Genomic DNA, 72,089 nt, shown 5'->3' with positions numbered 1-72,089 from the left:
AATTCGGTTTTATTTCAAATAAGTCTTGCAGCTGAGTGGTTGGGTGACTGACATGTGTTTTATGTAAAGCACGATCGGGCGTGGTTAGTACTTGCATGGGAGACTCCCTGAATACACGAGCTGTTGAATTTACTTTTTGTTTTTCATCACACACATGGAAATGATATAAGGCAACATTCCTGCCTTTGTCCTTACTGTGATGTCAATCATTTATAGTTGAAAATCGTGGCATTTTTGTAAGTTTTTTTATTTAATGGAATGTTTTAAAATTCTTTCCAAATTTCGAGAACAAGCTGTTGATGCTGTCGGCACGTAGTGGGATGTAAGATGTTAACGCACAGCGCAAAGTTGTTCAAAGTGAGTGCAAAGTTGTGCAAAGTCATTGAAAAGTCTATAGATATATTTGTATATATGTCCCAAGTTGTTGGCATATAGAAACGCGCAGTGTAACGTCGACAAATTTAATAAAAGCCAGTTGAAAGCAGTCAATAAATGTTCACATGAGCTGACTGTAAAATGGCAGAAAACAGCGTGCAAAGTTGTAAAAAACGAAGGAAATGTTGGCGGAGTTGCTTGTATATTTAACCTAAGTCATTATCATGACAACCCCGCAGTTAAATTTCGAAAATATTAAGTAAATGTTGAGTGAATGCCTCATATATAAGCAGATTATCACAACAGTCAAGCGAAAAATCGACAACAAACTGGTTACAAAGTTGTGAAAAGCGATTGCAAAGTTGGTAGTTTCATTCGGGATTGTTAACTGTGATATCATAATAACATGTCCCATAGTTGAAAGTTCGAAAATGTGAATAAATATTTCGTACATTGATGTTAAATTACCGTAGTGTTACTCCAAGTATGTAGAGGTCATAGGTCAATCCTAAAAGGTATTTGTGCAAGCAATATCGATTTTAAGACATCCAAAAACATGAAATAGTCGCCAATTCGGTTTTATTTCAAATAAGTCTTGCAGCTGAGTGGTTGGGTGACTGACATGTGTTTTAAGTAAAGCATGATCGGGCGTGTTTAGTACTTGCATGGGAGACTCCCTGAATACACGAGCTGTTGAATTTACTTTTTGTTTTTCATCACACACATGGAAATGATATAATGCAACGTTCCTGCCTTTTTCCTTACTGTGATGTCAATCATTTATAGTTGAAAATCGTGGCATTTTTGTAAGTTTTTTATTTAATGGAATGTTTTAAAATTCCTTCCAAATTTAGAGAACAATCTGTTGATGCTGTCGGCACGTAGTGGGTTGTAAGATGTTAACGCACAGCGCAAAGTTGTTCAAAGTGAGTGCAAAGTTGTGCAAAGTCATTGAAAACTCTATAGATGTATTTTTATATATATCCCAAGTTGTTGGCATATAGAAACGCGCAGTGTAACATCGACAAATTTAATAAAAGCCAGCTGAAAGCAGTCAATAAATGTTCACATGAGCTGATTGTAAAATGGCAGAAAACAGCGTGCAATGTTGTAAAAAACGAAGGACATTTTGGCAGAGTTGCTTGTATATTTAACCTAAGTCATTATCATGACAACCCCGCAGTTAAATTTCGAAAATATTAAGTAAATGTTGAGTGAATGCCTCATATATAAGCAGATTATCACAACAGTCAAGCGAAAAATCGACAACAAACTGGTTACAAAGTTGTGAAAAGCGATTGCAAAGTTGGTAGTTTCATTCGGGATTGTTAACTGTGATATCATAATAACATGTCCCATAGTTAAAAGTTCGAAAATGTGAATAAATATTTCGTACATTGATGTTAAATTACCGTAGTGTTACTCCAAGTATGTAGAGGTCATAGGTCAATCCTAGAAGGTATTTGTGCAAGCAATATCGATTTTAAGACATCCAAAAACATGAAATAGTCGCCAATTCGGTTTAATTTCAAATAAGTCTTGCAGCTGCGTGGTTGGATGACTGACATGTGTTTTAAGTAAAGCATGATCGGGCGTGTTTAGTACTTGCATGGGAGACTCCCTGAATACACGAGCTGTTGAATTTACTTTTTGTTTTTCATCACACACATGGAAATGATATAAGGCAACGTTCCTGCCTTTTTCCTTACTGTGATGTCAATCATTTATAGTTGAAAATCGTGGCATTTTTGTAAGTTTTTTTATTTAATGGAATGTTTTAAAATTCCTTCCAAATTTCGAGAACAAGCTGTTGATGCTGTCGGCACGTAGTGGGTTGTAAGATGTTAACGCACAGCGCAAAGTTGTTCAAAGTGAGTGCAAAGTTGTGCAAAGTCATTAAAAAGTCTATAGATGTATTTGTATATATGTCCCAAGTTGTTGGCATATAGAAACGCGCAGTGTAACGTCGACAAATTTAATAAAAGCCAGCTGAAAGCAGTCAATAAATGTTCACATGAGCTGACTGTAAAATGGCAGAAAACAGCGTGCAAAGTTGTAAAAAACGAAGGACATGTTGGCGGAGTTGCTTGTATATTTAACCTAAGTCATTATCATGACAACCCCGCAGTTAAATTTCGAAAATATTAAGTAAATGTTGAGTGAATGCCTCATATATAAGCAGATTATCACAACAGTCAAGCGAAAAATCGACAACAAACTGGTTACAAAGTTGTGAAAAGCGATTGCAAAGTTGGTAGTTTCATTCGGGATTGTTAACTGTGATATCATAATAACATGTCCCATAGTTAAAAGTTCGAAAATGTGAATAAATATTTCGTACATTGATGTTAAATTACCGTAGTGTTACTCCAAGTATGTAGAGGTCATAGGTCAATCCTATAAGGTATTTGTGCAAGCAGTATCGATTTTAAGACATCCAAAAACATGAAATAGTCGCCAATTCGGTTTAATTTCAAATAAGTCTTGCAGCTGAGTGGTTGGGTGACTGACATATGTTTTAAGTAAAGCACGATCGGGCGTGGTTAGTACTTGCATGGGAGACTCCCTGAATACACGAGCTGTTGAATTTACTTTTTTTTTTCATCACACACATGGAAATGATATAAGGCAACGTTCCTGCCTTTTTCCTTACTGTGATGTCAATCATTTATAGTTGAAAATCGTGGCATTTTTGTAAGTTTTTTTATTTAATGGAATGTTTTAAAATTCTTTCCAAATTTCGAGAACAAGCTGTTGATGCTGTCGGCACGTAGTGGGATGTAAGATGTTAACGCACAGCGCAAAGTTGTTCAAAGTGAGTGCAAAGTTGTGCAAAGTCATTGAAAAGTCTATAGATGTATTAGTATATATGTCCCAAGTTGTTGGCATATAGAAACGCGCAGTGTAACGTCGACAAATTTAATAAAAGCCAGTTGAAAGCAGTCAATAAATGTTCACAAGAGCTGACTGTAAAATGGCAGAAAACAGCGTGCAAAGTTGTTAAAAACGAAGGAAATGTTGGCGGAGTTGCTTGTATATTTAACCTAAGTCATTATCATGACAACCCCGCAGTTAAATTTCGAAAATAATAAGTAAATGTTGCGTGAATGCCTCATATATAAGCAGATTATCACAACAGTCAAGCGAAAGATCGACAACAAACTGGTTACAAAGTTGTGAAAAGCGATTGCAAAGTTGGTAGTTTCATTCGGGATTGTTACCTGTGATATCATAATAACATGTCCCATAGTTAAAAGTTCGAAAATGTGAATAAATATTTCGTACATTGATGTTAAATTACCGTAGTGTTACTCCAAGTATGTAGAGGTCATAGGTCAATCCTAGAATGTATTTGTGCAAGCAATATCGATTTTAAGACATCCAAAAACATGAAATAGTCGCCAATTCGGTTTAATTTCAAATAAGTCTTGCAGCTGAGTGGTTGGGTGACTGACATATGTTTTAAGTAAAGCACGGTCGGGCGTGGTTAGTACTTGCATGGGAGACTCCCTGAATACACGAGCTGTTGAATTTACTTTTTGTTTTTCATCACACACATGGAAATGATATAAGGCAACGTTCCTGCCTTTTTCCTTACTGTGATGTCAATCATTTATAGTTGAAAATCGTGGCATTTTTGTAAGTTTTTTTATTTAATGGAATGTTTTATAATTCCGTCCAAATTTCGAGAACAAGCTGTTGATGCTGTCGGCACGTAGTGGGTTGTAAGATGTTAACACACAGCGCAAAGTTGTTCAAAGTGAGTGAAAAGTTGTGCAAAGTCATTGAAAAGTCTATAGATGTATTTGTATATATGTCCCAAGTTGTTGGCATATAGAAACGCGCAGTGTAACGTCGACAAATTTAATAAAAGCCAGTTGAAAGCAGTCAATAAATGTTCACATGAGCTGACTGTAAAATTGCAGAAAACAGCGTGCAAAGTTGTAAAAAACGAAGGAAATGTTGGCGGAGTTGCTTGTATATTTAACCTAAGTCATTATCATAACAACCCCGCAGTTAAATTTCGAAAATATTAAGTAAATGTTGCGTGAATGCCTCATATATAAGCAGATTATCACAACAGTCAAGCGAAAAATCGACAACAAACTGGTTACAAAGTTGTGTAAAGCGATTACAAAGTTGGTAGTTAAATTTGGGATTGTTACCTGTGATATCATAATAACATGTCCCATAGTTAAAAGTTCGAAAATGTGAATACATATTTCGTGAATTGATGGTAAATTGCCAAAGTGTTACTCCAAGTATGTAAAGGCAATAGGTCAATTTTAGAAAATACTTGTGCAAGCGATGTCGATATTAAAACATCCAAAAACATGAAATAGCTGCCAATTCGGTTTAAATTTAAATAATTCATGCTGCTCTGTGGTTAGGTGACTGACAAATGTTTAAAGTAAAGCACAATCGGGCGTGGTAAGTACTTGTATGGGAGACTCTCTTAATAAACGAGCTGTTGAATTTACTTTTTTTTTCATCACACAATTGGAAATGATATCATGCAACGTTCCTGCATTTTTCCTTACTGTGATGTCAATCATTTATAGTGGAAAATCGTGGCATTTTTGTAGCATTTTTATTTAATGGAAAGTTTTAAAATTCCTTCTAAATTTCGAGAGCAAGCTGTTGATGCTGTCGGCACGTAGTGGGTTGTAAGATATTAACGCACGTGCAGGGTTGTTCAAAGTGAGTGCAAAGTTGGTAGATGTATTTGTATATATGACCCAAGTTGTTGGTATATAGAAACGCATAGTGTAAATTTTAATAAAAGCCAGTTGAAAGCAGTCAATAGATGTTCACATGAGCTGACTGTAAAATGTTAGAAAACAGCGTGCAAAATTGTAAAAAACGAAGGAAATGTTGGCGGAGTTGCTTGTATATTTAAATCATTATCATGACAACCCTGCAGTTAAATTTCGAAAACATTTAGAAAATGTTCCGAGAATGGCTCATATATAAGCAAATTATAACAACATTCAACCGATAAATCAAAGTTGTGAAAAGCGATTGCAAAGTTGGTAGTTTCATTCGGGATATCATATTAACAAGTTCTATAGTTAAAAGTTCGAAAATGTCAATAAATATTTTGTAAATTGCTGTTAAATTACCGTAGTGTTACTCCAAATATGTAGAGGTCATAGGTCAATTCTAGAAGGTACTTGTGCAAGCAATATTGATTTTAAAACATCCAAAAACATGAAATAGATTCTAATTCTGCTTAATTTTAAATAATCCATGCAGGTGTGTGCTTTGGTCACCAACAAATCTTTAAAGTAAAGCACAATCGGGCGAGGTTAGGACTTGCATGGGAGTCTCCCTGAGTAAACGACCTGTTATTTCATCACACATATGGAAAATATATAAGGCAATTTGTACATGTCGTATAAATAAACACTTATAAAACATGTATAGTGGGTGTTTTACCTTGAAACATTGCATGTGTGTTTGTTTTAGAAAGTGCTTCAAGATAAAACAATTTGAAAGAAAAGTGAACATAAATGTGTCTTATACATTAACACTTTGCGAAGCATTTATAGGCTGGTATTTTGGGTTGAAACATTTTTCGAGAAAAATGTGTAAATCACATGGGAGAATGCTCAAATGTGAACTATAATGTGACATGCCAAATAAGACGTTTGAACATAATATTAACAAATTCAAGTTTTTCCTGGACCTTTATAATTTAAGTTTTATAGAACATCTTCAGTAGAAAACATCGCACAATTGACTAAACACACAATAGGTTCATCACTAGCATCTAAACGCATAACTATATACATATCATTTTTAGTTTAGTGTCACTAATTTGAAGGTATCGCAAAATCGAAATGATGCAAGTAAAAGTAGCAAATCAAGTTTGTTGAACAAATGACAAAGTTAACATCACTGAGTTTGGGGCCAAATCATGGTGGGAGGGAGGTAAACTGAATATTATTTCAACAATTTACCACACAAAAAAACCACTTACATTTCTGTGGTGTCTGCCTTGAAGAAGAGTGACGTCATACTTTGCACTTCAGCACCGTTGATGGCAGACTATCACTTGTGTTCCAGACACAAAGCATATTGCTTCCGCAATACGTTATTTGTGTCTGCAACCCATGTACACAATGAAATACACCTGTATTTGGCTGAAAATAGTACCACAACTGGGTTACCACAACCTGGATACCCCAGTTGTGGCTGGTTTATTCAAAAACCCTAACTATTTGAATAAAGTGAACAAATTGCTTGAATAAACGACAAAGTTATTAAAAAATCTTTAATACAATGTAACATATCCAGTTAATTGAATAAACAATAAAGTTTTCCTCAAATCCCTAACTCTTGACTAAAAGCAGCAAATCAAGTTTGTTGAACAAATGACAAAGTTAACGTCACTGAGTGTGGGGCCAAATCATGCCACAAGACACGCCTTGTATCAGCCCCAAACCAAAACTATGTAGAAAAATTAATTGTTTGCAAACATGAGAAGATACCTCACACCCAGGGTTGACATATGGGCTTCCCATGCTGACCCAGCCAAGATATAGGGAAACAACTACTGCCCATGCTAGTAGCTAGACTAAAATTGTGCATATTGACTGGCGTACAGTTTAAATGCATCCGATTTCCACCTTCCCAGACTTCTGATTTGTGCATCAGAGAAGCCAGAACTTGCTGCCTCTGATGCAGCTTCTATACTATGACCCTTATAATATTGGGGACTTAAGCCACCAAAATGTAGCTTTGCATTGAATTTAAGCATAAAGTAATCACGTTTCATAGGCTGTTGATCAGGCATACAGAACAGCGGGAAAGGTTTTTGTTCCCTAACGGCAACAAAATTGGAGACCGCTGCAATTAGACAGCAGTAGACACGTTGACAACCATTAAAAAATGGGCATAGCATAGAACATGCATAGAACATGAGCAGGAAGAGTGCTTTAAATGAAAGATGGTTATAGCCTGATTCGACAATGTATGGAAAAGAGTCAAAAGGCATGTAAATTAGAGCGCGATATTGGTAAACGCCTATCTGTAGCCGGCGTTTGTTTACGCATGGCTGTCAATAATTTTAATAACAAAAGAATCTGTCGGATTCCTACACCCCTGCAGCTTGAGTAAGTAACTAAATGCTGACGCATTTGTGGTGATTGTGTTTGCAGAGAACCCGTACATGTGCATGTCTGTTAAAAACATGGCTACCAAGGACTCACTGACTGGCAAAGTTAACATTCTTGTGTAATGCTTGAGGTGGAAACTTTGTAACGCCTGCCAAGCTCGTTTTAATGGGACCAACGCTGACGTCAGTAATTCTGTCATATACAACTGCACTTCTCCCATGTATCTTTTGGATTAGGGGTGACCACTGATCTGCCCATAGTGCCAGCTGTTGAAATTTCTTGACCTGAAGTCGAGAAAGAGAATCTGCCAATTCATTATATTTTCCCTCGATGTGTTTGCCTTAAACCTGATGTTGCATTGGAAACGAATTAATAACATTCTTCTGACAAGTTTAATAATGTCCTTATCTAAAAATAGGTTACTTGTTTATTATATCCACCACTGCAGAATTGTCTGACAGAAAAAAAATTGCCTTGTTAGACATGGGCTCACCCAGACCTCAATTGCCAGTAAAATGGGAAAGACTTCCAAAAATGGTGTGTATAAAATTATTTTGCCAACCTCAATAAAACCAACGTGAACCACAAAATTCCCAAAAACAGTAGATACAGCTGCATCTGTGATTAGTTGGGGTGCAAAGTCTACAGGAAACTGATTCATGATGAAGAAAGCTTTTCCATTGAAGTGCAGCAGGGAATCTTGCCAAACAAGTAGGTCTAATTTAGTACAGTGATTGATACGGCGATGATGAGGTTGAGATAAGCCCAAAGGAAAATTAATTCGGCGCCGTAAAAATGCTCTTCCCGGGTGACAACAGTACAAGCAAAATTAAGCGTCCCAACCAAGAACTGGATTTCTTTTAGGGTGTATTTTTGCGTCCAAGAACCTGCTGAACTAGCAATATGCAACGCTGTATTTGTTCAAATGGGAAACGAGCTTGCATCAAAACAGTGTATAATGCAATACCCGCAGAGCACAAAACAGTAGCTTGCCCTTGAATAATGGAAATCATCACGATGATTTATAGTAATACAAATCCCTGTTAAAAAATCATCCCAAACTTGTAGAACTGTGTGATTTGACTGTCTAGTCATTCATTCTAAAGCAGTTCTAAAAGCTTCACACATTCTGCAGGGTGCTGCACCCCCCATTGGTAAATATTTATCATAATAGAAAAGTTCTTTCAACTTAATCCCCAGCAAATTATAATCAGATGGTGCCACTGGGATACTCCTGAATACAGAGCGAATATTTTTTTGGCCAAGTAGCAGCCCTGACCAAATTGTATGATCACAGGAACTGCATCATCCACTTGTGCATACTGAACTGTAATTAGCTCAGGTGGAATGCCATCATTAATGGGATTAGCCTGTGGCCAAAACAAATGATGAATCAGTCACCCAATGGTGAGCAATAAAATACAACTCAATGTGTAACTGACCCCAAGGTATGGCTGCCTTTTTAAAATTTAAAATAAAAGCAGAAACTCCACACTCATGTAATAGAGATAGGATCAACAGTTCGCAAAATTAAAAATAAAAGCAGAAACTCTACACTCATGTAACAGAGATAGGATCAACAGTCCGCAAAAATTAAAATAAAAGCAGAAACTCCACACTCATGTAATAGAGATAGGATCAACAGTTCGCAAAATTTAAAATAAAAGCAGAAACTCCACACTCATGTAACAGAGATAGGATCAACAGTCCGCAAAAATTAAAATAAAAGCAGAAACTCCACACTCATATAATTGAGATAGGATCAACAGTCCGCATTTAGTAACTACCTTACCGCCATGAGTTAAATATTTGCTGACTTTAAAAACCTCCATGCCTGCAAGAGTGCCCCGCGAACACTTCAATAACATTTATAATTACCAAATTTATTCAAGTGAATGCCGTCTGATGACATTATAGTTTATGCTTCCAAAATATGGCAATTGAAAGTTCAAGTTCAAAGTTCAAGTTAATGTATGATTTAAAATATCTACCCTAGCATTGTAACTATGAAACTTATGAAATGGTCTCATCCTGTGCATGGCTTGACTGACAATTACTTGTTTCACCCTGAATTCTCTATGCGTTTGATAAACGAGGTATACCATTTTGCATGAGAGTCCACACAAAAGTCACACAGATCATTTGACACTAACTCAATAATATCCGGCGAAACCAGGCTCACCCCACCAAGGTCAAAGGCTACCAGTGACGACATCGTTCGTCCGGCAACACCATAGAAATGAACATCCATTTGACTCAAATTAAAAGTTGGTGACACATTATATTGCTGGTGGTGCTCATGCACAAAGGTTTTGAGTCGCCTTACAAAAGAGTGTCCTAAGATAAGAACCGTTTTTTTTATTGGTTGCGCACATCCTTCACCTCACACGTAATAAAATGGCGGTCAAGTTAAACAAATGAGCCTACAAATAAAATTCGCTTCTAGGAATTAAATTTAAGTGATATCCACACAAAATAACGGTCATTCAAATGTTGGATGTATAAGATTAAGAAATACACCAGGTGAAGCGCAGATCAATACAAAATCAGTATTATTTCAACAATTTACCACACTAAGAAAAAACAATTTTGTGGTATCTGTCTTGAAGACGAGTGACGTGACCTCGCGCATCAAGGAGTGACATCACAATACGCACATCAGCACCGTTGATGGCGCACTATCGCTTGCGTTCCCGACAGAAGGCATATTGTTTCCGCAATACGTTATTACTATAAGAAACGAGTATGTACTGATCGCAGTAATAATTGATATAATTACGTTTAGCTAGCGTGACATTTTACGTAGGCCTGCATACCAACGAAAAATTAACAACATGTGTTTGTCAATTTACATTCCGTGGTTGATGTTGTTGGCCAACTTTTTAAATAATTGAGGAACAAGTCCTCATCTTCTCCAAACGTTGCACCATGACTACAGTTGCTCACTCTTGGCCAAATTGCAAGATCTGATTTACAATAAATGTTTACAAAATATGTAGATAAAACAGTGCCGGCTAGCAAAATATGCCACAGATATAACATATAATATATAACAGGTATAACAATTATACTCCCATGATTGTAACCATAGAAAAGTACACCCTGCATATAAATACAAGTGTGACTGGTTCAGAATAAAGAAAAAAAGACGTGTGGATTTACAAGGACAAACCAATGGTCAGAACAATGGGTCACATAAAGAAAAGTGTTATAAATGTTTTCCTCCCACAGTTAAGTTATCTTAATTACCTAAATAAACTAAAGTAACTGCCACATGAGCATATGACCAAAGTAACCATAGAGCAATTTCCTTAACAAGTATCTTTATTTACTAACATTATGAACATCACCCGTACTTAGAGCTTGACAGGCTTGTTTATGCATAGGTATTCAACATATTTATACCACAATCAGTTGTGAAAACGGAAGAATTGCCCCTTTGTTGATTTCCCCCAAAGCCTTTGTGGGTAAGAAAAAAGACAACGGATTCGATATACCTTACTAAAGATTGGGGTAACAGTAACAATTTTAAAAATAGTCTTCATGAATCAGAATTATGGCACACATCTCCTAACCATGTTGAACTTTTTTTTATCTATTTGCAGATATTATTGTTTTGTTATCAGGCAGTTCTCTTTGTCTATAAAACAGCTTGAAAACCATGGTATGTTTGTGCAACATAATAATTTTTGTCAAAACAAAAGCATTGGTGTTCAAAACAGGTGACCATCTAGCTAATGCTATTATAAACGTAAACGGATTGAACAATTGTACTATTAAAATTGTGTAAGGATTGTATTTTTGTGTAGTTGACATTGCAACTAATTCCCTGTCACAGCAAGCTGAAAGAATTTGTCAAGATTTTTGATCATATGATATTATCAATTTTAATATAGATCAGAAATTGGAAATGTGATAGCCTGCAGGTATTTTATTTCTGTATCTACTAAGTATTGGCGAGTGTGAAAAGATAATTTTATATACGGCCATGCGTTTTATTAATTAATATACTTAGTAACACGTATTCATAGAATTATTACAATATTCAAATAGAATAATACTTAAACAATCATATATTGATAACCAACGAATTTGCTACTCTTGTATAATTTGGAAGATATTACAAAACTGATTACATCCAACAATTTGTAAATATTTTCGGCGATTATATATCTACCTACAGTTATATCTACCTACAGTGGCATAGTAACATCTGATATCGCACAAACTAAATACTTATGATGAATTTAGACCAACATTTTCTCATGAAATCGCCCTCCCGGTTTCGCGTCCCCACATAGCAGCGTAGTTTTAACTTTGTGTTAATGGACTGCACAGAAAAATTATCCTCATAGGAATCTTTGCAGCATTGGTTAATCGGTTTTTACCTTGAGACGGCGATCATATATGATGAATGAATAATGTCATAATAATAATGAACCTTGAATTCATTAAATATACGAATACCGAATATAAGCAACGATATATTTTAGGATATATTGCATTAAATTACAAGATTAAGTTCGTTAATTGGTGATTCCAAGCAGCAACTAATGTCATTAAAATATTGGCAGTCTTTACTTTATTTCAGGTGATAAATAAGCGTTTGAATGTTTCTTTTAAATTAATATAATTGTGCTATGAATCAGATGGTAAACAAATAACATGACAAGAATATGCTATTCATATTAAAAGAATATGTAAAATACATTTAGTATTTTAGTTACAATAAATAATCAAAATTATTTTGAGAATGACTATTTCGGATTTTATGAACAACGTTTTAAATAATAACGCAGGCCAAAATAAAATGATGAAATGACATCCCATTTCGAAGAGCTGCTAAGATTTAATCATTTCAATCCAGTGATTAATTCACAAGTGATATAGAATCTTTAAAGACTAGATCGCTTCAATGTAGCATATTTCCATGTTATAAAGGCATCAATGTTGTTAGGTTGCATCATAAGCGAACTTAACATTTATCTCCTTTGGAGCTAGAATTAAACACGTACAAATCAGCCTTCTAAAATACGCTTCGACAATATTATGAATTGCACCTTATATCTAGCATTCAGACATCACCTATACTACACAACATAATGACTACAGTCGGAAGAATCATATTGCATGAAACTTCAGGAAACTATTCACATAAGGAATAAGACCTCCAGTCGGTCGTTCTGTCATGAATTTGTTTTTGCGTATCTGTTAACCGACTTAATTAGTTGACTATTAGCTGAATTGCTGTGTTATGTCTGTCATCGTCTAGGCCTAATTGAAGTTTTGGACGGAACTTGGCTCAGTGGTTTGGAACTAATTACAAGATATCGTCGCCATTCTGACAGTTTATATCCATAGTTATTAATGTAGTGAACGATTAATCAAAAGATATGACGTATTCAGTACTTAGTGTGATTGGCTTTATGATTGAAGGTTACGCCCTAGAGTCTTTTACTGTTTTGTAATTGGTTAGAGTTTTGAAAATGAATAAAGAGAGTTTGAGTTGGTCTTGGGGGAGCACAGCACGATAGACGCAGTAGACAGGGAGTGCAGTCCTGGGCAGTCGAAAGTCCGAGAGAGTCCGGGGGCGAGCCTTGAGGCAGTCCAGTCTTGGGCGAGTCTTGGGTCAGCCTTGTGATAGCCTTGGGGATTTTTTCCCCAGGGCGCTGTGTCTTATAGAGTGCTCGATTGATCGACTAAGACGAGAGCTGAAACGTATTTCGTTGTGTGTGCCTTATTTGACTGTAAAGTTAAAGTGACTTTCCCGATCCCGTACCTCAAGGGGACGAGATAGAGAGACGAGACGAGTTTCCCCCTGACAAGTGTGGAGAACCCCAGAGAAAGAGATTTACCCCTGATACGTTTTGGATGAACCCGGGCAGGTGTTTAACACACATTGACATCCTGTGAAGAGAAGTGAAATGGCGAAGATGTGTCTTTCTTGCGAACCGAACTAACTGGCTCGATGGCAGAGACGAAACCGCGCTTGACGACTAACATCGTTAACAGTATGGCACCGATGAACGACGCTGAAGAGATGAAGACCTCTGAACCCTTTATGAAGGATGAGTACCGGATAGGACTGTATAATTAAGAGTTGAGCGACATTAAAGACAAGAAGAAGATGAAAGAACGACCCAGAATAACGCGACAAGAGAAGAGACGCTTATAGACTTTGACTTTAGCTATCTGTGTATTGCTTAGAGAACTGCTCGCTGGACACTGTAACTGACACTGTGTAACTCAGGACGTTGAACTCTTTTCCACAACCCTAACCCTATTGCTCAGTAATGTAATGTATTGCTGTTTTTTTCTATTGTTTTTACCGTTTTTTTTTTGTGATGTCGAATTGTATGTATGTAGGCGCCCAGATCTTTGTTTTGAAATGATATTTAGTGACGTTCGAGGTCCTTTATAACGATTTAAGCCCGTTTCAGTGGACGAGTATTTGCAACACAGTGTTTTGAGTTTTGTGGAGTTTATAGTGTTTTAATGAGTTCATGAATACGTATTATGATGGGAGGAATGATGCCCCCACGAGTTTTTTAAGAGTTTTGAGATTTGTCGAGTACAGAGATACCGACGTTTTAAGAGTTGTTGTTGTTTATGTGTTGTTTTCCGGAATACTTCTGACGCTTTTTTGAGTTGATAGCACCTATGTAACGTTTTTAATGTCTTTTTGAGATGAGAGTTTGGTGCGCTTATATGCGTATTGTTTGATATCGCAAGCTTTTGTTCATGATTGACAGGATTATATGTAACTCAGTAGTTTCTATCGTTTCGCTTTTCCCCGTCTAATTTGCCAGAGGAGTAATGTTTTATATAGCGGCTTTGTCTTTGCATTCTGTTACCACGCCGTATGACTTTTGTTTAGATTAACGAATTGTGAGTTCAGTTGAAGTTTATAAGCGTATATGACAGGAGTTTGATTAATAGCTTTTTATTCATTGTTTATTAGTTACCGCTTTGCAATGCTTTAACCGAGAGACGCATCCCTGGTAATCACGTGATCATGCTGTCGACTGCAGAGATTGGCTGATCGCTTGGTTACACCGCCACGCTTTAGTTTTTTGACCTTTTGATATAGAGTTTGTAACCTTAGTAACAGAGACAGTGCAGCGAAGGGTTACCCTCAGCAAACCATTTTGAGAAAAGTAAGTCGTTTGGTAGCCTTTCCCTTGTTTTTGATTTATAACCGTTGATATTTGTGACTTTATAACCATTGTATTTAGACTTTATAATCATTGTACTTAATTAGTGTGTTTTACTCTTTTTGATTTATCCTTTTATTATTAGTATTGTATTTAACCTGTATGACGATGAGTAGAGGACGGTATCTTTGATTTGTGAACGTGCAATGCCGAGAGGCATATCTCAGTTTGGGTGAAGGGATGTGTCATGAATTTGTTTTTGCGTATCTGTTAACCGACTTAATTAGTTGATTATTAGCTGAATTGCTGTGTTATGTCTGTCATCGTCTAGGCCTAATTGAAGTTTTGGACGGAACTTGGCTCAGTGGTTTGGAACTAATTACAAGATATCGTCGCCATTCTGACAGTTTATATCTATAGTTATTAATGTAGTGAACGATTAATCAAAAGATATGACGTATTCAGTACTTAGTGTGATTGGCTTTATGATTGAAGGTTACGCCCTAGAGTCTTTTACTGTTTTGTAATTGGTTAGAGTTTTGAAAATGAATAAAGAGAGTTTGAGTTGGTCTTGGGGGAGCACAGCACGATAGACGCAGTAGAGAGGGAGTGCAGTCCTGGGCAGTCGAAAGTCCGAGAGAGTCCGGGGGCGAGCCTTGAGGCAGTCCAGTCTTGGGCGAGTCTTGGGTCAGCCTTGTGATAGCCTTGGGGATTTTTTCCCCAGGGCGCTGTGTCTTATAGAGTGCTCGATTGATCGACTAAGACGAGAGCTGAAACGTATTTCGTTGTGTGTGCCTTATTTGACTGTAAAGTTAAAGTGACTTTCCCGATCCCGTACCTCAAGGGGACGAGATAGAGAGACGAGACGAGTTTCCCCCTGACAAGTGTGGAGAACCCCAGAGAAAGAGAATTTCCCCCTGATAGTTCTAACACACAGATGACGGATTGTCTTTGTCACTTGCCAAATGGGGTGCAAATTATACCTAAACAACTGTGCCACATTCACCAAATGTATCAGTACATGATGTAGGCAACATTAGTGGACTCTGGGTCTCCGGAACATGAGCCACATTCTAATATTCTACAAACACATGTATTGAAAGGAGCGGAAAGTGGTTCTGCTTCCATCAATTTGAGACAGAGAAATTGAGCTCTGGTGTAACAAAACTACAACAATAGGGGATGCATTCACTGCCTCTCAACTATTTTAGCGTAGAAATACTTATCTAGCTCAGCACATAAGTAGGCACATCATTGGAATTTCTTGTAATTGTTTGACACACCGAAATTTTGCCTTATGTTGTAGTCATTTATGTGTCTACCTGTGGAATGGTTATTATTAGATTTATAGCCCCTGGTAGATGGCATTGGATGCAGCTCAGGAAATGGCGACAATGAAGTGAAACCTTTGGATTTTTCAACAACTTTAAACAGTCATTCTATGGGGCTATATTTGCAGTAATGTGTGATCAGCAGTTACAGCTTACTGTGGAGGAGTTAGCCCATATGTCATAGGCGTGTAGTGGATGAACAAATCGCCATTATGATCTTTTTTTAAATCAGTCACGTCACACTGTAACCTACAAACAAATGTTGGGTTGTTGGTGTGTAGTGGGGCAAGGACTACACAAGACCTGTTATAAATGAAATAAGGTGTTATACCTTATAATAAGTTGTCTTCACTATCTTGTACAAATACGGATAATGAATAAAGCTTCAATATTAAACATTGGGTTTGAGTGAATGATATACCAGATTGGTGCAGCATGCTGAATTTGTAATAACCAATACCAATGTTGTTTTAATAAAGTGAGTGAAACAATAAGTATGATCTATATGGGTGTCGACATGGTAGAGAAAGGGTAGAGATGACTGATTTGACCACGGTGATGGCAGACACAGAATGTCGCGATCATCTAGTAACAAATTAATGGAATAACACACATCAACTCTTTCCACCTAGCAGAAAATGTAGTTGACAACGTTGATCCACAACAAAGTAAACGTGATAAACAAGAATTGAGTGCCACGCGAAAAGGGGATGACACCTTGAAACCATGATACTTAAAGCTTTTCTGACCTTGAACAAGGCAAGGCAAATCATGACCATCACATTCATCTACAGCAAAGGCTAATCTAAGTATCCAGAGATCATGGTTCAACTTTATCAGCTAATCAAGGTGGGATAAGTCCATGAAACACCTTTTTGCATCACATTACTAGAAATTTCCTATTGGTGACATCCATCAAAGCAGTGCGAGTACTAACTCACTGGTAATCATATTTAGACTACTGTGTGATTTTCACACAAAGGTCAATCCAAACAAAGACAATATTTACAATCAGATAAATGTCATTGTTTAGTAAAAAAAAACATTTGTAATTTAACGTTGCCTAACCATAAGCTGGGGTTTTGAATGCAACTTTTAAAGTAGCTTGCCCTTTCCTGTTAATGAAGATGATAAGGTGGGTTGTGTTGTTTTGCGTATGATGTGCGAGTCAACCATCACAATCAGACATTCAACAAATCATTTAGCAAAAAAACAAAATTTCAGTTATAGTCAAATAATTTGGATATAACATTCACCTTCTAACACATTATTGCTAAAGTAGGCAAAACACAATCAGTATCAATTAAAAATTGGCAAAATGGCGACTAGCGTTTATTTTATTTATTAGTTGCTACTTTCTACCATAGAGGGCACTAGCTTCCGGTATGAGTATGCATTATTCCGGATTTGTACTAATATCGTAGTATTGTGTCCCATACTTTATACTAATTTATACAATTGTCAAGTTCTGAATCTCGAAAAATGTAGGGTTTTGACAATTGGTAACTAAGCAGGTCGTTCGGACCATACTAGTCATATATTACCAATAGTCCTTATTTATGTGCAAAGCTATGTTTGCACACAAATTGCATGCTTTTGTGGCAACGGAAACCTAAATTATCTATATCCAATAAACCACTGTACGTACTTATTCACTGCACGCTTGTTTTAGGTGTCTTTTGGGGAAGTGCATTAAAATGTAACAGGGAGCGCTCCTGAATCCTATGGTTCATGTTTACATGTTCGTGTATATACTGTAACTGATATTAAAGACAACAATATGCCGTAAACACACCTTCACTTCACCAGTAACACTGTCAGCAACTGTCATTTCATTTGACAAAAGTGTTTCTTTTTCATCCAATTGTACGGCATTCTGTCAAGTGTACAAAACATTTATTGACACATAGATTCAATTAGAGTAACCCAACATTCCATTCCATATGTCCCATATAACATATAATAGTATGAAGAAAGGATACACCTCGACTTGCGGCTACTCTATTCACACGGACAATGCCAATTATAACATTGTATCTCATCAGAAGCGAGTTAGCAGCACGTTCAGCCGAAATGATTGTCGGAGTTAACTGTAACAAAGTTTATAGTATAGTTAATGTATAGTTTGACAATGTGGGTTAATTCTGTATAAGTGATTACTAACTTAGTAACACCTCAAAGTATTGTGAGTGATAATGTTCAACTGCACTGAAGTTAAATTAAATTGTCAGTTTTGCCAGCGTTTACAGTTACTGAATTTACTCCAAGACAACATGACTACAACCAATCATTGCTGTCTGCAGCTAAATTCCATGCTAACTACCTACCTGTGAGGAACATCCTATTGTAATTATTAGGACGAGAGCAACCACAATTAGTATAATTAAACCTTTCATAAACATTAGTCAGCTGTAGGACGTTCGGTGCTAGGATAATAATTTGTATTACATATGTACTGCAGTTTATTTTGATTCGTCCCTGAAATCAAAATCGGTATTTCCACAACCCATATGCAAATGAGGTCTGAGAGCAAACAAAGTAGTCCCTTCAGGAGTACAGTTATTCGAAATAAACAATATTTAGAAGTACGATATTTTCCCCCTGGGGTACATGAATATACTGCCGAGTGAAACTAAATTTGAACAACAGTAATAGTACTTTTAGGCAGTCACTTATTTTGGCTCAAACTAATTTGCATATCACCCATGCAATAATGTTTTCGGTATTTTCACTGTCGATATGCAAATGAACATGGTATTTTCATTGGCTACCGAACTATTTTTATTTTGTAAACACATTTTCGTCTATTTTTATCCAGTTCAAATTGTTCAACAACACTTTTGGCATGTCAGGTGTACGTCACATGGAATACTACGATTGGGAGAACTTAATGTATGTTGACCACCTGGAAACTGAGTTTTATAAACCTTGAAGGGCTCTCAGAAGACCCACCAGCAGTAAAATCAGCGATTACTATGCAGCCGCTACCATCAGCATCGAGATACCAGGTTTCTGCTGGCGACGTTGCGGCGTTACTCAGTTCCAAATAAAAATTACCAACGCCAAAAGAGCAACATTTTAACCGGTAATCAAGACTCAGTCAATCCACGACCAGCAAGCAACATCATACACGAAGTTGTAGCGTGCAGCTAAGCGACAACCACTGTCGACGAAAGTCGAAAGTCTGTGGAGTACCCACAGTCACTTGGGGGCTGAAAATCAATAAATACTAATGTTCAATAAAAATCATCCGCTCTACGTATATAAATAAACAAGTTGTGAAACACGGCACCGAGTAAATCGACACCCTGTCGGTTTCAAATGTCGATTTCTTACCTTAAAATGCGAAACAAAAATTTTAGAGGGGATCAGGTGTTACGTTAATAACCATTGTTCATAATTGCTAACTTGGTTTTATTCAAAACTGCACAAATCCCGCGTTTTCTGACGATATCCGACGATTTCATGAACGAAAATGGCAAGCAGCCAGAATCAAGGGAGATTCGCATAGAGTTCTGGGTAAATCAAGGAAATACTCGCTGTTACGGCACGCCTGATTGGCTGAAATGAGTATGCGCACTTGATTTACCCATAACTCTGCGCGAATCCCCCTTGATTCTGGCTGCTGGCCATTTTCGATCATGAAATTGTCGGATATCACCAGAAAACTCGCGATTTGTGCCGTTTGGAATAAAACCAAGTTAGCGATTATAAACAATGGTTATTAACATAACACCTGACCCCCTCTGCACTTTTTGTTTCGCATTTTAAGGTAAGAAATCGACATTTAAAACCGACAGGGTGTCGATTTACTCGGTGCCGTGTTTCACAACTTGTTTATTTATATACGTATAGCGGATGATGTTTTTTTGAAAATTAGTATTTATTGATTTTCAGCCCCCAAGTGACTGTGGGAGTACCGCAGTTGCACGGCATGTTTGCAATTGCACAATTCTGTGGCGGAACTTTTAACTTCAACATAAACTGTGTATCATAGTCGTCCAGTTCAAGTTCTGGTTCTCCCGTGGTCCCAACTAAACGTCAACGAGTTATTTATTCGAACAGTGACTCAGATTATTTTAATTTCAAACAAATAGTGACACGCGTTCTCCGGGCGCGTTCTACACTGACACGCGCTGCTAGGGCGTAACACTTTTATTGGAACATATTAATGGGCAATGGGGTTCTCCGACCTAATATTGCATCCTGGTTTGCACGTTCTTTCTTTAATACGAAATAATCAAGTATAGAACTCGAGATGCGGTTACCCCAGACCATTCGTCCCGGTGTTATCGCTATCGCCACACGAGACTCCAGCTTGTCTCCTATACAATTTGACTGCGCACATCCAGAAAGTAGATGTAGCTGTGATTGGTGGAATACTAATGAGTTGAGTGTCAATCAAACGCCCACGCTATCTTTAGTAAACAAAGTCACGTGACACGCGCCATTTTAGTTTTGATTAGTTCATCGGATCGGAGTGGTCGGGCAGGCGATTTCAAGGCAGCACGGTTAACCCTTTCGTTCACAGGTTGGGAGATATTAGAATGACTGACAATTTCACGCCACTGTTTTACATTATTGGCGGAATTTTCTGCGCTATCAATCTTTCTCTTACAAACTAGACATAGATGAGACGACAGAGTCGCTCCTTTCACAACGTCGCACTGGATCAAATTGGAAAGACGATTTCCATAAGTTATCCCTCCTGCTTTTCCTGGCTTGAATAAATTCACACACGACTTTAACTGTCCACAAACTCGAAGACTACACGAACACAGTCTACAATAGTCGTCCGCAACAATATGTATGTATTTCTTCGGTGTACTGATGCACGAATGCACCGTGACACGGTGTTTCTCGGGTGTCGCCATCGCTGAGAATGCCGCCGGCGCAATTTTTCACCCAACTCGCGATTCTGTTTTGCAACATTTTATCAATATTCCCTTTGACAAAATCGCCGACAAAAGCACCGCTTTGCTGATCTTTTGTTCTATAATTCTTAATGCAAACACCGACCCTAGTAGTAATTAGTAACGTCGCCTAGTACATATGAACGGTCGTCATTGCAAATCGAACATCCTTTTGAAATTTGGACGTCGGGCAGGCGATTTCAAGGCACCGCACTTAAATATTAGCAACATATTTTTTTGAGCGGTTGTTTATTCTCTTTCAAACGAGACATAAATGTGACGACATAGTCGATCCCTTATCCACCGCTAAGAATGCCGCAATGTTTCGTTCGTTTTGCAACATGCCACAAATCGTCGAAAAAAACACCACTTCGACGGAAGCTTGCGTAATAAGGGGGTTAAAACAAGAAAACAAATGCCATGTTTAATACATATCGACCTGTTTTACTTGCGAAAGATAACGGAACATGAACTCGTTTCGTGCGACTTCGGAACCCGAAGGAACACACCAACAACGTTGAATTTACCCGCTATCTTCCAAATATTTAAACTCATAGTTGCTGTCGACATAGGAAGTAAAGTAAGCAAATAACACCGAATAAACGGCAAGGTAAAGACTATGTCTAATTATAGTAAATACGTACTGCGTGCGTGACTCGAACCGGCGCTCGCGTACGGCACCTAATCGCCTAGCTTCACGCCACTACACGTCTTCCCCTCGGCCACCGGGCATCCCCAAAAAAGGATGCTTAATAACCGGGCTTATTACGTGCAGAGAACGTGAAACCCGTCCACGTGATACGCGCCACACAGCATGGCCAGAATGCGGCAAAGGCCTTCAGATCTGGCTGTAGTAGGATGGTGAAAGTAATGGTACAGCATTTTAACAGTGAATAAGTACTGAGAAATAATTTTTAAACTCATAGTTGCTGTCGACATAGGAAGTAAAGTAAGCAAATAACACCGAATAAACGGCAAGGTAAAGACTATGTCGACAGCAACTATGAGTTTAAAAATTATTTCTCAGTACTTATTCACTGTTAAAATGCTGTACCATTACTTTCACCATCCTACTACAGCCAGATCTGAAGGCCTTTGCCGCATTCTGGCCATGCTGTGTGGCGCGTATCACGTGGACGGGTTTCACGTTCTCTGCACGTAATAAGCTCGGTTATTAAGCATCCATTTTTGGGGATGCCCGGTGGCCGAGGGGAAGACGTGTAGTGGCGTGAAGCTAGGCGATTAGGTGCCGTACGCGAGCGCCGGTTCGAGTCACGCACGCAGTACGTATTTACTATAATTAGACATAGTCTTTACCTTGCCGTTTATTCGGTGTTATTTGCTTATCTTCCAAATATGGTATATTAATTTATTCAGTTGTTTATTTAGAGTGACGTCCGCGGTCGAATGCGATTGGCTATCGATGTCAGTGCAAAGGTCATATGAATATTAAAATTAAGTGGGCGGAAGGAAAATTGTATAGGAGACAAGCTGGAGTCTCGTGTGGCGATAGCGATAACACCGGGACGAATGGTCTGGGGTAAGATGCGGTGTATTCTGCTGTACTTTCACTCGTTTCGCTCGTGAAAGTACGGCCGCGGGATACACCGCATCACTCGTGAAAATACTAGTAACTTCCATACGCAACGAAAGCCACGGGGAGGGTGTGGGGTTCTGTCATAGTAATGAATAGAATACTGTGATGCATATGAGTAGAATCGCAACAAATGAACAGCAGAACCCGGAAGAGAGGAGGGAATGACACCCGATACAACCCAGATATCCATTGCGATGTAGAGCCTCTTCCACACTTTCACATGTGGAATGATTGATCTATAGAAAGTAAATATATATCGTGTTTTATTATTTATCAATCGTCAAACGTGATCATTACCCCCACATTTAATGGTATAGCCCTCACCAAATTGACAACTTTATTTGGAATTTCTATTTTCCTTGAGTTGTAAGATTATTAATGTCAAAACTAGTTGGCCATATATGTTAAATATCACACTTGTATTTGAACAAGAAATTTCGATCAGGGCGGTGACGGAATGAAACAATCTGTATGTTTTAAACAAAAAATATAGAACAACGTTAATATAAAAAACAATCGTAAATTTCTAAATAATTTTATATTATACGTACATCAACTGACTGGTACCTACATTGACACCATCACAAATAACAATATTATACTAATAATGACGGTTTTCTTGTGCCTTCTCGAAGTTACTACAACCAAAAGTCAAATAATATTCCTCTGAACGCATTATATATTGTTTTTTGGTTATTATAAACTCAAATTTCCTAAACATCAATCATTATTTATACACCAATACCAATTTTCAAATCAATCACATGAACTTTGTAAAAAATGAACATTTGCCTGCAAATCTGAGTGTACATATCAATCAAGTATGACCAATCTATGCCATTACACCCCATATACCATATACGTATTGCTGAGTATGTTTCATTGTAAGAGTACCCCACTTGTAATATAAAGAAGATATGAAGAGGCTGAGGATAACGTATATTAATTTAAACCTTTGAGCGATCGCGATTAAATATTATTTTCCACAGTATGCTTCCAGCAGTCTGAGATTACACCGACCACACCCTAACTGCTGACGAGATATCAAGATGTGTTTTTCAAAAGTTGCTGACTTAAAAATTCATGATTAAATTAGGTTATTTTTTATTAAATTATTTTTTGTTCTATTTATTACTATAATATAGTTTATATTCAACTGAAAAAGTAAATATTGATATTAATAATTAAATATATAAATATATTTACTTGTATATCTATGTATACTAGAACAGACTGTCACAAAAAGTGTACTCTTCTTTCTGAAATATACCACGCTTAGTAAGAGCAACTTTGCAGATGTACTTGCCTTATTAAACATTGATCATAACTGAGTATATATTAGAAAGTCTTTCGGCTAATGGCCACCGTGTTGTTCGTTTTTAATGAATATATGTGGGAATGTTTTTCGAAATTCATATTTCAATAGTACCTCGCCATGTCGATGTTCGTGGTGTTGGTCAGCAATGACCAAATCGCAATTTAGGGTGTGCAAAACAAAAAGATTTGTCGTTATCTATCGTAAGAGAATAAAACACGGTGATGAAAACCACGAGATTTCATAATGAGTTGGATATTTGGCCATCGCCATACAGTAGTATCCCACGACTAGCTAAATCGAAGTGTCAATGACTAAAAATTGGAACACGCCCAAGAGATTAAATGATTCAAATTTCTTAGAAGGTTTGGTAAAAACAGAAACGATCTTTTAATATAAAGTGTGTATTACTGTCATAGCGCCATCATCTTCCAAAGCACTTTTTTAATCTAATTTTAAAATGTACGTTTGAGAGACCAGAATTATTCTTGTTGCGGGGTTTCTATGAGTTTTGGTGAATTGTAGATTGTTATATATGTTTTTGACGTTGCTTTTCACAGGATCTGGTTTTGAAAGACGATTTTCTCGGCTTCCATTTTTTACTTCTCTCACCTACTTTTTTTATGTAGTCATGAAGACTTCAGTTGTTAACATACGTACTGTGTTCAAAATGTATCCTTACAGACATTGTGAACATTCAATTCCATTCGGACGAAATTATTTTCGGCTGTATCCTATGCATATCAACACTCGAAAAACAGATTTGAATGTACTCAAAGTAATTAGTGTATTCAAACCACTGCCCTTTGATCAAGTGATAGTTTAATGAACATAATATCTGTAATTAAAGAATGTCTGCAACCGCTAGAGCAAATACTCGATGATGTAAAAGAACGGGTGTCGTCCATTTTGAATAAACACCACAAACTTTTTGAAAGAATAGGCAGCATTGAACCGAAATTTTCCGACTACGATATATCTTTGGATTTTCTCACCAACGACTAGATCAATAAAACACAGATTAATGCATTCGAAAATGAATTGGACAAGGCAGAGACCAACCAAAAAGTTCAACTACAACAAATGAGAATGATGGAAACCACTACAGTCATGCAAGAGAGATATTCGAATGGTTTTAATTAATGGAATTGCCGAAACAAAAGTTGAGCACCGTGTTTCCATAGTTCGAGCTTTGATTAAAGATAAACTTATTATGTCGGACATACATGTTGTTAAATAATTATGGTGACTTGTCCAAACAAAACCATCGTGTTCTAAACAGGTGACCATCAAACTTATTATAAGGTAAAAGCGTTCTAATATAAATATGTTATTATTGCATTTGTAACTGATTCTCTGTCACAGTGAATTAACAAAGTACAACGTATGTTTCAAAATCTTCGATTGTATAATAATATTAATTTTAATATGTGGATAAGAAAAACATTTGGGGAGATTTCGCATGTAGGTATTTTATTTCTGTATGTACTGTGTATTGGGCGAATGTGGAGATATAGTTCTATAGCCATGTGTTTCAATTAGGAAATATCTATAGGAACACTTTTCCATACAAATGTACAATAGTCTGTATGTAATAATAAAAAAAAGAAAAATAATATAAAATTGTTGGGTACTATAACTATATTTATGCAAATGAACCAGGACAAATCATATGATCACTGCACTACTATTTAGACTTCAGAAGTTACGAAATATACATCGATAAACAACATCAGATATATTAAATAAATGTAGCAATTTTCATTTGTTCCGAGCCTTCTATATGCTTGCCCGACATATCATGGATAATAATTGAGACCCTCCCGGTAATACATTATTATTATTAGTGTTTGCATATTAGCACAGCACCACGCAGAACCGGCCATGGGTTAAAAATGAATAGATGCAGCATTGGTTGGTATTTACCTTGAGACGGCGATCATATATGATGATTTAATAATATCAATAATAATATCTTGAAATTACTAAATATAATGCACTTCAGGATATGTAAACCGAATACAATCAACGATATATTTTACGATATAATACATTAAATTACAATATTAAGGTTTATATTTATTTTTGCTTTCATGCAGCAAGTTGTGTCATTAAAATATTGACAGTCTTTTTTCAGGATGATAAATAGGCGTTCGAGTAATTTGTTTCAGATTAACATAAATGTCCTATGATCAGATGACAAACAAATAACAACTAATATACTAGTTATATTCAAAGAATATGTGAAATACATTTAGTATATTTGTAAAAATATAAATTCGAAACCATTCTGGGAAAGGCTACTTCGGGTCGTATTGACAACTTTTTGGATTATAAAGCAGGCCAAAATATTCCTGATGAAATGACATCCCATTTTGAAGAGCTGCTAAGGCTTAATCATTTTTATCCAGTAATTAATTCACAAGTGATATAGAATATTTAAAGACAAGATCGCTTCAATGTTGCATATTTCTATTTGTAAAATAATTAGTACCTTTGACACACTTAGTAGCTGCTTGATATATAAATTGCACTTTAAATCACATTCATTTAGGCAAATACATGAATACTTGTATAATACTTCGAATAAATCTGCACAAATTGAATATGTGATTGACTAAGATTGCAATACATGTGAACAAGCTCACACAAGATGTATGCGTAATATAAAATCTAATGTTTGAGACTAAAAATGATTAGCAAATTTCTTGTGAATTATGTGTCTCTAACCTTGGTATATTGCAATCCACAACTATTATTAGCATGTATGTCTGTGTTCCAAATGATTAAACCGATGAAGAGTAATTCCGTTTTTTTTTAAAATAGACTTATTCATTTCGATAAGCTGACACAAACATACACCCTTAGGTGAATGTCGCTGTCCCATATCAGCATTTGGTATTTCTCCATTCTCAAAGCTATCCGTCTTAATGCCAAAGCCTAATATGTAAAGGCACAAAAATAATAATAATAATAATAATAATAATAATAATAATAATAATAATAATAATAATAATAATAAGATAAAATATTTAACAAATATTAGAGAACAATATATAACATTTACAATCCGTCTCTAGATCATTACTCTGGAACACTTTTGCCATGTTTTACATAAACAAATGTGTATGTCGGGCACTGTATGGTTCAATATGCTATTAAAATAGAGGCATGATATGATATTGTCTGAAACGGAAATAAAAAGGGTGCACAAAGTATCAATGTAGAGAGGTTACATCATAAGCGAACTAAACATTTACCTCTTCTTAAGCTAGAAATAGACACATACAAATCAACCTTCTTAAAAATGCTAGGACAAGATTATGATTGCACCTCTTATATAGCATTTCAGACAAAACATAATGACTGCAGTCAGAAGAATCATAATGCATGACACTTTGATAACTTCTGTTATATATATAAGCGTTCGTCAGGAGACTATTGCCATTGAAATAAGACCTGCACATTTTCCCTCACCAATTGTGCCACATTTACCAAATGTATCAGCACAGGGTGTAGGCAACATCAGCTACGTGCTAATATTCTACAAGCACATCAATTGAAATGAGCGGAAAGTGGTTCAGCTTCCATCAATTTGAGACCAAAAATTAGGGGAAACATTCACTGCCGCTCAATTTTTTTAGAGTAGAAATACTCATCTGGTTCAGCACATAAGTAGGCACATGATTGGGATTTACAATATCTCGCTATTTCTTGTAATAGTCTGTAGTCTTATGTTGTTGCCTTATGTTGTATTTTTGTGTTTACCTGTGGAATGGTTATTATTGGGTTTATAAGCCCCTGGTAGATGTCAGAAAATGGAGATAAATGGGCTCAAGCTATTCATAGGGCTATAGGCTATAGGGCTATGTTTGCAGTAATGTGTGATCAGCAGTTACGGCTTACTGTGGTGGACCATATGTCATAGTCCTGTAGTGGGTGAACAAAACACAATTATCATCTTTCTTTAAATCAGTCACTCGGCAACCTACACACAAATGTTGGGTTGTTAATATGTTTGTAGAGGAGGGATTGAACAAGACGTGTTATGATTGAAATAAGGTGTTATACTAGTAAGAAATCGAAATGGATAAAAGTACCCAAGCTGCTCAGTTAATCAGGTAGCCAATCTATGCAGTTGTATCCGACAGATTAGAACATAATGTGTGTGTTTTGTTTCCTCAGTAGAGATCACTAGAGATTGAACTGATAGGACAATTTAATAAAAAATAATTTGGTGTATATAATAATATAATGGAGCAAAACTGACTTATTTGGAGGATACCAAAGCAAACTTTTGAATATCGAGAAAGGTTCTCTGCAATACCTTGTACCAATACGGGTAATAAATAAAGCTTCAATAACAAACATTTGGTTTGAGTGGGTGCTATGCAAGATTGGTGCAGTATTCTTAATAATCAATAACAATTTTGTTTCAATAAAGTGAGTGAAACAATAATCATAATCTATATGGATGTCGAGAAAGTGTAGAAATGACTGATTTCATTTGTGTAAACATTCAACACATGGTGACCACGGTGATGACAGACACGGGAAGAGTCGAGATCATCTAGTAACAAATTAATTGAACAAAACAACCTAATCAACCCTTTCCACCAAGCGAAGGAGGTAGTATATGGAAATAGTGCGTGGAAACACAAACGTTTCAATCTGTCACCACAACAAAGTAACATGATAAACAAGAATTGGTACCATACGATGATGACACCTATGCTGCTCAAATGTTTTTAGACCTTGAAGATTGACAAGGCAAGTCGTTACTATCACATTCATCTGAAGCAAATGCATCTATGTATCTAGAGATCTTGTTTGTTAATCAAAGTGGGATAAGTTCATAAAAAGCAAACACTTTTTTGTATTACATTACTAGATATTTCCTAATGGTGACATCTAACAAGCAGTGCACCTACTCACTGGTAATCACATTTATATTTTTTCACACATACCTCAAACCACAAGCCAAACAAAGACTACATCAGATAAAAAAAAACATTTTTGTAACTCTCACAATGCTTAACCAGGAGCTGGGGTTTTGAATACAACCTAGCTTGCTCTTTCCTGTTAATAAAGTAAATAAGATGGCTTGTGTAGTTTTACACATGGTGTGTGAGTTAACCATCACTCTCAAAAATTCAACATTTATTTTTTGCAAAACACACAGAAGGTGGAAATAGACAAAATATAAAAAAGTATTAAATTAAAATTATCGGCAAAAGGTCGACTTAAATTTATTTTATTCACTGGATAGTTCCTTCGTTCTACCATAGTTGGTACTAGCTTCCGGTATGGGTATGCAATATTTCAGATTTGTACGAATACTGTAGTATTGTAGTTCATATTATATACTAAATTATATATTTGTCAAGTTTTTAATCTAGATAAAAAAGTGGGATTTTGACAATTAATAACTGAGTAAATCGTTCTGACCATGCTAATAAGTGCAATTCATTATTTGTGTGCAAAGTTATACTTTGCATGTTTTTGTGGTATCGGAAATTTAATTACTTACATCCACCAAACCACTGTATGTACTCACCCACTGCACTCTATTTTAGGTCTGTTTTGGGAAAGTGCATTACGATATAACAAGGAGCGCTAATGTGTGGCCAATTCGAATCCTGTGTTTCATGTTTGCATGTTCGTATATGTACAGTATCTGATATTAAAGACAACAATATACCGTAAACACACCTTCACTTCATCAGTAATACTCTCAGCAACTGTCATTTCATTTGACAAAAGTGTTTCATCTTCATCCGATTGTACGGCATTCTGTCAAGTGTACAAAACATTTATTTAAACAAAGCTTCAATTAGAGTAACCCAACATTCATTTATGCAAATGTTTTCATGGAACTATTATAATAATAGGTTTTAAATTATGGTGTAGTTGCTTTGTTGTATAATGATTTATTTTTTTTGAAAATATTTGAAACAAAAATGTTCATTGAACAATACCATAAATTCACAATATGGTGCAACATCTTAACAAAATAAACAACTTAATTTTATTGTTCTTAAAACATTGTATACAACCAATGCATTTAATTGTTCTTTGCATACAGTCATAATTTTACTTACTTTCATTTTCTTATACATGATAGACTTCTCTGTATGTTTCTAAATTAAGAAAGTACCAATGACAATTGTAATGAATTCTCCATATATTTATGGTGTGTATGTCCCATATAACATATGATAGCATGAAGAAAGGATACACTTAGACTTGCAGTGACTATATTCACACGGACAATGCAAATTATAGCATTGTATCTCATCACAAGCGAGTCAGCAGCACGTTTAGCCGAAATGAGTATCGTGTTTAACTGTAACAAAATGTATAGTATAGTTAATGTATAGTTAGGAAATGTGATTACTAACTTAGTAACACCTCAGAGTATTGTGAGTGATAATGCTCAACTGCACTGAAGTTGAATTAAATTAGCAGCTTTGCCAGTGTTTACAGTCACTGACTTTACTCCAAGACAACATGACTACAACCAATCATTGCTGTCTGCAGCTAAATTCCATGCTAACTACCTACCTGTGAGGAACATCCTATTGTAATTATTAGGACGAGAGCAACCACAATTAGTATAATGGTGAGGAAAACTGCAGCCTCGAACCTATCATGAATATTAGTCAGCTGTGGAACGACTGATGCTAGGATAATAATTTGTAATGAACAGAGTACTTTGATGCATATGAGTAAAATCACAACAAATGAACAACAGCACCTGGAAGATATCCATTGCGATGTAGAGCCTCTTTCACAATTTCACATGTGGAACGATTGATCTATAGAAAGTATTATTCTTTTGATTACGTAGAACAACGACCGAATCACCTAAAACTTCCTATACTGAGAAGCATTCATGATGTACAAATGTTCCTAGTTATATATAAATATGTTTTTGGGAAATTATCACTCTTTGTATTCAAAAATACCACAACAATTAACCAACTGTACAGATGTTGACATGTTTCAAATAAAATTAGTTATTCCTTGGTATTACCTTTCTTCCATGAGCTACGAGTTTGTTATATATATCATTGAAATCAAACCCACCAAAGAAGCACTTGGCAGGTTTCTGTCGGAGAATCAGCTTACCATTGAAGTCTGAAATAATAAAGGCTAGTCAATGACGATAACTAAAAACTGCTGCATCCATGTGCAGTCAGTTCGTCGCTTGGCACTTATTTATGTTGTTTTTTTGTTATGGGCGTGTACAATATATTTTCTCATATACGATATTCACCTTTTTCGTTGAATGAAAATCGCCCAGATGATTCAATTGAAGAGTTACCCTGGCCTAAAAGAAAGGATTATTATAATGTTAAAAACATGGCAAATTCAGGTAATACGATTAATCTGATTAATTCTTTTTACATTGGTAATTTGGTGCACTGTAATAAACAATATCATGGAATATTAATCTATACATATATGTCACAACGAATACTCGATCAAAAACATTCAAATCACAAAAAATAATGATGTTCAAAATTATATTATCAGTCACGTATACGAACACCGTGTTGCCTTTGTACCTTCTTTGCGGTATTCTCGTAATAAGCACATATTATTATATATCTGTCATCGCAATGTCTTACGTTACAGTGTCCTGTAATTTTCAGATATTGCACAAGGTATTTAAATCCTACCATATAAGGAAATGTGAACTCCAAATATGGAACGTTTACTCGCGTAAGCTCTTCTAAAATAATAAAAACAAACATGGCAGTCCCTAGGGTCTGACCTGACCCAACACAGAGATTTGGATTTCGGGATTCCCACTATGTATTCTTGGAGGAAAAGTTGTAAAATAATATGGTTATTACGAGGATACCACAAAGTATGCACGAAGACAGTACATAATAACCTCATATTTTAAGTACTGTGTTAGGTATTAATATTTTTATACAAGTACAGCTGTAGTATATCAAACAAATCGATTTGAATACTTACCAACGTCAGTCCTCAGGATCCCTAAGAATTTCTCCCAAAAGTTTGGATCCTTGATGTCAAGGTATGTTAAATGCGATATGAACGATACATTTTACTTTTAGTTTTACTTTTAGTAATACAGGAATCACTGTTTTCCGTTCTTTAGTAAGGTGTTCAGTAAGTGCCATCTGAGCTTCATATCCACACCAACCACTGTTATTAAAATCTGGGGATGACACTAATACTATCTTTTCGCATTTCTTTGTGCATGTTAGAATGTTTTCAAGGATTGGCTTACCGGCGATAAAGTCTCTGTCATCATACATAAAATTTAGTCCATGTTCTCTTTCCAGCTTTCCCACGGTATCATCTACCCACTCTATATCATTTCTGCTGCATGAGAAGAAAATGTTTGCAGCAGCTGTTCCTTCAAAGCGAGCTTTTGGAATCTGTGAGGTCGACGTTGAATGGTAAACTGTTTCGTCTGATGCATCTATGTCAACTTGAAAGTTATCTTCCTCGCTACTCTTCTTCTCTCCTTTGTATAAGATAGTATAAAAATTAAAAGATTTCGTCGGGAGTAAATACAGGTTTATAGTGGGATTCTGCTAAGGTATAATGGTGAGACGAAGGCGAATAAGTGAATCTTTGCTGGCGAAGATAGGTTCATCATAGAATATGGGATAGGGATTATATAAAAATGCCACTCGTAAAATGATCAATTAATTTTGTTCTCTAACTTTAACGTTTGGAACTTTATGGACGACACTGATTCATTTACTACATTCAATCCGATGTTATTCATCACTCATTATAGCGATGTTGTTCAAATAATTTGTGAATGATGTAGTAACTTAACAAACTAATTAATGCACGAAGACAGAAAACTACATTCAAACGTGCAGCGCAGACTGGTGTAGTTATTACATTTTTACATGTGCGGGTTACCGACAGAGGACCTGGCATAGCAATAGACTACAATGTTACGGTAATTACATGTTCAATATAGCAATCGACTTGCCCCTGTAAACTTGCCCCTAATTTCACACATCAGACTTTATCAAATTTACATCGAAATTGTTTTTAAATAACAGATTGTTCACCTCGACTTATTTATTTATTTATTATGACGCTTACAGTGGCAGCGGCACCGAGGGCGCAGTAGTCCCGTAAAATCAAGCTTAAACCCTTATGTCAGCAAAATTTGGCCCTAAAAAGGATGGTGATCAGACCCATGCAAAATTTCGTGCCCCGCCTCTGTGAAGGTTGCATAAACTTATCTTATTATCTATATAACGTGCACATAACGGATAATCATTATAATCCGAAAAGCTATTATTTGAACAATAATGTACTCCCCGGTGGTTCATATGAAACGAAAGCACACTTTGCATAATGTGCGAAGCGTAGCCGATTCCCGATACAGTGGTCATTTCAACATTTCAACACGTATAAAAAAAAACTTGGATAATAATTCTACATGATGTTATTTTTGCGATGATCGGGAGGACCAGTGATGTGTCGATACAGTGAAGCTCATAAACCAGACAGCGACGGATTGCAGTACAGCACCCCATCTTGCTTGCGAGTTGAAGTGTAACACTCCCACAGCAAGTCGGCGAGCTCAACTACAAGAAGGTATTCAAAATTGTTGGCGCATATCCCTTGTATTCAAGCCATCCTAGGAAGAAAACTTTTCCTGCACATTATTTAACTGGGAATCGTCGACAACGACGCCAGCCCTTGACCCACCTCACCCCCTATGGGGATTTTTCAAGGTGATGTTTTTTACATACCTTAGGGTGTGTCTGACAAGAATCAGGTTGTCTGCCATCTGCCCAATGGTGGGCGTGGCCATACGACCGCCATTTTGAATTTATATTGAGAAAACGTGTGTGCAAGCGATTAAGATGAATTGTAGAGGAATATATATCAACTCACATGATTTATTTGTTGTAATAATTATGTTGTAACACTAATGCAAACCACATGCATGTGAAAAATGTGTCAGTGTACTTCCTCTGGCACTCATTTGAACTCCAACACCTTATAACAATCGCTTAAACACTGCTAAATTATAGCTTAATGGTAGTCACTCTAAATAGAAAAAAACGATGTCATTTACTTTGCACATCTTTTAATAATGATTGAATATCTATTTATGTTTACAGATTTGAGAGTCTTATGGAAAAAGTATACATATATGTAGTAGTAGTTACCGTGTTTCCACGTTTTAAGACATTGGTCAAAATACAAAGACAAATCAAAGCCAACAGCTAATATTCGCGGTCAGGTACATATATTGTGCATAAATTTAAGACACAAATAGTTAAAAGTTGAACAATCAATTCATTAAATAATCAGGTAATTAATATTAATATTAATTAATTAATTAATTCGTTCGTGTGTTCGTTCATTTGTTCATTCGTTCGTTCATTCATTCATTCATGTGTAAAGTATTTAATTTGTTTCAGTGATTTGATTATTTCATCTACTTAGTAATTTGTTTCAGTTATATAAAAGTGATATTTACTTCCCTTATGCATGGAATTCAATACTTTTGTTTTGTTTATTATTTTACATATTTATATGCATAAGTATATAAGTGTTTTCTTAACATTCATAGTAAGTAAAAAAATTGAATGTCATTGTAAAGTTCAATTCACTTTCATTACTTCCCAGTTTGCCAGTCAGTAATAGTTCAACATGTTTAATGTACACAACACTGATGAAAAACCTGTCAACTTGAAATCCTCCAGATTGAGAGCTAAACAAACAAAGAACAATGCTCTGCAATGCATAATACATTATTCCAGAAACAAATCAGAGAGGAAAATTAGATCATTGACTGAAACAAGTTTTCAGAAGATCAAAAAATCTATTGAAGTTCGCCAGAAAAGAGGCACAGCAAATGAAAAATTGCATGAAATTTGCGCGAATGTACCAACAAATTTCAACAAGAACTTACATGGAACACATAAGTGGTGCTACAATAATTTTATAAATATATCAAATATATTGAAACGACGATCTCTTCCTGGTGAGGGTGAAGGTGAGCCAAGAACTTCAAAGAGGCGAAGAACAACACAGTCTCCATGTGTATGGTTTCCTGCAAATGAATGCCTGTTCTGCCACAAAAATCGTATAAAATGACAAGGCAAAGAGGTAAAGCTGGTACAGTGTGTAACAAAGAGTGCAGAGATGTCCATTAAAGATGCTGCAATGAAAAAGCAAGACGAACTTGTGTTGGTCAAGGTGCAGGATGTTGACCTAATTGCCAAAGAAGCACACTATCATCCCTCTTGTCGTAGAGATTATACTCGTACAGGGGATCGACATGAAAGGAACACGAAGGAACAAAGAGCTCATGACAAGGCATTTGAATACCTGTACCAGTATGTTGAGGATAATATTATCAAAGGTTCCAATGTGGAACAAATAACCATGCTAAAAGAGAAGTACTCACGATGAAGTTTGGTAGTAAATTGAAATTTTGGCAGCCGAACTATAGAAGTGACCTCGTTTATTGTTCAGATGTTCCACAAGGTTTGGCTGTTGAGGTCGCATTTGAAATTGCAGCCTCCAATGGAAAGAGATTAGAAGAAGCTGCAACAGTGTTACGTAGGATTATTATTGGTGCTCAGAAAGAATCTCCTGTGATGCCATGGCCACCATCTCAAAGTTTCCTACTTAGTGGTAGCATTCAACCCCCACCTCTTTTATATGAATTTCTCTCATGGTTGATAACAGGTAAAAAAGGTCCAGGCAAAAAGGAGAGATTGGTCAATTCCCTTTCACAGGATCTTTGTAAAGCTGTTACCAGGTTTCAATGGGTGATGCCAAAACATCTTCTTCTTGGTATGACACTTAGGCATCTCACAGGTAGTGCTGAGTTAATTAGTCTTTTGAATAGATTTGGTCATTGTGCTTCATACTCAAGTATACTTGAACTTGAAACAGCAATGTGGAATGCTATAGTGGAAAGAAAAAGCCTTCTTCCGCCAAGTGTGATACGTGACAAGAATATTGTGACACATTTGTGCTGGGACAATTTTGACCTCAATGAAGAAACACCAACCGGTTCAGGTACAACACATTCAACACATGGTATCATCATGCAAGAGGTTTCTTCTGACACAAGTGTTAGTTCTCTACATGACCAGGTTTCTTTGGCAAAAACAAAGAAATGATCTGTAGCATACATTTCTACTGAAATAGAACCATGCTATGCAAAAGAAAAAACAGAACCAAACCTGAAAATTGGTAGAACTAGTGCAACACACCAAGAGGCAGTAAATTATGCCAAAGTTTCTGACAGTCTATGGGTGATCTGTAGGACTTTGTTACAGGACTCTTCACAAACAGTGCCTGGATGGGCAGGATGGTTAACTCTCACAGGAAGCAACAACGATGAAGCAGATAGACAAACCACTGTAGATTATATGGCTCCCATAAATGCTCCTGTTACTGAGAATTCAACAGTACAACACATTATCAGATTGTCACAGGCTGTATCAAGAGAAGTTGGACAACAATATACAATTGTCACTTTTGATTTGGCTGTAGCCAAGAAGACCTATACAACTGTCTGGCAGAACCCAGTGCTTTTCAGTGATGTTCTAGTAAGATTAGGCGTATTCCACACAACATGTTCATATCTTGGAGCTCTTGGTCAACACCTTCAGTGCAGTGGCTTTGAAGACATTCTGGTTGAAGCAGACATTTGTGCAAGTGGGTCAATTGCAAAGGTGATGTCAGGCAAGCATTATAACAATTCCATGCGTGTTCATAAAATAATGCTTGAAGCATTTGAACGTTTGCTTCTAAGAGCATATGAAGAAACTGGTGGTAGAATACTAAACAAGGAAGCTATAGACAATTTGAATACTCTAGCTCAAGCTCCAAACCATGAATCACTGTCAGAAGTTATGGCCAGTGACACCTGTTTGATGATGATTTCACAATATGAAACGTTCAAAGATAAAATTCGCAGAGGAGGGCTTGGAAAAACAGCTCAATATTGGATCACTTATATGGATAACGTATGGCTCATCCTACGATTTATCAGAGCAACAAAGGAGAACAACTTTGATCTTCATTGTGATTGTCTCCAGGAGCTCATTCCAATGTATTTTAGCGATAATCATGTAAATTATGCCCGATATGCTACAGTTTATTTGATTATACTCCTTAATTTGGACAAGTCACATCCTGGTGCTGAAAAACTTCTAAGACAGAATGGATTTAGCGTGAATAGGTCAGATGTTCCATCCTCCAAGAATGCAGTAGACATTACTATAGAACAGACCATTAACCGGCATGCTAAATCACATGGAGGAATTGTAGGTTTCAGTCGGAATTATTCAGCTTATTATAGATGGTGTATGACAAGGCATACCAGAGCAGCGTATCGTCAGGCCACAATGGAAATAGCTGAGATGGATAGCCCTGAGAGCACATCACACAAGGATGTTAGAACGTCAGAAATACTTCACGGGACCTCCTTTCAGCTTCAAGTCTTGGAAAAACAGCATATAATTCCTTTGTTGAAGAGCGAATGGTCAATAAAACAAAGCAATTCAATTCAATTCAAAGTTGAAATTGAAGACATTTGCGACACTTGCCAAAACTGTGACAGTGAAAGGAACACAGAAGAAAACAAAACAGATCACAGCAGAAAGAAATGTTCTTGGCCAACTTGCATTGCTTCCAACTAGACATAACATCAACTTAGGAAAGGCACTTAGCTATCCACTAGGGCCTGTACCATGGTCTCTTGCCACATCTGATGGGTCTCCTGCAAAGACAGACAAGTCAAAACTGATGCACTACCTTGAGGAGAATGTAGTCTTAACAGAACGACCAAATCAAAGTATTACAGATTATGTCATTGATGGAAATGCACTTTTCCAATCCCAAACAGGTCTACCAAGCACGTTTGGAGACTTAGCGGAAACATTGTTCTCCCAGCTTCCAAAGGTACAACGTGTGGATTTTGTAACCGACACATATTTCCCTATGTCCATAAAAGATGCAGAGAGAACCCGCAGAGGCGTATCAAAATCATACATGATCAAAGGTGCCCTTACAAAAATACCACGAGACTGGAAGACATTCTTGTCAAATGCAGAAAACAAGCGACAATTGATTAAACTGCTTCTAGAAGAATGGAAGAAGGACAAATATGCAAATAGGTTACTGGGAAGAAAAGTACTGTTTGTGTGTGAGAAAATGTGCATATCTTTGTCGACTACAGATGAACTGACTACTGAAGTAGCAGAGGTAGAAGAGTTGCACTCAACACAAGAAGAAGCTGATAGTCGAATAGTCTTGCACTGCCTTCACATTGCCTCAAGTTCACCAGATAAAACAATTGTTGTAAGATCCCCTGATACGGATGTCTTTGTTTTGTTACTCAAATTTGGGCAATGTATTACAAATTCACTATTATTTGATACAAAAGACGACTTATAGACCTTCATAAAGTCATTGCAGAAACAGGGAAAGACATATATTCAGCTTTACCCGCACTTCATGCATTTTCTGGGTGTGATACAATCAGTGCTTTTGTTTGCAAAGGAAAACTGTTGCCTTTGAAAATTCTAAAGCAGCATCCAGAATTTATTGAGATATTCCTAACACTAGGAACCACACCTGAAGTAGATGATCGTGTATTTGAAAGTTTGGAGCATTTCACGTGTATTTTGTACAAGAGAACATATGCATCATGTGATATAAACAAGCTTCGACTTGAGTTATTCATGCAAAAGATCAGCCCAAAGCAAGGTACAGTTTTGTCAAGCTCTAATGGAGTTGATATGAGTATCTTACCACATTGCAAAGCAGCGCTTCGAATGCATATAAGAAGAGCTAATTACCAAGCGCTCATTTGGTGCAGAGCAAATCAAGCACATCCACAGGTAGCAACACCAGATGGCCATGGCTGGTATATAACTGATGAAAAGCTTGATTACAAATGGATTGAGGGTGATGCAATGCCACAAGAGATTGTTGATTTGGTAGTAATGGATGACTCTCAGGACTCCACTGAGGAAGATGAATCTCCTGCAATTACCACATTAACAGATGTAATGTTTGACTGTGATGATTAATGATGTTTTCAGCTCAAGAAATCCAAATAGAGATATTGTTCAGTTACTGACAGTGCATTTAATATTGAATAAAACATAGAAGCAATTATTACAGCCAATCTCATTATATATTCAAAATAGATGATTTATTAACCACGCTCCTATAAGAATGGTGCCAATAATGTATATTAATAATGTGTGTTGGCTATGGATATTGACAATGTAGCATACAATGTAAAACGTAAGGCTTAAATATAATTTTCCAGTACTAGAGCCTGGAAACTGGTTTACTCATTATATATTCAAAATGGCGGCCTTGTGGCCACGCCCACCATTGGGAAGATGGCAGACAACCTAATTCTTGTCAGGCACATCCTAAGGTATGAGAAAAACATCATCTTGAAAAATCCCCAAAGGGGGCAGGGTTTTCTTTTCTGTCCCATGGTCTATTATGGCGGGAATGACATTTTTCGTGTAAACTAAGAACAAATAATTATTTTTCACATTGCTCAGAGTTATTTATTTTCAGTTTTGATTTTAATCGTGTTCACCCCATAATTTCCCTTATTATAAAATGCCCGTCTCTTTATTTGTTTTCATAACTCAACATTCTAATCATATGCATGGTACGGGGCCTTGATGCTCAATTATCGCGAATAATCTGTGGCAATGACGTCATACAATTCGCTGGTATTGACAATGCTATAATATAATAAGTGTTTAACCATTTAACCTATACCTTCGCCAGGAACCACAAGGATAATCATAATCATATAAATTCAAGTTCTGCTCAATGATATAATAAAATTTCTGAGAAAGACAAAAAGTTACCACCTTACTGTACCTTATTAATAGGTCATATCAGAAAAAAAATATTTCTGAAAAAAATGCACATGTTACCCATTATGCCCGGACCAAAATATTTGAAAATTTTGTGAGCATGCGCATAACTAGTTACTCTACTACGCAAATGTGAGCTCATGAAAACAAGATGTCCGTTCCTTGTGAGCTGTAGATTTTTGAGAAAGTTTTTCCACCAAAGTGAGCGTTCTTTGGATGAATAAAGGTAACGGAGTTCGCTCGATCGTTCCAAGGGGCATTTACTTTATTTGTGGTCTATCAGAACAAAACAATATTTCAAAAAACGATCGATTTTTGGACTTTTCGTTTTTACGCCGACAGTTCTTGCCAACCTTGTACAATGGTTAGAGGGCCGGGCGATCTCTAGACCCCTATTGTATATTTCTTTTATTAACGAGCGCCTGTGGTTTACCTAAAAATGAAACTTGGCCGACCCCTAGATCTCATGAAATCTCGTGTGATTTTGTGTGAGACTTCATGCTATTTGCTTTTTAGTGTACCATATGAGTGAGACATGACAACAAATTGGTCGGCGGAACGTCAGATATAATAATCTGAAACATGCACTGCAATCAAACTAGTCATGTGTTAAACATCTCAGTGGGAGTGCACAAAATAGCTTAAATGTTGCAAACAGATTTTGCACGGTACATATTGCTTCAAAGAAACTTAAATTGGACATATTTCTGACCAATCAGGAATATGTGCATTGGCATAAAAACGAATATTATTTCTACGGGTCTTGGACAGTCATACTGTGGTGATACACTTACTCACCGTTGATCTCAAGATATCTGTTCAAAAGAGAAGGCGTTTTCCCCCACTAGTTCCGACTCTGGTATGACTGCAATTCTCCCAAGCGCTTGCTGCTGGTCACTCATGATTCACTGACCTGTTAAGACACTAATTATTAGGGCAAGAGGCTTCACTTAACACACTAGTCTTTGATGCTCCAAGTCTCCAAGCGATGTTTAGAAGCATGACGTTTTGTTTTTTCGGTAAAACTTTACACATGAATGGGAAAACGATACAATGTTATATGAGTGCGCCTGCAACGTTCAGATAATGTAAAGGAACAGCAATCTTAGAATGTGTACTCATAAGCTGCCACACCACATTTAATGGTATAGCCCTTGCCAAAGTGACAACTTTATTTCATCGAGTTGTAATGTTATTAATGGCAAAATGAACTAGTTGGCCGTATATGTTAAATATCACATTGTATTTGAGTAAGACATTTCGCAAATTAATTTTATTTTCTACTTCAACTTACTGGTACGTACATTGACACCATCCCTTGAAACAACCATACTATGCCAGTCATGACGGTATTCTCGAGGATACTGCAACGGACAGACGTTGTAATTATAAGGGCACTTTACTGGGAAATACCAAAAATATGCCAAATTTGGTGTAGTGTAGACTAGTTATTGTTAAAGCATATAGTTGCGCGAGTTCTGTGAATACCCAAATACCTCATTTGTTTTCAAAATTTCAATACAAATTACAAAATGGTATCGTTTTTCCTACTACATTTTCGATGAAACAAAATTTTTTTATAAACTGATTATTTTAGAATGTCTGCTGTTAGTTTTTTCTCTTACTTTAATCACTGCAATTTAATAGTTTGAAGTGTGCAAAATCTCTCTTACATTAATAACAAAACTACCATCGATCAACCGGAATTGGTTTCAGATTTAGCACAATTCTCCAACATGGAAGTAATTGAGAATACCAGATTACATAAAGTGTTCATGTCATATAATCGAATACAAAACAAATAGACAACTATAACAACATATGCTATATGCTAAGCTAATATATACACTACTAATACTACACTACGAAACGAAATATTGACGGAACAAATCTTACTACCCTGATGACTTTTGACAAATACAAGATGTCCCACGAGATGATCAGCTATGGAATTTCATTGTGATAGTTTTGTCAGTTACATTTTTTACACGTGGTCTGTGAACCGAGCATAAATAAATGTAGTACTGACATTGAATAATGGAGTTCCTGACACCTAATAATCCAGGTCAATCAACATGCCATGTGTGTGACTTACTTGACCAATTTATTCCGTAATAACTTACATGGACGCGTGTAATTTATTTGCCATATTTCAAAAAAAAAGGATAATTTATTTTCTTAATTGGACATATTATCCGCAAACTTCATAATGCAATTTTTATTTCAGTTCTTGCATCCATGTAACAGTATGTGCCATATAAGTAACAGATACTGAGTGTATGTCGATCATGTGGCACTATATACATGCTGCACTGAATTAAACAAACAACAAGCTTGAGAATTGAGGATGTCAAACAGGAACAGTTTGAGGTGTATAATGATAATTTCTTGTATTGTATTGTCCGGAATTTATAGTAATTTCAGCATCCATAGACTTGATAGTATGTTCAATGGTACGAATCACACAAGATGATACACCACAAGAGAAATATATTCAGGGTGCCCCATTCCTTACACTAGTCACCGAGAGAATCAAATCAATTGTAAATATTGACACACACAATAAAATTGGCATAATCAACATTTCTACTGGACAAAAAACCAGATAACACGGAAAATATATGAGTTGATATGTTTGATATGAATCATACACTGTTAGAAGCTTATGATATGCATGCCAAGTGAGAGACACCATTCTTGCATTTCCTCTTCAAGTGACATGTTCTGTGCTGGAAGCATTCGAATCATGTATCAAACCATTTTGTTACCACCTATACGAGCAGATGTGAGTTTTGGAGGATCAGTTGCTATAGGAATACCACAAGTTGACTTAGCTTTATTACTGTTATTTAGTTGTGGGTGATTCTCAGCTTGTGCAAATAATTCAGGATTTCATAAGGTTCTGTGTCCTCTCCTCGACATTCGTAGATAGGTAGACACGGTCATTTTTACTGAGTAATGGTAAAACTATTAGTTATAACTTGGATTGTGCTGCCATTCATATTATGTTCATGAAAATCTCGGCTATCCAGATCCCATGAAATATTCATTTTTGACATTAACATAATTGAATAAACCTTCTCCAATGATCATCAGTCAAGAAAGTTTATTCTAAGGAATGTAGGGTTGAGCATTATCATAACTGGTAAATTTTTTATTTTGGTTCGGCAATGTTATAGCGTCCATGCTTCTTGTCTGCTACAAGAGATGTAAAGCTAGACCGGCATGCTCTGGCATAGCTAAAGATGTTGTACCAGTCATAATATCTTGTGCCATATCGTGAACCTTTTGATTTGAAGTACTATCAAAAGGAACTCATCATCCATGCAAGGTGGTCGTACAGTTCAGACAGTATCCTTGATGTAACTTCTTCATATGATACAGGTATTCCTTGAATATATGTTGTTCATTGCCCAGGAACAGTTATGCCTAACATTATTGTAGAACTAACACGATCTCTTACTTTTTTATTCATATACTCTCGCACAGTAGTCCTTTAATTATTTCGTTTTCCCTGTCTTTTCAGAATAGCAACAAGTATTGGAGTATGATCACCTTTTTATTACCATTTCGATCACATAGGAAACATTGCATTTTATTACATGCCTTCCTCCGCCCTCCAATCAAACATGCATTTTAGAATAGGAACATCTGGGGATTTTTTGCGATCCAGTAAGCCATGCGACCACACACAAATCCAATTTTACAACAATACATGTAAAAACAACTCACATCGGATACATGAGCTTGTCAATCAAAAATTAGTACCTTTTATTGCGAAGATAGCGCTCCAAACTACACTTCTTGTTGAAGAGGAAAGCTGGCTCATATTCGTCTCCGTTCTTTTACTTTATGCTGATGAAAAATTTGCTCAGAAGCTCATTCAACTCGACCGGTGGTATGTCTTCCAGGCGCCGCAATTCTCCGGTATTCTGAGTTAGCCACTCGGTACAGCGATGGACATCACGTTTGGTGGTTTTAACGGTACTTTGCTTCTGGTATGCTTTTATAAAACTGTCCACTTCGTCTGGTACTTCATTTGCTAGTGCTGGTGCAAGAAGTTGGCCCTGTCCTATCGACCGCAACCACTGCATAATTATCGTCTGCAGGTTGTCAATGGAGCCAGTTAACAGGATGTGTAAACATATCCATCTGCAGTGCCAAACTTTGTTACTGAAATATGTACTTTTTTCCAATAAGAATTACTTTTAAACATTAAGATATAAACCCAGGATTCTTTATGTTATTAAGGGCATGTAAGGACGTCGGGCAAATGATCACCAGCGCTCGGGCCCAAACGCCTATATTCGGGCAGTTATATATAATAGAGTTCATAGTGGCAGCTCTGTTTGATGTATGAAAAAACACGATCATTCAGCTAACTCATCAAGTTAATTTTTTTTTTTTTCTTATCAATGTTATAAATTATTGTTTATAGATGCAGCTGATGTGGCATAATCTTTGGCATTTGTTGCCAACAAATTTTGTTTACCTTCAATGAGTGGCCACAGTCTGTGATATCTTGCTGTTTTTTTTTATTGCATCTGAAAATGTTAAAATCTCTCTAACAATCTCATTTTTTCCAGTGGTCTACAAGGATACCATCAAGTTAAACACACTAAATAAACTGTCAAGTAAAAATAAAGTAGTTCGTATACATTAATAAAGTGAACTAGAGGGAAGCAAAATGAATGTTTGTACATTTAATAAGAAATCAAATAATACACTAATATTTACTGAATTTGTGATGACCCACAGACGGCATATAGCAACTAAAACTGGTATTTTAATTAATGAACATATTTGACCAACAATTTCATGAAAATTAGCGTTTCAGTTCATTTATTACCTCCATTAAAACTATAGTGAATGCAAAACCAATAAGTTCAGAACTGGTGAAAAATCGAAATGATTATTACAGGCAAGTGCTGGTTATCAGGTCTGCAGAAAACAGTATTACTGCGTATGAAACAATCCAACTTATGAAGGGAAATATATCCCTTTATCATCTGTATAAGTCAATACTTACAATTTCTTAAATATAGTTACACCTACGCTAATGCCTGTTAAATTAGAAGAATGCTGTCTTTGCTCATAAATAGTATTCAGTATAAGTATATATTTTACCTGCAAAACGTGCGTATATTCAGTGTAGCATAATGCAGGACAAATTAAAAACATTCATATCACATGGTTTGACGTCACATACTGCCAAACTATTAATATACGCAATACCAGAATGTTGTCCAGAGTTGGACTAAATCATGGCTAATTGGAACAAATATCACGAACAAACACAATCGACTCGCAGCGTATGCGTGTGAAATATAATAGCATAGGATAAAACATATGTGCTGTTGTTTTACATGTTAGCATCAGTGTTCACACTTTTAAAGTTATGATTTGAAGTATCACACATTAACATCGCACCAAATAACGTTGGGTCGTTTTTCAATACGTTATTATTAAACTGCGTCTTTGTCAAGAATGGTCTTACCCGGATTGATTGTTTGACGTGAGCTATTGAAGTAGTATTTCATTCATTTTTTCTGTAATAGTATAAATGATTTTTGGATAAGTTATCTTTATTCATCAATATTGTTTTTTGTTGAACTGTTTTTTGGACTATGTCTCTATTTGATGTTGTGGAATAGTGCAAGTAGATATTCAAAAAGTTAACGCTCATATCATATTATATATCATATCATATCATATCAGAAGTGCTTATATCTGAGATTTGTATTCGCAAACTGACAGCAATTTTATACTGGGTCAGTATCAGTATTTTGTACGTATTTGTAAATATATATGTGTTATTTGTGCTTCGGTGTGTCATTGTGTCATTGTGTCATTGGTGCCAGTACATAGACGTCCTATCAGTATCACTGAGAAACTTTACTCATGTTACACTGATAACGCTTAATCATAGCACACATATAACTATTGAATATTTATTCAATGTTCACCTTAGTACACAAAATCGCAATAAAAAAATTAATTTCTTGATACCACATAAATGTAAACTTAAAATGACAAACGTTGTGTGAAATTTAAAAGTTGCAAAAACTGGATATTTTAAAAACGTAAACGATATCAATCCTAAAACAACATACTGGTCACTGTTCTTGGTGGGATCATATTCAATTCACAAGATATCGTCACTATGATCAAACGTTAAAGAGTATAAATGTATTACACATAATGACTATAAAAACTACAATTACAGTTTGTTTCTAAATTTGGATATTAGCTATGGGTAACCGACCTCGTAGCCAGCAGTCAGTAACATTCAAATTATAGCAAGCTGGCAAAGACATTTGCCTTTGTGTGAATGTCGCTGTCCCGTGAGGGCATTTGGAAGTTCGTCATAAGCTACACTTCTGGCATAGTTGCTTGCACATACGACTATCACTTTTTTCGCCAAAGCCTAGCACAATAAAGAGAGAAAATAGAATGTATGAAACATGTATAACGAAATGGAATCAGTTAAACCATTACACTTACTATTATATAAACTTGTATTCAATTTATATAGATACGTGAATATTTCACATATTTATTTGGAGTAGAGAATTAAACATGCTGTTTAATTCAACCAATCATCCCTACTAAGATGTCGTCTATCTTAAGATCTCTATCGTGCTGAGACAAACGAAAACTGTTGAGCTATTGAATTTTGTGACACTACTTTAGACACTGCCCATGATTATTAGCAGACAATGCATTATATTTATATATATTCACCTTTACTTCATCTGTGACATCGTTCCGAACTGTCATATTCATTTCACTTGAAAGTAATGGTTCCACGTCACCTGATTCACGGGAATGCTGTGAATAGAAAAAGTATATAATAGGTTTAACAGTCTCAGCAAATACTGATTAAAAAAAATAATCAAAGATCAACAAATTAGTACAAATATGTACTCAAGAAGGCAACTCAAAACTAGACCACAATAAATTATTTTTGCTAGGGGTTATTATACTCCACTAGTGTAACTCATGCAGACACAAACACGGGTATCAGTGGTGATGTTAACAATACTTAATCGGAATAACATAAATTAACAAACAAACAAACAAATGGAGAATGAACAAAGTGACAAATAACCTTGTGACAAAACAATGGTTCTATGATCTAACTATCTCAATAATAGTTAACATGAGTACCCAACGAAGTATTGCAGTAATTCAATCAGCTACAACGCTATTGTCATAGCTTCTAATTTGCCATGGTGTTTACAATTGATTTTTATAAATAAATGTCTGGTGTGATCGCTACATACATAAGTATAATTGTCCCACAAATCACAGCATTAACTCTGTCAGTAGAGTGACTATTCTAAGACTTATGTACTAATGATTACGATCAACTATTTTGAATACAAAGATACTTTGTTACTCACACTGTTCGCTGTACTAAGTTGTTGTCTGTCCATGATATAACGTTCTACCTTTTTCTAAATTGAAAAAAAGTAGTCATACATACATATATGTAAATTTAAACAGTTTAATCACAGATAGATGTTATATTATAAAGACAAAGGACGTCAGTAGTACTATGTATACACTTACAAGACATTCATTGGCGTTGAAATACACAAATGTTAGCTGTAGACGTAAATGTTAAAGAAAACCTTCTCAGGCCAGGGACTTATTTTTAATTATACCACCTTACGGAATGTAACAGTGTCTGGTTTTGCGGTAAACATGGTCAAGTCATTTTCCCGGACAGATCCAAACATACCTTCTAGGCCACTGGAATGTACCTGGGATGCATGGAATTCATATTGTTGTGTACCAGCCTCGGTTGGTCGGAGTTGCAAATGAATAGTGCATAACCCACTTAAGTCAGCATAATACCTATTACCGCTGTTTAGCTGCTTTAGAACACACATTCTAGTGTTTGATTAGACACTCACGAAAAATGAATTTCCCACACTGACCATTATAGGACTCATTATCAGTGTCTTATTTTTAAATAATCTAGTACCTCGTTGTTTTACAGTTAAATGAAATTGAGGCAGAATTGTAACTGCTCAGAAATTGTTCTGGAATTTCAATTCAATTACAAAGCAATTCAACAAAGAATTGTGTTTTAATTCAAGTTTCATTAAATAAAAGTAGAAATAATATCATATATCTTGTGACTTAACATAGAAATGTTTGCGAAGCTTAGGGTTAGTAAAGGGGTGAATATACCATAAGTTCCCCCTTTATTAACCCTAATATACGCACATTTGACTTAAATTCGATAAAATATTAAATATATTGGTGGGTGTAAAGTTAAATGAAAGAAGTCACAGCGTTGATAAAACGATTCCAACAGCGGAATAACCCACCATAGGTCTGAAAAAGAAACATTTTGCCGATAATCTGTAAAATATATTGCCATTAGGACAAAATCTTAGATCCTCGTTATAGAAAACTTCTTACTGTTGCCAGAAATTTGTGATCAGACTAGGAATGTCACTGAGTATTGAATACATGTTGACTGCTCCACTGAAATTAGTTTAATCTGATACAACACGACTAGAAATAAAATTATACGCTGCAACTAGGTATCGCTTGTATGTAAACATATCAGTTATAATATAATTACGGTGCAACTAGTGATTACTTGTTGCAGGTTGAGGGGTTTTGAAAATATATAGGATGTAATACTTTTGTGAATAATTAAATTCTTCAAAAAACTTTGCAATGGTAATCATAAGTCTTGTATTCATTTTGATATTATAATCATGTTATGCAATCATGACCTACATATTTCAAATTATTATATATATTATGTTTGAGTGTGATTGGATATTTATCACAGCTGACATTATTCATTCACTATAACAAATCTTGTGTGGTGTGTGTGTATTTGCTATTGTGTGTGTGTGTGTAAATCAACCTTGTGACAACTTCCATTTTACTTTATACCTTCCACATGACGATACAAACCTACAAAGTGACGACCCTCTCTACTTTTCTTTATATAACTCCTTAATCCAAACATAACGCAACTATATATAAAGTTATTGTATATATAACTATATAAAAAGTCAATGTGTGTCGTCACAACAATGGTAAGATGTAAATATGTACCCATGTATGTAAACAAATCTTAAATTGGAGAATGGGTGATAGTGACTACTAGAAACTACTCCATTTCGTCACTCAATCATTTTTCACATTTAAGCGTGACACAATCTTTATTTATTTATTGGTAAAGGATACAACTTGACGTCCAGTACATATATCCGCCTTGACAATAGCCATAATTACATTATCTCTTATAAGAATAGAATTGGCAGCTCTTTCAGCCGACGTAGTTATTGTCTTTGTCTGCAAAAAAACATAATTTAGAGTTGCGAACAAAAATGTTTGCGTGGGTTCGAAATAGTGATTTACTTATTGGTAACAACATTATAGCAATTCTAGAAACTGATATAGATATATTGTACACGGTCTTGTGCAGATTGGAGCACTTTGGCAAGTCCGGTGGTCATTCAAAATGGCGGATTATACCATCGAGGTGATCAAAATTCTTGCAGTAATTTGTTTTCATGAATGAGCTTATACTCATTTATTTATTGGCTACATACCCATCCCAATTTCCCAGACCAGCCAAGTACTAATTCACGTACTAATTTAATATATATAATTATGTAGTCTCTTCTTCTGGTGTATTTAATAATTTTGAAATATGATAGGCCTTTTGTAATATACATTGTGAACTGCATTAAACGGCACATATATATATATATATATATATATATATATATATATATATATACCTACCTGCATAATCCATCCTATTACTATGGTCAGGATAAGAGCAATTACTATTAATATAATGATCATGAATAATGCCACACAATACTTTTGGTGGAATCCAATCAATCGGTGAAAATTTACAACTATGTAGATAAAGGCGACGAATAAAAGTACAATTATCACTAGCACTGGTAGCAGTGCAAATAGAAAACAGCATATAGAGCCTTGAACGCATGAATGACATCGAATGCATCCAAGGTATCCACTGCCTTGCAAAGCTGTCTTTACGTTTTCAATTGTAGAGCGACTGATCTGCGAACAAAAACATAAGATTATACAAATATTAAATTTCAAATATGATTTTTAACTATCAGAATTTTATTCACTTTACATCACTAAAGTATATATTTCCTGAAAGATTGCAAATTATGTTTACCATTTCCGATGTTTCATTTTGAAAATTTTGTCACGATAAAATTTGAAGTAGGATTGTTTTCGTATTTCCAAATGTTACTATTAGTTAAACCCGTTACTGTAAATATCTATCTTAAACTTATTTTACTGTTACTAATGTTGTCATAGTTTCATGTGACTATGTTACCTCCAAAGATACATCAACTACAGCAAATTCTGGAGCACAGTATTTAGTTATCTGCCAAATTAATTATATTCACCAATTTGTCCACAACTATTTAAGTAAATGTTGCGTGGTTTCTTCAGTTCTATACAATGAAAATATTACAGTTTTTCAAAGTTAATGCATTAGAAAGTGAAATAAAATTATATTTTATATAAATAAAATATTATATTTTCTATTCAAATTATATAATTAAAATTATATTTACAAACAATACCTTTATTCCTCGTGCTACCAGCTTTGTGTGTATATCATCAAAATCAAAACCACCAGAAAAGAAATTGTCACATTGTTCCTGATAGAAAATAATTTTTCCATTGAAATTGTCTGAAAAAAAATATAAAGGATTTTAGTGAAGTTATTTTTGTGTTATTTATAGTGCCATTTTCCGGCACACATAGACATGGAATATTTGTTTGCGTAATTTGTACTTTGGTGTGGTGTAAGTACACATTAAAACTACAATAACAAGACGTATTTCATAAAATCATTTTCACAAGTGATTACTACACAGTTTCACCTCACAATGTCAATATTCCATATACCACTGGCAAGAATATCAGTGTCCCAAATTAACAGACACGTGACATTAGGTTTAGTTATACTATCAGATGATGCATGCTGATTCACTGTAAGCATTCCGAATGATATGATATTTTAAACAAATAACGTTAGATTATTGGTATCAAACACCTAACACCATCATATGATATGACAATTCTAAAACGGTTGAATATTATTTTGTTCATATATGACTACACTCTGTCTCTTCATGTGTTAATAAATTACAATCACCTTTTTCGCTGAATGAAAATCTTCCATAAGATGTCAATTCACTGGAAATATTTGTCTGGTCTGAAAAAAATTACAATTTTGAACAGTTCGTGAACAATGGTTATAATTGTTTCAAATCATGTCATACTAAAAACAATGTATAGGTATAGGCCACATGGCTGAATTGATGAACTATTGTGACACAACGTCTGCAATTGTAAGTACTTACCAACCTCGGAAGTCAGAATTTCTAGCAGCTTTTCCCAATAATTTGGATCTTTGATATCAAGGTAAGTTAAATGTGATATAAAATCAGGAATGATGCACTCTTTTAATAACACAGGGATCACTATTTTCCGTTCTTTTGTAAGATGTTCCGTAATTGCTATCTGAGCTTCGTATCCACACCAGCCACTGTCAAGGAAGTTTGGGGATAGCACTAATACAATCTTTTCGCATTTTTTGGTGCATGTCAGAATGTTTTCAAGTATTGGCTTTCCGGGGATGAAATCTCTGTCATCAAACATACACGTTATACCATGCTCTCTTTCCAGCTTTTCCACAGTTTCCTCCACCCATTCCCTGTCCTTACTGCTATAAGAAAAGAATGTGCTTGCAGCAACTTTTCTTCCAAACGGAACCATTGGTACATTTTGTGTTGACGTTGATGGGACAATAGTTTCCTCAGATGCATCTATGTCAACTCGACAGCTATCTTCATTGCCATCCTTCCCACTTCCTTTGTATAAAATAATAAAATAATTACAACATTGATCTTGTCCATACATACCAGGTAGAGTTTGGGACGAAAAAATCCGAATATTTAATAGCTGTTAAACATGAAATACGGTGACAAAATCTGCCTATGTCTGGCCCAAAATAAACGCTAACGCACAAATGTACTTGACAAAAATAAAACCAGATACACTAAAGTGTTTACGGAATTGTTCATAAAATGAATATGTAGGTCCTCCAATTAATTTATTAATCCCCATGTTCACTGTCAGCATTCTTTATTCCATGTTTTTGTCATATTACCCTGCAAATAGAAGTGTGCATGGAGTCATTGGAAGAAACGGTGTGCATTGCATTGCCGTGTGATATCTGTCACAAAGGCGATTGACAGGTCATACTTGTTTTCAACTCTGGAAGGACAGTTGGAATCTACCAGGTGTGCTTGTGATCTACATAACAAAGGGTTTTACAACTTTGGAAGTACAATTGTAATCTACCGAGTGTCCTTTTATTTGAATAACAAAAGATGTTTATGATCTACTGAGTTGCCTACGTGATACAGCTGCTAGCAAGATCACATTATGATTGGCTCATGTGAAACCCAGGTGGTGTCACTAAATCTAAGCCATTTATGCCTATAAATTGGATTTACATCACACATTCTTGTCATACTGCTTAGTGACATACTATAAGTAATGATCTTATTTGTTCACAATTTTATAAACTGGCTCGGCAATTCTCATCACCAATTAGATATAATGTCACAACATGTTGGCAAATGTTTAACTAATCCAAAATCACTCGATAATGTTGCTTACTTTGTGTGTGTGTAATATGGTTGAATTTGAGGTTTTTATTATTTTAATGGTGTGCATATTTTAATATATACAGGTACATTTTAAAAAATACCTGATATATTAATTATAGAATCCATTATATAACCTGGCTGCAGGTTGTTGTTTTTAATTTATTTGCGGACATTTATTTTGTAGTTACATCTTCATGTATACCATAGGCTCTATAGTATGTTTTGCTTACTGACTTGACTACACTTTGTACTTTTCCAGTACATTATTACAATCAAGGACGCGTTGAACAGGAAGTCCATTTTGGGCGAGTGTCATTGTCAAATTTCGGAGAGTAGAGGACTATTTATACAGGAGATGTTCCAGTAAGGAATTGTTCGATAGGCATATCTAAATCCTTTATTTGAGCAGAACATGTTCTATATATTCACCAAAATAACAACGTTGCTATGTTTCTAGGCATACAAATCTACAACAAAAGAAATCGTTCGATCCAAACGACCGGAGTCCTTGAAGATCAAGTCTTATCGCTCTTTGTCTTGTGTTTCTGAGTGCTAAATGGTTGAGGCCAAAAAACAGGCAATTTTCACCCAATCGTCCCAGCGGTTAGATAGGATGTTTTTATTTAGGGGCGCCCGGAGAACCAAAATGTTTGACGTGAATCACCTCGTCGACAAAAAATCGGTGATTATAATCATGGGGGTGTCAGACTATTTACCTTGGCGATAGCTACAGTAATTGTGACACAATCGGTATTGGCAAGATTCCGGGAAACGCAGTGATCAGTGAGGCCCAAAACGCCACAAACCTTTGCGAATTTTAATAAGGAACATCAATTCAATTTTATTACAGGCTCAAGAGGAACATGCATTCGTTATGTACTAGTATTTAAGTTACTCACTTTAGAGGGAGTCATAATAATCAAGGGTGAAAACCGTTTTTATGAAAACAGTGAAACCTATGAAAAAGTGAAGACCTTAAAGTATTTTTATTGCCTAAGCGGCCGTCCCTCGGCAAATGATTAAGCCCAGGCATTTTCCGTGTCAAAGTTGCTAAACTATCCGTTTTTACGCAATCTGGGAAGTCCGAATTACTAAACGAAGTACAGGACGACCAAACTGAAATACCCAAGAACTAACGCATACCAACAATTATTCGTGGTGTATTTTAAAGTGTAACTGAATTGGGCCAATTGACTTTTTTGTGTGCAAAAAATATTTATAAACAACATTATGAAAAAAAAATCAAGTGAAAATGGTATATAAATTGGGTAAACAGCCAATGATATTCCAAAACCGGGCCACGCCCCCCTCTCCCGTCACCTTCGAGTTTTTTCGGCATTACGAGTGTTGCCGAAATGGCGCCACCAACGGGACCATAAAGCAGGAGATTGCTAGCAGACAAGATTGTTAACCATTTTCCATACGCAAGCGTTTAGTAAACCAGCATACAGTACAGTTCTCGCGAAAGCTTTGGCCTTTGTGGCATCATTGTCGCCTACGCATGGCTTCATTGTCGCCCCAGCATCGCATCATTGTGGCATCAGCTTCGCGTCATTGAAAATTGAAGCTGTGTTCGCCTCTCTTATTTTGTGGCATCATCGTGGCTTCAGGTTCGCAGTCTCATGACATCAACATGGCATCAGCTTCAAAGTATTGTGACATGAGTATGACCTCATTATTTGCACACAGTAAAGGAAAACACATGTAAAGAAGTTCGATATATAATCGATTTGAAATTCAAGGCGGTAAGGGGAATAAAATAATAAAATAAAATAATCAAGAGTAAAATGACATTTTACTAAAAAGATATCTTGTTGAATTATTTTAGTGAAGTAAATTACAATCGGCAAGGTGACGAGTGTCGTATTGGCTGCAAGGAAAATTGTGATAAATTTAAATCACACGATGCAATCGTCGTTCGGATACAACAAAATTTGCTATATACGAAATGAAACTGTTCTTGTTATAAAATTACCTTTTTTCACTCATTTTATTTGCTGGTAAGAGAACCGATCCCATGCCCGGACTATTAATACATGCAAAACCCACGTACGCTGCCTGGTGCGTCGGCGTTGTCGCCAGTCATCTTGATACAAAGTTCCAAAACAAGTGCGTACATTCCCACCTATGATTGGATGGTTGTGATGGCGTCGGTCTTTGATAAAATTTGACATCCAATTTTCAAAATTAAGTCACGATCAGCATGGACGTATTTGGTGACCAACCGATGAACAATTTGAAAATTATGATTCACACGGAAGTCCTTCGATACTGAAAATCGTCGACCCCAGCCTAGTCTGGTTTATCTTATTTCCCGACTCACAAAACTGATTTGTATCTCAGCCCTGTTTTTTTCCTTTTTTTGAACTGAGGTCAAATCCCATCCGTTTGTCAAAACATGGAGCTCCATGGTCAAAATATGCCGATGTTTTTTTCAGTGAATAATTGTGAAGCCTGTCACAGCGCAAAAAAACTTAGTGAATCGACGCCGGAGATTGGATGGTACGACGACCCTTCAATTTGCATCAAATATGCTTTGTTACAACATCATTGATTGGACGAGAGTCACCTGATCGGGGCACGACCTGGGTCACAGAACCATATTTGTCCGTATTATCGACAGAACTTTGCGAGAGAACCACACCCACATTTTCATCCATTTTTAGCGCGGAAGTTGCCAACAAATGTCGAAAAACTCATGAATTGTATGGATTCGAATAAAATAAAGCTAGCGATTGGCAAGACTGGTTAATAATATATCCCCCGATGCTCTTCGATTTTTTTTATTTCAAGGTGAGAAATGGATAGTTGAAGTTCCATCGATTTCAAGGCGATTATTCCACTGCAATAACTCTACGCACTGTTGTAGTTTCGAGAGGTAAAAAAATATATAATAAATAGTACTTGTTTCATTATTTGGTTTTACAGCAAATTACGGAACATGATCCAGGTGAATTGCTATAAATAAATGCTGATTGTGTTGAATGGCGGACGTCGGGACCGTTTGGAGAAACCAACGGGAATCGATATTCCAAACAAATTATTGGGACACGGTCGGTGGACCTTACAAACAAATTAAATTATTAACGAAAGACGAGATTTTTCTAGATATATACGAACATATATATACAAAATATATGCAAAATTGACAAATACACAAAGACGTGTAATATTATGCTTTTATGGTCCTTCGGCTTGTCTTCTCCTTGGGGGGGGGGGGGGAAACAATAATTCGAATTTACGGCATCAGTGGACCAAAGCCGTCAAGAACACCAGGAAATATTGGAATGGACCTTCTCCTCATAACGTTATCTGCTGTGCCCGAATCATTTATCAGTACGTATCATTTACGCCCGAATCATTTATCAGTACAATTTCATTTGTTTCGATCTTACAGTTGTAGGTATTCGCGTCCTACCGGACGCACACAAATTTACATTTTAGAGTGCAGATTTTTTAACATTATTGATAAATTGTTCAGGTGGAGTTTAATAAAAATAACAACGTTAAGATTTTCGGTCACGATGTTCAAACTCTGTGCCTGTGCCTTAACCGGGTGCACGAATCGTCATGGTCATTTTGGGGAGGTACACGATCACCCACATCGCGTATTGTCTCGCAGGTTCAAACCTGTATGGGCCACTTTGTCCCTGGCACTGTAAAACAAAATCGTGACATCTCTCGTTGTCATCATATTCCTCGATCTCATAACTCTCGTCAGACGATGATAAGATAGATTCCGTGTCGCTTTCCGAGCACTGCATGCGTATAGCGGCCATTGTGAAACGATGACAAGTTCCCCCCGTGACGTCACAAATCACCCTTGCATGCTAATTAGGTTCTCTAGCTAAAGCCTCGTTCTGAGTCGGCCAAGAAATTGGACGTGGGCGTTTCCTTATCCAGAACATTATTATTGATCGTTTATTTAATTTATGTACATTTTTCACTTGTTTTTTTTTTTCATAATGTTGTTTATAAATAAATTTTGCACACAAAGAAAGTCAATTGTCCCAATTCAGTTACACTTTAAGTCTAACAATCTAAATTTACTCAAAATACACAAAACAAAATATTGCGGAAAAATACTTGCCAACAATTGTTTTTAAAAAATAGTGGATATATTGCATTTACTTTTTTCTTAACAAACATGTCAGCTTATTTTCAATACAAGTATAAACGCTGTGCCCACTAAGCTCACAGAACATTATCTGGAAATTTCAAAGTCTATCCTAGACAGCCACCACTAAACAACAATTTACGATTTACGAATTCTGAACTACATTGCAATGGATACTGCAACACCAAGTATACCTAAACAAATCAACAAGGCCGACCACAAATATCATGAAATCTCGTGAGATTTTGTGAGACTTCAATCTCTTTTGCTGATGAGTGGGTACACATATTGTTTGAGACATGAAAGAAACTGGTCGAAGAAACGTTCATATTAATATCTGTGGTTTGAATATAATTGCTTGGAAAGCAAGGCTAGAAAATTTATCCGGGACGTTTTTTCAAGAAACATGAAACATTCCTGCGTTTAACAAATTAGTTCGGAACTATTTTAAAGCATGGATTTTCTTAAGAAATATTTCAGTCCTATTTCAAATATATATAAATAAATAGCTTAAGTGTTGCAGACTGGTTTTGCACATATCTTAAACATATTTCTTCAAAGAAACTTAAATCGGACATGTTTCTGGCCAATCAGGAATACGTTTCAGTAATGCGCATTGGCATAAAAACGAATATTATTTCTACAGGTCTAGGAAAGTCATACTGTAGCAGTATGTATACTGGAAACCACCGTACTCACTCACCGTTGATTTCAAAAGTCTGTTCCAAGGCGTTTTCCCCCACTAGTTCCGACTCTGGTATGACTGCAATTCTCCCAAGCGCTTGCTGCTGGTCACTCATGACTCACTGACCTGTTAAGACACTAATTATTAGGGCAAGAGGCTTAACTTAACACACTAGTCGATGTTTAGACATTTGACGAAACTTTTCTCGGTAACGCTTTACATTTCAAAGCGGAAACAACCTTGCAATGACATATGAGTGCGCCCGCAACGTTCATGTAAAGAAGCAGCAATCTTTGAGTGTGTATCCATAAGCTGCCTCCCCACATTTAATGGTATAGCCCTTGCCAAATTTACAACTTCATTTGAAATTCATATATTCATTGAGTTGTAAGGTTATCAATGGCAAAATTAACTAGTTGGCCGTATATGTTAGATATCACACTGTATTTGAGCAAGAAATTTCGATCAGGGCGGTGACGGAATAAACACATGCTGTGTGTTTTAAACAAAAAACGTAAATTTCTTGAATTAATTCCATATTCTACATCAACTGACAGATAGGTACGTTTCCCGAGATTACTGCAACAAAAAGTTGAGTAATATTCCTTAGAACGCATTAGTATCTTCCTCTGTAATATGTATGCGTTTACAAATAGTACAAATATAACTCCAACCACAGACAAATGAAAACATCACCCCTACAAAAAATAATACAACGTATCGTTCTCAGTTATTTTTTTATTTCGGGGCTGTAAGTATATGACAAAAGAGCTCTCATTCCGGGACATAGAGTTAGATCTGAAATAACTTGCCGAGGTTCATTTTATCAAACATAAAATCGGACAAATGTGAAAACCCGATCCGAACTGACCACTTATGCACCAGCCGCCGTCTCGAGCGGTGTTGCATCAGAACGAGGCAAATATACAAATAGCGTTTCCCAAAACTAATGCAGTGAAATCTATGTTCGAGTTAACTTACAATCACAGTGGTTTTATGTGCGCCAAATTCACAGCGAGTGTTGTTAAATTGGTTATTTTATCTCAATATCTAAAATCAAATACTAGTAATTGTCGAAGAGACCGTATTAACGATGTACCAAACACCAAATTACAATCCACCATTTCGAGAGCCCCCTCGCCCTAATGTCGAATTAATTGATTATACGAACCTGCTCGCAAGTATATTTGTGAGTCAACTCGTTCCGATGAAGAAAATAACTAGCAATCTTAGCTCGCTCGATCATGTCAATGTACTTTGGAGTACCTACTCGCTGCATTATCAAAATAACATTGCAGACAGGAGGAGAGTCCCCACATCCGCATCCGCGGGTGGGTTCTATATTCAAAAGTACGTCACGATAACCCAAAATCCAATGAGACCGAAATCGAGTTCCAGGTAGATCAATTGAGTGCCTGTGTGTCGTTGTTTTCAGTCTTTAGTATACCAATACTTTGTCAGGTATCCCTCAATGAAATCAAGTGATCTATATAAAATTATAGTCCTACTCATGACTAAAGACACGAGACGAACTCTGATTATTTGTTTTGCATAAGCTCTGCAATGAAGCATTATTTTTGAGTGAGATTAGAAGTACGAGAAATTAAATTATTACTGCCTATGTATGTGATTATGATGAATATGAATGAAATTAACTGATGTTATATAAACCCAGAACCTGGTTTTCAAACACGGGTAGTAACTAAACAAGCCGGTAGGCTGGTTGGCGATCTGCTTCGCTCAAAAAACAAACATGTTTTCGGCTGTTTTCTTGGTAGGACATGAACATCAGTTTATAACTAAAACCGGGCTCTGTATACGAAGTTCGCAAAACATTCAGTCTTTAGAAGTCATTTCATCTTATTACTATCACGTATTCTGCTGATATAATTATTATTTCTGACCGTTTTGCGATTGTATTTTCTAGATTCTGTGATCGAACACAGCCTTTACATTTCATTTAAAGTTCAAAGTTGCGTTGGGATTACGTTGATGCAGTGTAACAATGTCGACGCCGGTGAGCTCCTGTCTGTGCTCAACTTAGCCAAAATAAAAAGCATGATCAGTTGAACACCGCTGCTACCAGACTTAGTAGAAGGCAATACATTGGGTTATTGCCATGACAGTAGTGGGCCAGGAATCTTTTTTTTTGATTAGTGACGGTATGATCGGCCAAGCCAAAAAAATCACAGAAGAGTTAAAAAAAAACGTTACCCCAAATTTGGGGTCAAATTTCTCGGCAATCAAAAAAAAAGATATTAAAAAAAAAAAATAGTAACTTTGTACCCACACTCATGAGTAGAATGAACTATGTCCGATTTTAACTACTTACGAGAATGAAGGTGTGACCTGCTTGCCAAGTTTCAGCGAAATCGGCGCAGCTGTTACCATCCCCACATTTAACAAAAAAATAAAGAAAAAACTGAAATATGTTTTGAATAATAAAGATGAGAAAACAATAATAAAAATAGCAAAATACATAGAGAACTGTTTCAAAACAAGAGAAGAAAAACTGAAAACAATATAGTCAGCAATCTCAAGATAAGGTCAAGTACATGCATTAGTAAACCAAATATTCACCAACAAATTTATTTGCTTGTCACTGGCAGTTTCTTTTTATTTTCTTGTGTGTATTTTATTCTCACTTTATTTGTTTTGTTTGTTTGTGTTTCTTCACATCTGTATTGCATTATTCAAAATCCTAAGTAATAGGGTTAGGAACGCAATAAAGATAATTATTAATAATTATTAGTAACGTCTCCGTTTGTACTAGTTGATCTGCCTAACAGCCAAAGTCGCCATTTTTGTATTTATGAGACCCATATATCTCGCGCATGCGTAGGGTGACGACTACCGCCCTTAAAAAACATCGGTTGGCCAAGTTTGACGCCAAAACACAACGTCGGAAATGTCGATTCATCTTAAATATGACCGTGTATTGGGCGTATTTCTGATTCAAACTTGGTAAAAAAAATCTTACTAAATGTTCAAACTCCTCTGGCGGAATTGAACTGATACTGCAATGGTAGTGACTCTATATTGTAGTGCGAATTAATTCCTGTAAACTGCGTCCGTTGCAAGATTTCTGAATACAATTTGTGGAATTGAACAACCGTTACGCAATGAGTGGGAGTGTGAGTAATGAACACCAAGGCGAATTTACGCTGTTGGAAGATGAATCAGATATATTACGAATCACACTAAATGTCGGAAGGTTCGAACATATGACAGAGAAATGACATAAGGTAGTACTGGTACTGACGCTACGGTAAACGTACTACCAGTTCTATACTATATCTAAGCTTTTAGATGATATGTAAGTTATTATAGTAACATTCGTAGTAGAAAATAACTGAATCGTACATCAATTTTTAACACGTTTATCTCTGCTGCTTACCGTAGAAATAACTACCCCAGAGGCGAGTATACCACGTGACTTGGACCAGTACGACAAGAACAATATTGCGTCTACTGTCCAAAATATACTTCTAAAATATACTATACCAACTTCATTTTAAAGATAATTGAGAGAAACAAAATAATTTTAAGGTACCCACAACTATGTACAAATGTGATACAACACATTATCTACCCAGGCGGACAGTTTAACAATATGTTAGGAGCTGGTTTACGTCGCGTATACTGTGTCCATCAAAAAAGCATGAACACCGTAGCTCTGTGTCAAGGTCTGTGAATGTGGAGGTACTCGTTTTCATACATGTTGGATGTTGAGCTGCCAGAAAGTTCTATAACCTCTAAACAGCTAGCGAGGATCATGTAGCTCCATGCTTGGGACACATGTTTGTTAACTGTTTTTTTATGAGCGAAATACTCCCGGGGGGGCACTTAATGCAAATCGTATTATAGGGACGTGCCGCCCTTTGGGGTCTTAATTTTTTGCTGTTTGGGTCTAGAATGGGGGTATAGATTTGCTTGCCTTTTGGTCCAATATCAGTTCGCCTGGTCTAGAATGGGGTATGTTTTTCCACTTTCCATGTATTTACTAGAGTTTTAGTATTTTTATTGGTCTTTTATTGGCATATTTTCACGTAGCGGATCGTCTTAACCGGGCGCAGAAGTTTGCAACTTTAGGCCATCATTTATCCCGTTAATGAGCCCCACAATGCAATGTGTTCAGTGTGTACGAAATCAGCGCGTGCGTAGTGAAGTCATCAACATGGCGGGAATTGACGGTGTAGACATATTTTTACAGCGAGTTCTTGGATCAAGTGAGAGAATCTCAGAAATTATTGACAAGTTTAAACGTAATTTTACAAATGTTTACTTGAATTGCGTATTGTATATTCATTTTTATTGCTGTGGTGTTTGACATGACCCATCGGATTTGTAATTTCTTTTGGGGGCCTGGATCGGGGGAAAGGATATTCGTCTGGTATAAAGTTTGGATGAAAACTACCCGAGGAAAATTGTTATTGATTTTTTCAATCGCAAATAATGATGTATAGACCGAGGGTATAGAGCCAATTTTGGCGCTTTTCCGTGACTGTTTTCGGATGGTTATACATTATGTCAATAAAATGGGCGGCAATTCCAACAAAATTCAGATTGGAGAACCCCAGGGGGGAACCATTGTCTCGAATCAAAGAACAGCTGACATAGTGGTGAAGTGAAAAAGAAAATTTGCAATTTGTGTTCCAATAACGATATTGAAAATGAATATCATTTCATAATAACCGGTTCCAGATACTAGACACAAATGAATGACTTATTTGAAGCAGTAGAGAAAAACAAATATTGGGAATGAAAAGAAATTCGTATAATAATAATTCACAAACTATGTATGGAAATAAGACATGATAAGTGTTATTATGATTAACTCTTTTTTACTTATATTGTTTTTTATTACTAGTATACCTATTTTTTGTTACTATATAGTAGTACATGTTTTTTTGTCTTATAATAATTATATACCTTATATATAAAATATGTTTTTGAAATGCAGTCCCTCGCTCCCTTGAACATTTTCGCCGATTTTTAGTCGCCGGAGTGATTCACGTCCCAAATTTTGGTTCTCCGGGCGTCTCTAATAAATACCCTATCTAACCGCTGGACTGAATTAGCGAAATTATGAAAAATTCATAGAAGATTGGGCGAAAATTGGTCGTTTTTGGCCTCAATGTTTTTTTTTGCTCGGAAACGCAAGGGCGATAAGACTCGATTTTCAAGAACGCAGGTCGCTCGGATCGGATGGTTTCTATTGTTTCGAGTCCGTTGTGTGTCTAGAAATATAACAACTTTGTTTTTTGGTGAATATAGAACATGCTTTGTTCCAATAAAGGATTTTGATATGAAAATCGAACAATTTTAATAGTTCCTTATTGTAACGTCTCCTACATAAATAGTCCTGTTGACAATGGTACTAACCCGGAATGGACTTTCTGCTCAGCGCGTCTTTGATTGTAGCAATATTTACGCCACTGTACGAAAATACGCACACTTGCGAATTTGACAACATTCACTTGAGCGTTTTAGGATAGTGGGAATATAAGCAAATAGATGGAAATGCCAGTTACATCACTCACGAAGATTGATGATTCGATTGCTGGCCGGGATAGATGTATTAAGTGTCTATTTCCAACATGATGTCTACACATGCGATTCTCAATTTCGATGTGTAAAATCATATCGCTGCTGTGGACGGCAACAGATTGTTTTGGTTTTGCGGCTCTCTTGGCATGAGCAACTGATTTTTAGGTTTCTGTTTTTATATATTCTGACGTTTACTTGGTCGTATTTTGTATTTACCACTCAGACACTGACAACAAGTGAGTAAAGGGACCGGGACATAGTTAACATGGGACTCTGAAGGCCCGTGGAAAGCGTCATCTTACAACATTAATGAACGAAATTTACAATATCATTCTTCCGAACAATCTGATATTTATGCTGGATAACAAAGTATACAAGTATTGTCTATGATATACTGCAAAATGGAAATAACATACCTATTTAACCGTTGTTGATTTTTTTACAAAATCCCAAGAACACAAAACAAACAACTGACAACAATCGACAAAACAAAAACACTTCACAGTCACTGTAGCCACAGCAGTAAGAAAAAGATACTGTGGAAACTCATTGCAAATGTAAATACAAAATAAATGTCAGTGAATACAATATTTATTAATTTGCAGCCTCCATGGACAAGTTCACAGAAGAATTAATACGTGAAAACACTGGAAATCACACATACAGACACACAAAATTTATTTATCCTAAATTTGTAGGAGATATATTTGGCACAAAGCTATCCAGTTTTTTGGCTGTTACTATGGCAACGGTGTGACCTGCTTGCCAAGTTCGAGGAAAATAGGCCAAGCCAAAACAATCACAGAAAATTAATACGTGAAAACACTGAAAATCACACACACAGACACACAAAATTGATTTTAAGGGCAATCCTAGCGGAGCGGATCGTCAATAGTGAACAAAAATGTTCGTAAATATTACTGACCGCAAAAGACGCTCATCGCGAAGTGACTTGTAATAATAATAATATATTATTATTATATTATTATTATTATTGTAATTATTATTATTTAATTGTATTTACTTTGCTTAGTTCTAGGCCATTTTATAGATTATTTTTCTTGCCGTTTATATGTAACTCTGCTCAGACTAGCAAAGGAACTGACTGGTCACTTGACCTGTCTGCATAAAAACTTGCTTTACTCCAGTGTAATTGTTTTTCACTTCCTTCCTTCTATCTTTTACTTCATGCTTTAAAGATATTTGATGTGTATTTATAATATTATAAATTTATAATATTAGCATATCTACTACTGTATTTTAGACATATAAGCAAATGGAAATGTTAAATTCTGAAAATATTGTTTGTGAGAAAGTCTAATACTGATCATCTGCTGTTGGCTAAACATTGTGCTTTAATGACACTATCATACAGCCATGCTGACTTCTATGTGCAGCAAACTAAATTGGCTGCTATAATATCCCAATTTTTTTGATTTGATGAATACCATGCTGGTGACTTGTCTGATATCAAAATTACTGAAAAATAAAATACTATTTTTAAAATATTTCAATTCTGTTCATGATACCTGGTATGCTATATGGGCATTAAATTTAGTTTATCAAATTATCAAAGCTGTAGATATGATTCTAGCATGGCATTATGACAGTGGTACATTAAAGCTTTGTGCAGTGTACTACTTGATGTTGGGCCATAATAATAAACATAATCAGTAAACAAAAAAAAATATACTATGAATGTCCACTAAATAGTTGTTGACCTTGAGTTTACTGATCATTTCCTGGTCCTCCTTTCAGTCTCTGATCTTTGTCAAACAACTTTTTTGTGAATCAAATACTATTAAAATGCTGTGTGTTAAAAAGTAAGTGCACTCTATTTGTTCTTATTTCCCTTGGATTGATCATTCATTCAGATTGATGAGTCTGGATGATGAGCAATCTGATTAAAATCTGATGTAGTGTACGGGCTTTAATTATTTTGGCTATAAATTTATTTTAATTTTATTTTTTATTACTTTTGTTATTAATTCCTTTTTGTTTTATTATTTTACTTTGATTTTGATTTTTTGTAATTCCGCCCTACATACATCTGATCCGACGCCTACGTAAGTCCCGTTCAAATCTCGCGTAAGTAACATGTAGTATGTAGGGCGGAATTTTAAAAAAATCACAAAATCAAAATCAAAGTAAAATAATAAAATAAAAAGACATTAATAACAAAAGTAATAAAACATAAAATTAAAATAAGTTTATAGCCAAAATAACTAAAGCCCGTACACTACATCAGATTTTAATCAGATTGGATGATGAGAAAATTCAACCTATAACCAGAGGTACATTACTTGGGGTTTGTAACTACGGTGACATGATACCAAGATCCCGTCACAATCTCGCTCTCGCATAAGCGTTCCAACTCAGAAAAATGCGAATGCGCATGCCCGAGGTAACTAGGATACTGGGAAGTCCAGGTGGATCAAAATAGCTGCCCACGGTATGACGGATTACGAGAACTATATTTTCTGTACATTTTCGATGTATTACATTTTTCACTATGATTGCGACAAGAAAAGTTTTATTTTTTCATTACAAACCTTGAACATTGATATGTGTCATGTCAGAAGGTCGTAGCCTCAGTCTCGCTATCTACGAGAAGAGACTTGAATGGGATCTTGACATGATGTCACCATACAGTACTATGCGAGTTGCAAACCCCAAGTAATGTACCTCTGCTATAACTGAATCAATTAAATGACAATTTGGTCTCTGATGGGATATACAAAATCACTATTTGGTCTATAATGGGGTATGGTTTTTAAGTGAAAATGGTCTATGATGGGGTCTGGGGTTTTATTTCCCGGCCGCACACCCCTACCAAAGTGAAAGGCCAGTGCCTTTACATTTTCGATCGCTGGTGGCGTGCCTTAGGAAATTCTAACGTGGAGAAAAGGAAAAGAAAACAAACAGCGTGTTTCACCACACGTACGTAAACGCCATTACTAGATCGTAATTGGAATCTTTTCTTAGTAATTGCACAAATAAGGCGCAATTCTGGGTTATACAACTCACATCCTCTGACAGTAAAATTTTAACACAGACAGAAAAGAAAAATGGCTGAAGCAGACTGGGAATCGGTAACGTATCTGAGGAAAAAAGCACCAACTGCCAGTCAGGCCAAGTCAAAGCAGGTAAACACGTTTTTTTTCGTCGTCGAATGAAACTAGTTAAACATTGAGTATTCGACGATTCTAAGCACGTTTTATAAATTAAAGCTGCAAATAGCACCTATTTGTGATCACAGATTAAACTTGTAATGTTTAAACGCTACCGTTTTTAAATTAAAATCCAGAACACGATGTATTTGTGAAATTATGGGCATGGATCTGAAATATCCAATCAACACCACCCTTATTTGAGTGGGATATCAGTTGTTTACTTTTTGTGTATTGCATCATAAAAATGGTCTGTGTTCATATTCATGATTTCTTATTTTCTCAACTCAACCAAACGGTGGACGGGCAAACGGTAGTGTAAGGGATATTGAATTTTAGCTGAAAATATAAACTTTATTGGGATCTTACAATATGTTAGATTTGTGTTTACAAAATATATGGTAAGTGTCGACACATGAATCGGTACTAATAACTGACTCATGGAATACTAATTATAAATAAATATTACCAAAAACATTTGATGAAGAAATATTAAATTGAGATGTTTCTACAAATTTATAAATAAAACAAAATTCATTGCTTTGTTGGTATATTGTACATTGATTTTATGTAATCTATACCATGTATTACAGGCCATTAATGCTGCCCAGAGAAGGGGACAGGATATAGAAACATCAAAGAAATGTAAGTGTCTGATTTCCAGGCCTTGTCTTTTTAAAAATAGGGGGCGAGTAAAAAATGACTCTCTCCTGAACACAGTAACGTAAGTGGTTAGGCAAGCTTCATTTTGTGAGAGTGATGGGCAAGGGGAATGATCACTTCCATCAAATGGCATGCCCTGGAATTTATTGCTTGTGTGATTCAGATTTGTACATGTGTCATATGTATAATCTCATACAGGGATTGTCATTAACTTTCAATAATTTGAAACTAACATTGGCTGACCCACTCCAGACTCCAAAATTTAAACAATTGGTTCTGCATATTAGGTACAACTGCAAAATCCGTATTAGAATCTGTGGCTTCTATTAAAATGCTGCAAAGGGGAAGCAACTTCTTTCCTATAGACCATCTACATGCACACATATGAGAAATGGTGAATTTGGGGTTCTCAATTGTTCTAAAGTATGGGCATGGCTTTTATTAGGGATGCGGTTTCTAATGCATATTTTATGGTACTATTATATTTGGTTTTCAGTCACTGCTGCCACTAATAAGCAACATTCGTCATCCAAGGATACAGCCAAACTGGACAGGGAAACTGAGGAGCTTCATCGTAAGTTCATCTATCTTTAATGGCCGTGGTTTCTTTTTTCAATGCTACTACATTTATTTTGTAGCAGAGAATGGAACAGTGTCTTCAATCTGGAAGATTTACATACAGAAATAATTGCAAGCATAAACTATTTATTGGTGTGTCCACCACAAATTAAAAAGCTAATTATACAGTCTAATTTGCATATAATTATCATTTGTGGTAGATCATAAAACAGTGTTCTCCCCAGACTTCATGTCAAGCATCACGGCCAATTTGCATAACAATGCATCTAATGTGCATAATTTTTATTTGCATAATCAGTTTTTCCCAACAAATATTGTCAATCTACAATTAATTAAAGACAAGATATTTTTATATCTGATAAATTTTATATCATTTTACTGCATTGTATTTTTTGTTTTTGTATCAAGTCAAATAAAGTTTGAAATGGAACATCATAAAAAGGAAAAAAAAACTTGTGTTATAGCCAGTCAGTGAATATACTGTTATCCATGGATGTAACTGGTTCATCATTGTGTATAAGTTTTAGTGCCCATGTCACTGTCGGTTCATATAAACGTCGGGGAAAACATTTTTTGGTTAAATATATAAAGTCGGCAAGATATCGAAATATGTTGAAATTAATAAATCAATAATTAAAAAAAAATTCTACAATGGCAGTTCGGCGATTTTTCATTGCAATATACCTTGTGAGTACAACGCTACGATCACGGTAACATTGTCAGCTGACGGCATTGCGTTGGACGGGTATTCACCGCTGCTATTGCGATCATCGGTATCTGACTTTTTGGTGTGAAATACACAAATTGTTTATTAAAACAATTATTTTTTATTAAGGTACCCTATGAATGGGGTATTTCCAGAGGTCAGAGTTTGTTTTGTCTCATCCCGTCTCGTCTGCTGTTGAATTATTCATACTTTTCTTTCCAATGCGACTTAATTTCTTTTTTTAATTTTGGAGTAAATAATGTCACCAGCGATTGAGTGATAACAAATCAGAGTGCAGCAAATCGGGGTTGATCTTCCCGACGTACGCCGTGACTTGTTTTGTCACATTGTTGCCGTTGCGTGCAATGGGCAAATTATTGCTATTCTAGTTATTTTTTTTTTGATTTGGAGGCTCTGCACCTTTGAAAGACTTCGCAACATATTGCAGACTTCCGTTTTTATCACTGTCTTTGTATGGCTAACAAAAGCGGGATTACCTAAATCGATCAATACATGTTATTGTTTTAAATACGTGCAAGACGAGACTGACACTTGTAAACAAAAATATAAGCATCACGGCTGAGTGACCAAGCGTCACGGACAAAGGGCAAGCATCACGACCGAGTGTCCAAGCGTCACGGTACCGTGTCGCTTCAGAGGCCTGGGGAGAACACTGATAAAAAAACGTTTGGAGATCATTGCCAACATTTGTGAACAAATAATAGTCTTCAAAGTTTTTTTGTAAATTTCCTGGGATTGATTGTTCATTCAACTAACCAATGATAGATTTGAGTGATAGTTATATAAAGCAGAATTTGACTATTTGGGGAAAGCAATAAAAATTGGCAATAGTGATGAAAGTGTTGATGATATGCAGGGTTCTCCATGAGGAATTTTAACAGGATGCAATGCCCCGTTATCTGAAATTGGTGCCCTGTTTAAATTGTCAGCGCCCTGTAATATTTCCTGTGCGCCCTGGTCCCAGCAAAGAATTGTTAACAAAACAAACCACGACTCATTGTCTTTCGAAGATGATCCGTCATGCTAAGGGAAAGTGGTACATTGTTTTAATATGTAACTGTAAAAAATTCCAGCTTGTTATCATAGCCGGTCACGGCGAGGTGATAACACGCCCGAACAAAAAGTTTCAAGTTTTTTAAAACGATTAAAAATTATCATGTGGCCTAGCAAAGTGTATTACCATACCCATATTTTTAGTGTCAAGAACGTCAAATATATAAAATCGATATTGATATAACCATTTGTTAAAACATGAGGTCCATTGTTAAAACCAAGTTCACGTCGTGACCTGTAGCAGCAACAACATCACTGACGAGCACAACAAAGACCAGCGCAGTCGACATTCCATCACAGACATTGCTGAAGAAGTCCACACGAATGCTTGCTTAAAAAATGTTTACCATATATAGTTGAATTTTCTTTAAATCAAGATTTAAAAACCCCGGTAAAATTACCATGCTTTCAACAAACATAAGTGGAGGAAATAAATTTACTTGTGTTCTTTTTTGGGACAGTTATTCTGATTAGTTGTATTTCGCGTCAATACATGGCTTTATCCAATCAAATGCATCGTTACATGTACATAGTATCAGGGTGCACACAGTCAAACGAATTGTTTCGGGGTCATAGCTGTTTTCAATGTAGCAGACGTCAACAAACTTAGATTCAGATTAAAATTATTTTTAAGTATGTATTTTTTTATACAAAATGCTAATATTTTTGATAGAAACTGTTAACTGCAGATCGAAAATCTTCGCGTGCATAGATTTATTTTTGTTTGATCACTTTGCTTTTTTGTATTGATGACGTACATTCAAGCAAGTTTTTTAATAAATTATGCAACAACATAAATTTTATATTGCTTCGTCCAATAAATATAATCACAATTTTTGTGACTAATTTAAAATTAAATAATGCATGTATGCATTATTTAAATAAAACAAATTAACAAAACTTGTTTGCTTTTTTCTGGACTTGATCATTATTGGTAAACAACTGATACAGTCGTGATGAATAACAGAGCTAAAATTCTGATTGTATTTGGTGACGTTTACCTCATGGAAACTATTGTGAATTAATAAATGTATATACATGTATATTATGTACTTGTACAATATTTTTTTGGTTGCCATTCTTTCAACATCCATGCCAATGATTCACATTACAAAATGTCATGTCAAAGGTCAAGTGCCACGCCCACTTCTTCTTCCCCCTTGGTGCGTCTGTTTATTTTTCAAACTGTGGAGAACCCTGGTATGCAAATTACCAATCTTGTAGCTAGATAAGTACAAACTTTTTGGAATGACATTAATTATTGCTACTTTGTATATTTCTCAGATGAGCGTATCAGTTTGGATGTAGGCCGGTTGGTTCAGAAAGGACGTCAAAACAAAGAAATGACACAAAAAGAGCTTGCTACGGTAAATAATTTTCATGTTTCAAGTTAACTTACAGTCTTGACCCAGACTCAGTTTTTTAGAACATTTGAGGTGAGGTGAGACAATGAGAGAAGCCCTATGTGACAAGTAATATGCTGTCTGAAAGAAGGGGGTCAAGCATGTTTCTATGGTAACAATGATTTTAAGATTTCCATCACAACTTTTAGGCCCTACTTTGGTGACTAGTTTGCATTGAAAATTTGTCAAAATGAAATATAATGCTATATGGAGATAAGATATGGACACATTTCTATAGAAACGTGTTCAGTGACCCTTTATTGTTTTTTCTTACCCAAGTGTGAAAATGTAGTTTTTTTGAAAGCATTTTGAAGATAAAATGTTTTTTTTTGTTTTTTTTCATTATTCAGAAGGTCAATGAAAAACCGCAGGTGATTCAGGATTATGAATGTGGAAGAGCCATTCCTAATAATCAAGTCTTGGCGAAACTAGAGAGAGCATTGGGTGAGTATAGGGCCAATGAACACAGCAGTCTCAATGCCAATCACCTTTAAATATCAACACTACAGGCTTTTTGGATGAATGTTCAATCACTAATCAGTTGTATCTTTGCTAAATTATGCTGAGCTCTTAAGCTGTAAGAAAATTGGATGTGGTGCAGTAGTTAGTGTGTCTGCCCAGCCACAGAGGTTTTGGTTTCTATCCTCACATCCAACATTTCACTGAGACTTGAAAAAGTAATTGGTTTTCTGTCAGTGTGTTTAATCTGCGTGAGGAATAAATGTCATGCAACTGACACACATGACTTTCTTGAGAGAGAACCAGAAATAGTAACCATGAAAATCAAGATAAATGAATACATTATGTGTAGTATGTACTGTTTTTTTACATACCGATACAGTAATCGCTTCCGTTTCTCAGTCCTTGTGTGAACAAAAGTGCTACAAAATTATTGATTCTCCTCAATGCATCCATCCATCCTGCATGTATCCAGATTTGACAAGATTTGAGATATTTTCGTTTATCTGTACAGAATCAATTCCAGTGGCACAGAGATTTTGAGTGACATACTTTTCATTTATTCTAACAGGTATTAAACTTCGTGGCAAAGACAAGGGGCAACCATTACAACCCGGACCAAAGAAGAAAAAATAACATCATGCTAATGTGGATTAGTATTGTCCAGCATCAGATACAACTCACATAGAGGAGTTAACAATTGTCTGGGGATTTCTTACCGCCAATTTCTCTATCTATTTTGAATTTACATTTGCAGTCATGATAGATTGGACACCAAACTTATAATTAGCTGATAATAGTAGTTAGAGTGATCGGTGCAGTAGTACCGGATTATGAAATATTTTATTTTTTATCTTTCGCATAATTTTTGTCATCAGATAAAACAGTAAAAGAATAAATCAAATATTAAAAAGGATTTGTAAGTAGATGAAATAGTTTGGGGTACCAGGAATGACAGAAGTGGGTTGAAACTTGCCTCGTCAGGTCTTAATACTTTTTTTCCCGGATGAAATAAAAAATTACCTCTTTTTTTTGAAGTTTTATGGGATTTTTCCTCATTTAATGTTAACTGGCAACCACCCACAATATTAATCACTCATGGAGCCCCATGGTATGCTGTAATTTATTGGATCCAGGATTGCTGCAGATGTCCTATGTTGTACAGAGGTCTTTTAAATACTTATACAGCCATCGGAATAGTGGAGTCCTGCATGTACAAAGATAATCTACTCTACCAGTGTATTTGTAGTTGTACCTGGCAA

At 35.9% G+C, this 72,089-nt stretch overlaps 2 protein-coding genes across 2 annotated transcripts; one reads left to right on the top strand and one right to left on the bottom strand.

The window, feature by feature from the left end:
- Window positions 1–45,642: 45,642 nt before the first annotated feature.
- LOC144361296 (uncharacterized) lies at window positions 45,643–57,424 on the bottom strand. Its single transcript, XM_085492568.1, has 10 exons — window positions 57,242–57,424; window positions 51,108–51,617; window positions 50,900–50,959; window positions 50,322–50,431; window positions 49,492–49,779; window positions 48,928–49,035; window positions 47,281–47,316; window positions 47,112–47,165; window positions 46,450–46,536; window positions 45,643–46,132 (listed from the first exon to the last, which is right to left on the bottom strand). Exons 1-10 carry the CDS (start codon window positions 57,336–57,338, stop codon window positions 45,995–45,997), a joined length of 1,488 nt encoding a protein of 495 aa, XP_085348694.1. The 5' UTR covers window positions 57,339–57,424; the 3' UTR covers window positions 45,643–45,994.
- Window positions 57,425–65,708: 8,284 nt separating this feature from the next.
- On the top strand, window positions 65,709–71,864 carry LOC100371825 (endothelial differentiation-related factor 1-like). Its single transcript, XM_002735394.4, has 6 exons — window positions 65,709–65,919; window positions 66,537–66,588; window positions 67,103–67,180; window positions 70,250–70,332; window positions 70,719–70,812; window positions 71,399–71,864. The coding sequence occupies exons 1-6, from the start codon at window positions 65,842–65,844 to the stop codon at window positions 71,461–71,463; spliced, it is 450 nt and encodes a 149-aa protein (XP_002735440.3). The 5' UTR covers window positions 65,709–65,841; the 3' UTR covers window positions 71,464–71,864.
- The last annotated feature ends 225 nt before the right edge of the window (window positions 71,865–72,089 follow it).

This window comes from Saccoglossus kowalevskii, chromosome 17 (genome assembly GCF_978046115.1).
Source record: "Saccoglossus kowalevskii chromosome 17, keSacKowa6.1, whole genome shotgun sequence".
NCBI classification, from domain to species: Eukaryota; Metazoa; Hemichordata; class Enteropneusta; family Harrimaniidae; genus Saccoglossus; species Saccoglossus kowalevskii.
This window is presented reverse-complemented; position numbering and strand designations above follow the sequence as displayed.

What these genes read in the sequence shown, in the direction of transcription:
- LOC144361296 (XM_085492568.1), bottom strand. Translation starts at nt 57,338, where the DNA reads ATGAGTGACCAGCAGCAAGCGCTTGGGAGAATTGCAGTCATACCAGAG. An exon ending in TAATAGGATGGATTATGCAG is followed by an intron (nt 49,036 to 49,491) that starts GTAGGTATATAT and finishes GTTTTTTTGCAG; the next exon opens with ACAAAGACAATAACTACGTC. An exon ending in TCAACGCCAATGAATGTCTT is followed by an intron (nt 47,166 to 47,280) that starts GTAAGTGTATAC and finishes TTTTCAATTTAG; the next exon opens with AAAAAGGTAGAACGTTATAT.
- LOC100371825 (XM_002735394.4), top strand. Translation starts at nt 65,842, where the DNA reads ATGGCTGAAGCAGACTGGGAATCGGTAACGTATCTGAGGAAAAAAGCA. An exon ending in TATAGAAACATCAAAGAAAT is followed by an intron (nt 66,589 to 67,102) that starts GTAAGTGTCTGA and finishes TTTGGTTTTCAG; the next exon opens with TCACTGCTGCCACTAATAAG. An exon ending in GGAAACTGAGGAGCTTCATC is followed by an intron (nt 67,181 to 70,249) that starts GTAAGTTCATCT and finishes TATATTTCTCAG; the next exon opens with ATGAGCGTATCAGTTTGGAT.